Source organism: Quercus lobata, chromosome 8 (assembly GCF_001633185.2).
Source record: "Quercus lobata isolate SW786 chromosome 8, ValleyOak3.0 Primary Assembly, whole genome shotgun sequence".
NCBI lineage: Eukaryota > Viridiplantae > Streptophyta > Magnoliopsida > Fagales > Fagaceae > Quercus > Quercus lobata.
In genome coordinates, this window is record NC_044911.1 from 18504405 (window position 1) to 18576493 (window position 72089).

At 37.4% G+C, this 72089-nt stretch overlaps 1 protein-coding gene across 1 annotated transcript; it reads right to left on the reverse strand.

Annotated features, from left to right (window-relative positions):
- Window positions 1–28889: 28889 nt before the first annotated feature.
- LOC115954566 lies at window positions 28890–53833 on the reverse strand. Its single transcript, XM_031072457.1, has 2 exons — window positions 53392–53833; window positions 28890–29475 (listed from the first exon to the last, which is right to left on the reverse strand). The coding sequence occupies exons 1-2, from the start codon at window positions 53651–53653 to the stop codon at window positions 29147–29149; spliced, it is 591 nt and encodes a 196-aa protein (XP_030928317.1). The 5' UTR covers window positions 53654–53833; the 3' UTR covers window positions 28890–29146.
- Window positions 53834–72089: the final 18256 nt, after the last annotated feature.

Sequence of the window (72089 nt, forward strand, 5' to 3'; positions counted from 1 at the left end):
CCATTAAAAAAAAAGTAAAATCAATTCTAGTTAAACTCTTTGTCTCAAACTAAAACTCTTAAAAATTAAAATTCCCACCGTGTTACAAATATTTGAAGTAAAAAAAAAAAAAAAAATGTTGATATCAACATTAAGCTTTTGTGTCTATCTAAAGATAAATAGTGATTGTTTTTAGACCCCTTAAAACAATTGATTAAACCTAGTTAATTAACCGAGTTGTTACTTAGTCCAATTAAACAATTCTATGTTATAACAATAATAAAGATCAAATCATGCAAAGCAGCGGAAAATAAATAACACAAGATATGATCACCCAGGAAACCAAACCGGTAAAAACCTGGGAAGGATTTGACCTAACTTTCCTCAAGGTAAACTTGAATCCGCTATCAGAAAGAATCGAAGTTCATATAAAAGGACTTACAAGCAGCCCCGCTCGACTACCTAATGCTACCAACTAGTAGAATTTACTGACACGACCACGTGCAAGCTCCGAATCCACGGACTCCTTCTTTCTTTGGATTCTACCAGCTACAAGCACCCCCGCTTGTGTATTCTTTAAGCTTTAATGACAGCAACTGTTTTGATCATCAAGGTTTAGAGAATATCTCCTCCTTGAAAACCCTAAGTTTGTGTAAAGGAAAACTCCTCTAGATCTCACAAGAGATTTACACAAACCGCAATATGAGCAACACTAAAACGTGGCTAGGGTTTGCCTTTTATACTTAGGACAAATAAGAAACCCTAAAAACGTTTTAAACACATAGGGCTGAGTTGGACGAATCTGCAGAAAAGCGATCTGCCCGACGTTCGATCGGTCGAGCCTAAGCTTCGATCAATCGAGCCAGGCCGAAAGCCACACTGCTTTCTGCTTTACACTCAATTCCAACTTTACATTAACATACAACTTTGAGCTAGCTTTAAACACTTCTAAACAAATTGTTTTGATCATGGTTTGCTAACAATACAAATTAGACTTCTAAATACATAAAGTCCTAAACTTTAGAACCTAACAAACTCCCCCTTTGGCAATCCGTGACAAAACACAACTTATAAGCTCGAAGTTTACAAAATGAAAAAGCCCTTTACAAAATAATGCTCATAAACAAAAATTCAATCCTAACTACTATCCATCAGTTGCAAGTGTAGACAGCAGCTCAATTGAATCAACCTGTATATTTCCTGAAACACTAAACAAAATGCATAACCGCATGTGTGGAAAAAATACAAGTAAACAAAATAACTTCTTGATTTCAAACAACACACAAATAAAGACATATATCAATGAATAACTCATAAATATAAATCAATAAGCAGTTTGAAACAAGAAACAAATAAAGTACTAACAAAAACATAAAACTCCCCCTAACAAGAATATCCATCAAAAACAAGGAAAGAGCTAAAAAATGTTAAGTACATAGTGAAGCACCTAGATACAATCTAAAAACTCCACAAGCTCCAACCAAAATCACAAAGTTTCCCCCTGAAAGCAAAAACTCTACAAGTACTACTCCACAAGTACTCCCCCTTTTTGTGACAGAATGCTAAAGGGCACACAAGATATCCATCATCAAAAGGGAGGTGGTCTAAACTGCACCAACTCCGCACGCAAGGCACGAATCTTATCAAGCACGTCCACCAAAATCTGTCCTTGAGTCGCCTGAACGGTCAAGAGATGATCCAACGTGCGACGAATGTCTGAATCATCCGTAGCAGTCGGTGGAGGAACAGCAGCATCAGCATCAGCAGCAGTACCTGAAGGGTCAGCAACATCTGTACCTGTAAAAGAGGGAAGAGGGGGAACACTACTAGATGACGCACCTCTAGGACGAGAAGGAGGAACCCTCAACTAAGCAGCCCTCTGACGGAGAAAGGTGGCACCTATAGGAGCTATCACATGAACAGGCTCACCTGACGGAAAACCATCTAAACCCAAATAGAGCAGAATCCTATGAATGAAAATAGGATGCATCAGTGCATGCCCTACAACAGAACTCCTATGAACCTCGTTCAAAGAATGAAGGAACAAGTGAGGAAAACTGATAGACGCTCCAGAAGCAAAGGCGTACAAAAACACACATCGCTCTAAAGGGATGGTGTGGAAGTGAGAGATAGGCCACACGGAATGACACGCAATCCTAAAGAGGAGATAGGCAGTCTCGGTAAGCTCAGCGGACGTGATCCGAGGATCAGAACCCCACTAGATAGATGACCCAGTGATGTAAGACATGACTACATCTAAAGAGGGTGACTCATCATAGGGATAGACAGCATCCCGAACTATAGGCACTCCAAGAGCCTCAGCCACCACTTGAGGGGTAATGGTGAACTCTACACCTCGTATCCAACTCCTAACAAGGGTGTTGGAATCATAGATGTGGCAAGAGTGATTCGAATAGAACTCTCTAATCAGGGCGGTCGGAGGTGGATGATCTATCTGTACGAGAGGCAACCAACCCCTAGACTCAAAATTAGCCCTAATAGCCGGATCAAGCGCATCTAACACAACAGCTCGCTCAGACCAGATCTTACGCCTACAGTTCAAGGTGACATAGGCTTCTCTACACTTATCATTCTTAAACAGCTCTACTCTGGGTGGAGACTCAGAGGAAGTGGAAGTGGTCCTATTAGCTCTAGTTTTCCTAGGCATGGTGCTAAGCTAAGGATCAAAACACAGAGCGAAAGATCAAAACCACAAAACAAAAACCAAGGGCAGACTGCAAGTTAGCACAAAAACAAAAAAAATCAAAATCTATATGATGCATGAACAAGTTAAAATGTCATGATGCATGTGCTAATGCAGTGAATTGTGTAAAAAAGATTCAAATTACAAAAATGGCTTGCACATGAAGGTTTTTAACACAAAAACCCCAAATTAAAGAAAGCACTTGATCAATTTTAAAAAAAAAAAAAATTGACGAATTGATCATTGCACATGATAGAATAACAATAATAATGACCAATTACATCAATTGATGAAGCCAATTTCATCAATTTAAGCCAATTTGACAAAATCCCCAATTCGGATCAAATTCAAAACCCTAGAATTTTCAATTTTTCAAAAACCATCAAATTGATCAAATTAAACTATAGGGAACATCAATATAACATCATGGCACAAAAACCCATTGATCAATTACACAAGAATTGGCTTGAATCATCAAAAGCCCCAATAATTTTGAAGATGGCAAAAATACCCATTAAAATGCATGAAAACAAGAAATAAACTTGAAAAAGAAGGGCAAAAGGGTCTTACCGGCTTCTAAGGACAAAAACCCAGCAAGAATCTTGAAGGAAAACGACAAAAATTAATGGTGGAGCCAAGTGCCAACGCGGAGAGAGAGAGGAACTTTTGAAAAAGTTTGAATAGTGACTTTGAAAAAGTCCTATTCTGCCTTTTTAAAAAACAGAAACACGAGTTTCGATCGGTCGAAAAACAGTCTCGACCGGTTGAAACAGACAGAGACTCCCACGCTTAAAAATTTTAAAATTTTTAAAATTTCGATCGGTCGAAAAACAGATTGGACCGATCGAATCAGGCAGAGGCTCACCAAATTTTTCTAGAAAAACACAATTTTTGAAAAATAAAAAGATTTAACTCAAAGCATTGAAATTTAAGAACAAAAATGCATGAGTATGAGATGATATGATTTTCCAAACAAGAATTTTAAGCCCAATATTCCCAAAAACAAAATTTTGCATTCTTCACAAATTTTCAAGCAACAAATATAGTTTGCACATAATTCAAAATGATTTCAAAAACTTGGTTGGTCAGACCATAAACACACACAATAACATGTACAATGTTTAGCAACGAGTAACTCGTGTAGTGTGTGCGACTAGCAAAGACATGAGATACATGTGAGGTGATATGTGAATAGTAATCAATCACAAAGTCTACAAAATTCATCACAAAGAATTTAAAAGAGACTATCACCTAAAGAGTTACATCATATAACTCCCACATCTCCTAGATCATAAGCTTGCAATCATGTAAGTTTCTTGTATTTATGCCTCATAATATACATTCCAATTTTAAGTTTATGTGAGTTTGGCATCAAGCCTAATAGTACACACCAATTAGATTTTAAGAATTAACACTTTTACCGAGGCTTCACCTTATGTTCTTTTTGTGCATGTGCTACACTTTCTCGAGCACAAAATCTTATGATATGCACTAAGGTGTTCATGATTGGCTAGTGAACAGTGGTGAGATGGTTATTTATGCCTTTCTCTAAAAGTTCAAGTCCAACATTTAAAAACATGTGACTTCAAGATTAAGACATAGTAATCAACAACCATACACATCTTTCCCACACAACATGCATTACAAATCTTCAACTAGTAGAGTGCAATAAATAAGCTTATCAAAGCTAAACAAGGTACAAACAACATGTTATGTGAAAATAAATTGACCAACCTTGTTCTCAAAAACCAAGAAGAATAGTGCAAAAGCAAAATGTGCTTCCTTTTTCCCTTTTTTTTTTTTTAATTAAAAAAAATAAAAAACACCTAGAATGAAATGCATGAATGTTATGCTATGCAAGTCCTAGAGACAAAAAAGAACAAAACCAAAGAACAATGGTCACAAAAGGGTAGAGCAACAAAGCACAAGGACCGTGTCAGGAAGACTCAGTTAGGACGAGTCTTTTGCATCCAAAACTTTTTAGATGCACCACGAGCATTGGAGTTCTTATTCACTTGAGAATGATTTCCAACTCCAGGATTAGAATAAAGGTTTAAAGCCTTTACCAAATCACCAATAAGTACCATAGGATCAAGTGCTTGAGGCACAGGTACTTTTGGTTTGTTTGCTCTCTTTGCAACTTGCAGCTTGTAGCAATTTGGACGTATGTGTCCAGTCTTTCCACAAAAATGACAAACCCATGCAGGTTTATCATGTGTCTTGTCCTTAGATAGGGTAGGCTTCTTAGGCTTAGATTCTTTCAGATCAACCCTAATCTTCCTAGATGATGAACCTTCTAAGGGTTTAGCAACCTCACTCACAGGGGGTTTGACAGTATCACTCACTATCTCACTCGCAGAAGGTTCAGAGGAAGAAGATGAAGGAACAAACTTAGTGGAATGTGGAGCAGACACACAGATGCTATCAACATAACCTAAACCAGTTTTGTCAGAAGAAGACTTTTGAACACTTAGCATTTGATCAAGTTTAGAACTAGCAGATCTTGCAACAGATAAATCAAGTTCTAAAGATTTAACTTTATCAAGCAAAAGCATGTTTTCAGTTTTCACATTGTTCAAAAGGTCATTAGCATCAAATAATTTAACAAGCAAATTTTTCTTTTCAAGCTCAAGAGATTCAATTTTCTTTAGGCCAAGTTCAACATTCATAGCATCCTTTGTAGCAACTTTGCAAAGTTTGTTATAGGCCTCTTGAAGATCTGCATCTTCAGAGAGTTCCCCATCAGAAGGGTTCTCTTCAATAGATATGCTCTCATTAACTACAGCAGTAGCAGTGAAAGCAATGAAGTTTTCATCCTCATCACAATCAGAATCATGATCAGAAACTTCACCATCACTAAGGGTTACAGCCATAGCCTTACCCATAGACTTCAAATAGGTTGGACATTCAGATTTCAAGTGTCCATACCCTTGACATCCAAAACATTGAGAGCCCAAAGAATTATTGGAAGATTGACCTACTCTTTCTCTAGGTTTATCATTGTTATTAACCTTAGTGGGATCATACTTCCTAAAATTTCTAGGTTCAGTAGTGTTTGTGCCTCTTGCCTTTCTATTGTTATTCCTGAAAAAGTTTCTAAAGTTCTTGGCAAGATAGGCAATCTCTGTAGCAGAGAGCTCATCATCAAATCCACCACTATCAACATCATCAACTGACTTAAGAGCCATTGATTTGGATTTGGAAGTTTTGGGTAGATCCAACTCATAGGATTGAAGAGATCCTACAAGCTCATCAACAGGGATGGAGTCCACATCCTTGCTTTCAGTAATGATAGTCACTTTGGGTCTAAAGTCTTCAGTCAAAGATCTAAGAATCTTCCTAACAATTTTAGGTTGATCATAGATTTCACCCAAGTTAAAAGTAGAATTAACAATATCATTCAGTTTAGCATAGAATTCATCAAAAGATTCATCATCAGACATCCTAATGCTTTCAAATTTAGAAGTCAATTGCTGCAATTTATTTATTTTGACAGCCTTTGTGCCTTCATGCACAGTCTGGAGGATATTCCAAGCAGTATGAGCGATCTCAACATTCGAGATTCTCTTAAATTCCTCCATAGAAACTGCATTAAAAATCGCATTCATAGCCTTGCTATTAAACGAAGCTGCTTCTTTCTGAGAAGTTTGCCACTCACTAACAGGAGTAATGGGCTTCTCCCATCCGTATTCAACGGAATTCCACACCCTCTCATCAATGGATTTCAAGAAGGTTTTCATCCTTACTTTCCAGTAAGCATAATTATTCCCATCGAAGTGAGGAGGAATAACTAGAGAGTGTCCGTGTTCCATGACAACAAGGGTCAAGGATCAGCTCAAAGATCAAAGGATCAAAAACAAAAGAGCAACCCGCTCTGATATCACTTGACAGTTTTTAGACCCCTTAAAACAATTGATTAAACCTAGTTAATTAACCAAGTTGTTACTTAGTCCAATTAAACAATTCTAGGTTATCACAATAATAAAGATCAAATCATGCAAAGCGGCGGAAAATAAATAACACAAGATATGATCACCCAGGAAACCAAACCGGTAAAAACCTGGGGAGGATTTGACCTAACTATCCTCAAGGTAAACTTAAATCCACTATCAGAAAGAATCGAAGTTCATACAAAAGGACTTACAAGCACCCCGGCTCGACTTCCTAATGCTACCAACCAGTAGAACTTACTGACACAACCACGTGCAAGCTCCGAATCCACGGACTCCTTCTTTTTTTGGATTCCACCAGCTAAAAGCACCCCCGCTTGTGTATTCTTTAAGCTTTAATGGCAGCAACTGTTTTGATCATCAAGGTATAGAGAATATCTCCTCCTTGAAAACCCTAAGTTTGTGTAAAGGAAAACTCCTCTAGATCTCACAAGAGATTTACACAAACCGCAATATGAGCAACACTAAAACGTGGCTAGGGTTTGCCTTTTATACTTAAGACAAATAAGAAACCCTAAAAACGTTTTAAACACATAGGGCTGAGTTGGACGAATCTGCAGAAAAGCAATCTGCCCGACGTTCGATCGGTCGAGCCTAAGCTTCGATCAATCGAGCCAGGCCGAAAGCCACACTGCTTTCTGCTTTACACTCGATTCCAACTTTACATTAACATACAACTTTGAGCTAGCTTTAAACACTTCTAAACACATTGTTTTGATCATGGTTTGCCAACAATACAAATTAGAGTTCTAAATACATAAAGTCCTAAATTTTAGAACCTAACGAATAGAGTAAAAGTTGATGAGAAAAATTAAATTTTTGTGTCTATCCAAAAATTGGTAGATTAAAAGTTGATAAGAATAATATATTAGTAATAAAATTAAGATTTTTATCAACTTAAAAATTATAAGAGAAGAAGATAAACACACAGAAATTATATCTATTTCTTTTAAAAAAAAAAAAAAAATTCTGCAATTTGGTGCAGTCACTTGACACAATCACGGATTCTAAACCCAACTTTTATTATATAGTAAATGATTTTTTTATATCTTAATTTATGATTCTAATTGATTCAAATTTGGTATAATCATAATTCACAACTTGGTTGGTTGTATATAGGAATGGCAACGGGTTGGGTTTGGGCCGGGTTTCTTAATGCCCGAACCCGACCCCCGGGTCTGTCCCAAAAACCCAAACCTGCCTCGTTTAATAAACGGGTTTTTTTCCTGTGCCCCAGACCCGCCCCGTTGGGCCCTGTGGGCCCTGTGGGCCCCATCCAAGATTAGAAATCCCAAAAAAAACCCCAAGATCACGTTCATCAAGCTAGATCAGAAACCCCCAAAAAAAAAACCCCCAAGACACCGAGAACATGTTCATTAACCTAGATTAGAAACCCAAAAACAAAAACCCCAGATCATATTCTTCAATCGGAACAGAGTAGCAACTAAAAACCCAAAAACAAACACAAAGATTTCAGATTTTTTATTTTTACTTTCAAAATCACAAACACAAACACAAATCCTAACACAGAAATCACAAACTGAAACTTGATTCTCAAAAAAAAAAAAAAAAAAAAAAAAAAAAAAAAAAAGGAACCCAAACTCCCTAACGATCCCAAAGGTCCCAAACTATAATGAACCCAAACAGAACGAACCGAGACCGGTGGTGAACGGTGACACTGACAGAGCTTGGGTTGGCGGCGAAAGCTTGGGACGGCGGCGAGAGTTGGACCGATGGTGAGAGGTTGGGTAGTTGGCCGAAGGTGAGATTAAGAGTGAGTGAGATTGAGATTGAGATTGTGATTTGTGATTGAGAGAGTGAGATTGTGTGAGTGAGAGTATTACAGATGAGAGGTGGGCTGCAAGTGAGCTGAAATGAAATGAAGAAGAAAAATGTTAGGGTTTATAACAATATATATATATATATATATATATATATATATATAGGAGGGTATTTTAGTATTTATATATATAACCGGGTCAGGTCGGGTCCGGGCCGGGTTTTCATAAAAACCCGGACCCAACCCGGACCTAGTTCGGGTTTTTTTTAAAGACCCAAACCCGACCCTATTCCTTATCGGACCGGGTAAAATCCTGCCCATTAGGGTTGGGCCGGGCTGGGTACCCACGGGTCGGGCAGAAATTGCCATCCCTAGTTGTATAATCTATTAAGATCCAGACCATGGCCTAGTTGAACTCGTCATGGCCCAGTTGGTATTAGATCTCAATCTCGCAAATATTGGGCCTTTGAAGACCAAGACCAATGGACTCTGAGACTTGTGAACGCACAGATTTCTTAATGGCCTAAGATTCGATCCAAGCATAGCCCAACAACAACTAGGCAGTTACCAAAACGGTACACCGTGCACTAAAAAGAAAATCAAATTGACACATCAAACACTCACCATTTTCCCTAAATTTTGCGTGTGATTTGAACTGTGTTTCTTTCCTTCTTTCTTTCTTTTCCTTGATCGTAAAACCGTTTAAAATGGTCAAATACCATCTTTGGATGAAATATTTAGCAATCTATCATTGTTTGTGAGATATTTAGCAATTTATCATTATTTTGAAATTCGAGTTCATGAAACTCAAGTTTTACATAGAACTCAAGTTTATGAAAATCGAGTTCTAGAAAAATGTGATATGGTGGCTAAAACTGATTTGGCATTTTATAATTTAAATGTCCACATGGAACTTGAGTTTTAAAAAATTTGAGTTCCCTCTAATATGAAACTTGAGCTCTTGAAGCTTGAGTTCCTTTAAAAATTGATCTGGCCTTATGCGTGCGGGACATGCTGAGGTGAAGAAAAGCTGGAGGAAAAGAAGAAGAGAATTAGACTAAAGAAAGTACAAGTGTGGGACACACTGAACTCGAGTTCCAATAAGAGTGAAAGAGAAAGTGAGGCTCTAGTAAGATTTTTTGAAACTTAATGAGTGAACTATTTTCCAATTAAACCATACCCTTCAAGGTATAATTAAATTGTACCCTTTAGGTGTGTGCAAGTGTAGTAAAGAAAGCAAGGATGATGCCAATGCCGCGTGACTTGTAAAGTGAAGGACAAGTGAAGTGAAGTGTGTAACTAAAAAGCACAAGTCAGTCATAGTGTAGGTGTCTAGAAGTAAGGTGTTGTAAAAGTTGTCTAGAAGTAAGGTGTTATAACAGTTTTGTTTAGTGCAATTGTATGGTACTCGAGTTTTATAAACTTGAGTACCACATTACAAGTAACACATTTTGCAAACTCAAGTTCCACATGGCATTTTTTAATTAAAATAATCTAGGTTTGCAGGTGCCACCGTGGCAATTTTTATGGAACTAAAGTTTTTGAAACTCAAGTTACATATCAAATTCAAGTTTCACGAACTCGAGTTTTAAAAATGTGGTAGATTGTTAAATATTTCGCAAACAATGGTATATTGCTAAATATTTTAATATTATCCTGTGTTTGAATTTAATTAAAAAACCTAATGTAATTTACCTAAAGAATCATACCTATTTTTTAACCCTAAAATAGAAAAGAGTTCGCGGACAGTATTTTGCAAATATAAGCTCTACAATGTAAAAAGCCAAACCAATACTATTAGAAACAAAATTTCTTAGTGCATAAAAAAAACGTCTTTATTTGATTTTCACATCCAGGTTTTGCTTGAGAGGAAAATATTGAAATTTTCTCATTTCGATGCTTTGGTAAGTATAAAACTTTTATTTTCCTTATTCCAAAATTTTTTTTTTATTTTTTTTTATTTTATTTTTTTTTTGTGTTTGTATGTTTATCAAGTTTCAGAAAAATTATATTGATACTTTTTAAATTTTTAATATAATATGCATTATATGATTTAAAACTTTTAATGCATTAAATTTATCTTAAGGATTTCTATAGTTTTGCAGCTAATAAATCCTTCAAAGAGACCAACTTACAAACCCATGATTCTGTGTTTCTCTCTTTGTCCGTTTCGTCTTCGTTTTCTTTGAACGCTTTCATTCATTCATTAGATTTTTCTTCTTGTCCACTTTTTATAACCGAAAATAAAGCAATTAAAAATAAGTGCCGAATAGGTACAATTTGGGTGAAATCCAACCAATGGCCAAGATGACAGCCATTAAAATAACCTTAGTGGAGAGACACCATTCGTGTCAGTAGTATTGGGGATTATCCTTGAAAGTGGAGTATTCCAAAAAAGCTTTATGAGATTTTACCCGGAGCTTTCCTTGAAAGTGGCGAAGCATTGTTGGCAGCGAACAGCAGAAACCTTGGTCTATGGGCGGCAGTGGATCTGCCACAGAACAGGAAGTTGTTGGTGCTCCGGTGGGTTTGCCAAGAGAAATGGGTTGCTGAATGGTTAAGCTGAGAGAGAGATAAATTGGGTTTTCGAGGTAGCTCTGTTTACTTCCTTTAGAGCATCAGCGTCACTCTATCTAAAATTTTCTATCTATTTTACACATAAGAGCTTCCTTTTTCTATTTTGCATTATCATTTTATAAAATATCCACATCAGTCCATTTATTATACACATTATTTTATTTAAATAATATTTTTTATTCTTTTGTTTATTATTACTTTATTAACATTATCTCCATTAAAGTCTCTCCATCTCTCTTTCTTTCATGTCTCTCCATCTCCTTCTTCAACTCTCTGCCTCTTTCATACCTCAAACCCACACACTCTCACACATGGAGGCGAGGAGATCCAACGAAAATGGCGGCAAGGATAATGGCGGTGGATCAGACGATAATGATGACAACTTTGAGGTAGATCGACAGTAACTCCAACGACCCCGTTGGGTTTTTCTAATGGGTTTTTTGTTGGGTTTTTGTAATGGATTTTCATTGGGTTTGGTTTTGATTTTTTTGGTTTGGATTGATTTTGAGTTGGGTTCGGGATGGGTTTTCCGACGAGTTTGGATTGATTTTGAGTTGAGTTTGAGATTAATTTTCGATGGTTGGGTTGATTTTGGGTAGATTTTGTGTTTGGATTTTCAATCGTTGAAGTGGGTTGTGGTGGTGGAGGTTGGTAGTGCTGGATTGCGGTGGTGTTGGTGGTGTTTGGGTGGTGCTGGTGGTTGTTGGTGATTGGGTCTTTATCTTCCTCTTCACGTTGAAGAGATTGGGGAAAGGGAGAGAGAGACTGATGAGAGTATGTGGGGGAAGAGGACTGATGAGAGCAGAGGTGAGAGAAAAAATTAGTAAAATAGTAATATACACATTTACAGTAATCGTGCAAATATGCATGGTTACTGTAGCAAATGTGTATATTTACACAACAATAGCCGAACTAATGCGGAGTAGATTTAGGAAATATTGTGTAAATTTTGCATCTTTTTCTATTTTGCACAATTTTGCACCCACTAATGTGAGTGCTCTTAGATCTTTCATTTGACACGGTCTTCCATCTGAATAAAAATTAGGAAAAGTTGGAAGGATTTTAATGGAAGGGAATATGTTGCTAGTGTGGACAACTTGGGATTGAATTGTGTTTATAGTATTATTTCAATGCCACATTCTACAACATATAAAAGAAATATGGTATTTAAATAAATAAACTTAATCATCACATCTTCTTTTTTGCCCCTCCAATCTCTAATTTCTAGCTCCGCCATGAGTCACATACATTTGAATTATTGAGTGTGTGTCAGTGAATAGAAGGTGAAAATGAAATTGATTAAGTTATGAGTTTGGATTTGGAGCTGTGGTTAGGGGTGATTAGTGGCTATGACTTGTTGTATTTTTAATCTCACAAGGATTCTTGTCTCGTGGAAATCCTTCTTTTGAACACACATACTCTCGTTGACGTACACCATTCTTTGATTATATTATTTTATTTTTCCTTATACTAAACCCAATTTGCATGGCATATTCATTATATAACTTATAAGCTTCCTTTTCACAGTTCACAACCATTCCAAATAGGGCAAGACTTAGGTATAGTACTTAGGTTCTATTCCTTAGGTTCCCCTTTTAAGATTTTGTCATGTGAATTTTTCCTCATGAGATGGAAGTATATTTTTTAATTAAGTAGCCACATGGCTAAATATTAAGAGGGGAATCTAATGAACAGCACCTAAGGTATTGTACCTAAGTTTTGTCCTACCAAGTAAATTTTCACTTTGACCTTCATGATTTACTATCATAGAATTGTCTCTCATGCTAGTTTTTGCAGTGTCATCTTCTTTAATTTCAATAGCGACTGCATGTTAAATATTTCACAAATATGAACATACTTAGAAAAAAAACTGAATATAAGAAATTGTTGGTTTTTAGACCCCTTAAAAACACAATTGGATTAACCTAGGTAATTAGCCAAGTTGTTACTTAGTCCAATTTAACAAATACTAGGTTATCACAATCAAAACAATCATATCATGCAAAGCAGCGGAAAGATAAATAACACAAAGATATGATCACCTAGGAAACCAAACCGGTAAAAACCTGGGGAAGATTTGACCTAGTTATCCTCAAGGTAAACTTGAATCCACTATCTTGAAAGAATCGAAGTTCATACAATAAGACTTACAAGCCCCCACGCTCGACTTCTTATTGCTACCCACCAGTAGAACTTACTGACACGACCACGTGCAAGCTCCGAATCCACGGACTCCTTCTTTCTTGGATTCACCACCAGATACAAGCACACCTGCTTGTGTTTCTTTAAACTTCAATGACAGCAACTGAGTTGATCATCAAGGTGTAGATAACTTGAAAACCCTAAGTTTGTGTAAAGGAAAACTCCTCTAAATCTCACAAGAGATTTACACAAACAGCAATATGAGCAACAATACAACTCTCTAGGAACCAAGACTTTAGAGAGGTTTGGGTACAAAACCCTAAAACTAAAAGAGGCACAAGAGGCACTCTGATCTCTCTCTCTTCTGTCTCAAAAACGTGGCTTAGGGTTTCCTTTATATAGTGGGAGAAGTAGATCTGAAACCCTAATCCTTAATGGGCTTAAGTTGCTGTTTGGGCTGACTTAAAATTCTGCAGATACGATTTTCAATTGATCGAGCCTGTTCTTCGATCGATCAAACCAAGCAGAATATGAAGTCTTCTTCCTGCAGCTTGTATGTTCTTGAATCTTGACTTGAATCACCTTGAGCATTGTCTAATAAAACCTATAGACTCTAAGATCTATATCTAGACAAGTTTGTGTTCACGATTTGCCAATTGTTCTAAACATTTAGAACCTAACAAACTCCCCCTTTGGCAATTCGTGACAAAACTTTCATACAAATTGAAATGCTCAAATACAAGAACAACCCAATACAATAAAATGCCCATTACAACAAATTCAAACTAACTATTATCCATCAGTTGCAAGTGTAGACAGCAGCGCAATTGAATTAACCTGTATATTTCTTGAAACACTAAACAAAACGCATAAACACATGTGTGGAAAATACAAGTAAACAAAAATAAATTCTTGATTTCACATAACACAAAATAAAGACATATACCAATGAAGAACTCATAAATATAAATCCATAAGAAGTGAAACAAGAAACAAATATATCAAAATAAATTCTAACTCTCCCCCTAAGTTAGATACATCAAAAAAAATTTATATTCTCCCCCTAAACAAAACAAACAGGTCATCTATGTCTCCCCCTTTTTGTCACGTATTGACAAAGACAACCCAATCAAAAGGTCGACAAAAAACATACGCAACAGAGAATAAGAGAAAATAGAGAATTAAGGGAACACAAAACAATTCAACTTTATAAAAAATAGAGACAACTCCCCCTACAAAGAGCAACAACTTGCCCTAAGAACCACAAATGTTAAAAAAATTTCTCCCCCTATAAAAATAGGAAAAACAAAACAAGTTTTGAGAAAAACAGTTTTGAGGAAAAATAAAGGAGTTGGGGATAAATAAAAAGACACAAACCAAGTTTTTAAAAAAAAAAACTAAGTTGAGGATACATATGAAGAAAAAATATTCTCTCTTTCAATAAAATACAAACATGGCACTATGTGACCCATAAACAGTTGCATGAGTAGAGAAAATATTTGCACATTGATTATCCATCATATCTCTTAAGAAAAATATTTTCTGCAGTTCACACATAAAAAAGGCATATACTAGAAAGTACATAGCTCAAAAATTAATTAATCAATTTTTTGATCAAGTTGAGTACCCAATGTAGCAAAGTGTATGCATGTTATGTGTGAAAACAATGAGAGATATGACTGCAAAACTGCAAGATGGATACAAAAAAATCAATGCAATACATGTGAATCCTAAACATAAATGATGCATGGAAAAATCAACTTTTTGAAAAACATAACAATTTAATGCAGAAATTCCTCAAAGCACAATATTTCATGAATGAAATACATGAGTATGAGATTAAAAGTTTTTCAAAAACACTTGAATTCAACCCAGATTTCCCAAAAATAAGTTTTTCAATCAATTTGTCATCAAATCTCAAACTTTAAACATATTTTGCATCAAAATCAAGGAATTTTCAATCTTGGATGGCTAAAACAAGATCACACACAATATAATGTACCAAGTTTAGCAAAAAATAACTTGTGTAGTGTGTACAACTAGCAAAAGCTTGAAAAACATGTGAGGTGATATGTAAATAGAAATCAATCACAATTTCTACAAAATTCATCACATAAAATTTGAAAGAGACTATCACCTAAAGAGTTACATCATATAACTCCCACATCTCCTAGATGATAAGTTTGCAATCATGTAAGTTTCTTGATTTTTGTCTCATAATATACATACTAATTTTAATTTATTCAGAAACTTATTAAAAAGCTAGGATAATGTACACACTAATTTTAATTATGTGATTTGACATCAAGTCTAATAGTACACACCAATTTTAAGTATTAAGCAATTAAACCGAGGCTACACCTTATGTTCTTTTTGTGCATGTGCTACACTTTCTCGTGCACAAAATCTTATGATATGCACTAAGGTGTTCATGATTGGCTAGTGAACAGTGGTGAGATGGTTATTTATACCTTTCTCTAAAAGTTTAAGTCCGACAGTCAAAGACATGTGACTTCAAGATCAAGACAAAGTGATCAAAACCATAAACATCTTTCCCACACAACATGCACTACAAGCTTCAACTAGTAAAGTGCAATAAGTAAGCTCATCAAAGCTAAACAAGGTACATAAACTTGTTATGTAAAGATAATATGGTCAATCCTTAATTATAAATCCAAGATGTGAAACACAAAACACAAAAATCTTTTTGGTTTTAAAAAAAAAAAAAATTATGACCAAGAACAAAAAGCACACATTATGCTAAATGAACAATGCAAATGCAATGCATGACAGTGCTTAACTAAGCTATAGAGGGTACACAAACAAGAAATATCAATTTCTTAATTAACCCATGAGTACATGTACAAACTAGTACATACTCATACACAATTATAAATAGTTTCGCACTTATATAACACATACTATTCAAGTTTCTCCACAATGTCAAGCATGTTCTAAATTAAGAGAGATATCATAATTCATGTAATCCTCAAGAAAAATTAAACTAGACACAAAATAAAATATTTTTGTCTTTTTGAAATTTTTTTTAATGTTTTTGGATTTTTTTTTTTTATAAAAAAACTTTCTAAAAGAAACAAAACAACCAAAAACAAAAGCAAGACATGTCCATAAACAATTGAAAGAATAAAATCAGGGACAAGTCAACAACACTCACCTTAGAGAATTTTTTCTCACCCATATAGCACGAGTCTTCGGCTTTGTAGGTGAAAATCCATGAGAAGTAGAGTGTATTTGAGGAATTACACCAATCTTCTGAGAGAGACTGAAATCTTGCAAATTCCTTTCACAAGCCAACAAGCTCAAATTTTTCAAAAGAATATGAAACAATTTATATGGACTTATGGCAGGAGAAAAATCATCACAAATCCTAGATTGAAACACAAAATGCTTAAATTTCAGTTTATGACAATTAGGACGAATGTGACCACAGACACCACAAAAATGGCAGACAGGAACAAATTTAGGAATATCAATATTCCTAACAACAAATCTAGTCTCAGATTTTGGTTTTTGCCTCAACAAAGAACAATTTTGTCTAATATGACCAACAACACCACAAAGGTGACAGGTAGGCACAAAAACAGATTTATTGTGCTCTCTAACAGTAAGTTTAGACTTAGGTTTAGAAACTTCAGCGTTTACATCAAAACTTTTACCTTTGTCTACCATAGCAAAATAAGCCTTTTCTTTATTATTCCTCTTAAAAGAAGGGATATAAAATTTCTCAGTTTTAGGCTTAAGAGAAACAGAAACACTTCTGTTATCAACAGCAGGCTTGGTACTAGTTAAATTTTCAATTTTAACTTTAGATTCAACTAACTCTTGTTCCAAACTTTTCATCTTCTCATCTTGAGAGGAAATTTGATTTCTCAAAAATTTATTCTTTTTATTAGATTCATCTAATCTAACAATCAATTCCTCTTTTTCAAGATTAGCCAATTTTAACTCTTCCTTGAATTTCTTAGCAATTTTCATAGATTTCAATAATTCCTTACGAAGAGTTTCACAGGCATCAATAAAATCAACAGAAGCATGAGAAGAAACATGATCAGAAAAACACTTCAAATTATCCATGATAACAGAGGTCAAGGATCAGCTCTTAGATCAAAAGATCTAAAACAAAAGAGCAACCCGCTCTGATATCACTTGTTGGTTTTTAGACCCCTTAAAAACACAATTGGATTAACCTAGGTAATTAGTCAAGTTGTTACTTAGTCCAATTTAACAAATACTAGGTTACCACAATCAAAACAATCATATCATGTAAAGTAGCGGAAAGATAAATAACACAAAGATATGATCACCCAGGAAACCAAACCGATAAAAACCTGGGGAGGATTTGACCTAGCTATCCTCAAGGTAAACTTGAATCCACTATCTTGAAAGAATCGAAGTTCATACAATAAGACTTACAAACCCCCACGCTCGACTTCTTATTGCTATCCACCAGTAGAACTTACTGACACGACCACGTGCAAACTCCGAATCCGCGGACTCCTTCTTTCTTGGATTCACCACTAGATACAAGCACACCTGCTTGTATTTCTTTAAGCTTCAATGGCAACAACTGAGTTGATCATCAAGGTGTAGATAACATCTCCTCCTTGAAAATCCTAAGTTTGTGTAAAGGAAAGCTCCTCTAGATCTCACAAGAGATTTACACAAACAGCAATATGAGCAACAATACAACTCTCTAGCAACCAAGACTTTAGAGAGGTTTGGGTACAAAACCCTAAAACCAAAAGAGGCACAAGAGGCACTCTGATCTCTCCCTCTCTTCTGTCTCAAAAACGTGGCTTAGGGTTTCCTTTATATAGTGGGAGAAGTAGATCTGAAACCCTAATCCTTAATGGGCTTAAGCTGCTGTTTGGGCCGACTTAAAATTCTGTAGATACGATTTTCGATTGATCGAGCCTGTTCTTCGATCGATCGAACCAGGCAGAATATGAAGTCTTCTTCCTGTAGCTTGTATGTTCTTGACTCTTGACTTGAATCACCTTGAGCATTGTCTAATAAAACCTACAGACTCTAAGATCTATATCTAGACAAGTTTGTGTTCACAATTTGCCAATTGTTTTAAACATTTAGAACCTAATAGAAATAAAAACAACTAACTATTTACATTTTTCACATCAAGATATTATTATAATAAAATATTATAGCCTTGAAATAACTACTAGATCTTATCAATATCTCCAAAAAAAAATTAGATGTGATACCTAGCTTGCGCCATCTACAAACATAACATCATTTTAATTTGTAGTGTTTTACTAGATATGAGGTTGTTAAATAAGGCAGAGTGTATGATCCTATGTAAATTAAATCTGTAGGCTCTAGTCTCAACCAAACAAGAAAACTAAAGAGACTTTATGTCCCTACGTTGTACAAATTGTACAAGATGAATTTTAACCCAAAATGTATTAGCAATAGCACCGGACAATCAAATGGTGGCAAACAAAGGAAAAGCATATCTAGTCAAACGCTACAAATCAAAACTAGAATATAAATTAAAACGAAGGCATTTGAGTGTCCAGTGCAGTACGAAAGCTACGAAGGCAATGTATGATCCTATGTAAATTAAAACTGAAATGACAACACCAAAGGAAAAGCATACCTTCATCAGCCATTGACAAAAGCGTACCTCCATCAGTTATTTGAGTGTCTATTGGTGCAGTGTAGTAAGAACTAAGAATCAAGAACTGTATTCACTGTTACGATAAAATGAAACATAAACAACTTTTTCACCTTAATATCAGCCGTTAAAAAAGAAGGAATTTTTCCCCTTTTTTTTTTTTTTTTTTTTTTTTGGGAGCGCTTAAACAAGGAATTTTTTCCTCTTAATTTTTTATTGTTTACACGATTCTCCTTCAATTTTGATTTTAAATAGATAGTGTTTAAACGTGTTTATCTTTTACTTTAATTTTTATCATAAAATGAGTCAGCAAAATTTTAAACAAGTGAGAGTCGTTTAATAGAATGGTGGACCACTAGGCAAAAATGATGTGGTCCACCATGAGGACCTTATAATTTCTCAATAATCGAAATTATTACAAAACCAATGCACTGAAACGATCCTTCTCTTATGGAGTGTTTTTAAATTACCACTTAATTTTTGTGGGACCATTTTGCTTAATTGAGGTTCTGATTAAACGGGTTTGCGATTTTAAGGAGGATTCAAGCAAAATAAAATATGGATCTAAGATGTCATCAGATTAAATTGAGTGCATGTGTGTAATTGAATGGACCTATAAATTGGACTGCCCCCACTTGAAAAAAAAATAGTGTCATAATTTTCTTTTTTTTAAAAAAAATGGATAAATTTGTTTGAAGTCATGGATTAGTAGGAAAGTATCTTATTTTGTAGGCATTTTAAGTGAAGTTGGAGATATATTTTCACCGGATTACCCTCAAGTTTTTTCTTTGTTAAACGTAGAGTTTAGAGATATTTCTGAAGCACATAAAAATCCAGTCCGAAAAGGGAAATCCTCTTATAGATAATATAGATTTAAAGATTTAATTTTATATTAGCCCATTTCATATGCTAAAGTTATATTAAATTTTCTATATTAATAGATGAAATAGTAATGACATTTCTTATCAATTTGATGTGCAATTTTGAAATATAAATATTTTTAATATCAGGTCTACTTTTTAAAGTTTAGAGAAATGTTATATCTACAATATTTTCACAACATTAACACAACAAATTCTAGGTGGTGGGTTGTTATTAGTTGCTATAAGTAGGCAAAAAAGTAATTTAAGTTGTAAATTTAAATTAGAACGAATAACAACTTACTAACTATGATTTGTTATGAAAATGTTGCAAACGTAACTCTCCTCTTAAGTTTATTATAGATTTTTTCCTAATTATTTTTATTATTAAAGCTTTATACATATATAAAAGTGTCAATCTACTAATAGGTGAAATAGTAATGTCATTCTTTACTAGTAATTGTACTCGATTTTGTTAGAAACCTTATCTTAGTAAATGACATTACTTGTGACATTATTTGTCATCGGATTGAATTGAGTGTGTGTGTGTTAATGACATTACTTGGATCTAAAAAAGTATGTTAATGACATTACTTGTGATGTACAATTTTGAAAATATAAAGAATTTCAATGTCAATCTACTTTGTAAGTATTTTTTTTTTTTTTTTTTTTTTTTTTAGAAGATACATTGTAAGTTCAATGTAAAATTTTTTAAATTTTTTTATTTTATTATCAAAGATTTATATATATAATGATTCTGTGGGTGTTCAAAGAATTCAGTAATATATCGATGGATTTCCTTGGATTCTAATGTTAAGGACCGACTTTCTTTTGGATCATTGTTCTTGTTAGGGTTGACCTACATGGAGTACCATTGCCTAATTTATGTGTGAGGTAGTTCTTAAATGTTTTTGAGACATGTTCTATTACTTAGAAGTTTGAGGTCATCAATTTCTTTTCTATGGAATTGGAAGATTGTTAATATCCTAGGGAATAAGTTTTGATGCCAAAAATGTAATTCTTTAATTTTAACTGATATGAGTTAATGGATTGACTCAATAGAACACGAAGTGTGTAGAAAGCAATGTTGTGGTATACTGGTATTATAAAATTGGAATAGTGAACCATATTTTGATTGGATATTGATGGATTTGTGTGGCAAGAGAGTTTATTTTGAAGACTATTACAATTTGAATAATAGTCAATTGTGGTGCCTTTTGTTTTATTTAGGTAGATGGTTATAATTATAAAGTTGCATTATACTCTAAGTTCTAGGCTGCTATGATAATATTATCTACAAGGTGAAAAAAAGAAAAAGAAAAAGGGGTTTGAGATATTTCATGGAATTCCCTCCTAGCCAATGTACCTTTAGAGATTATGGTTTCATAATAAGCCGTATATTTATGAGGAACTCAACTCTTCAATGAGTTCAAACCAAGCATCATCCAGAGGTTAAAGGTGAAACAAATTTTGCTTAATCGCAAAGATAATTTATATAATTAAGATAGACATTCTATAACAGACCCTAAATAAATGCTCAATTGCTTTTTATGGAGACTTTAGAAATTTATATTCTACGATTTTGAGGAAGGAAAAGTCTACACATATGTTGTGAAATAGTTTTGAACTTATATTTAAGTGGATACAATATACAACTTAATGGGATGTCAGAGCATAGTGATTTATGTTAATTTTTGATCATGTGGATTTTCCTTCATCATAAACTTGGAGGCTTTTTCACCATTTAGAATTATTGGAGATTATTTATTGAAGAAATATCATTTTTAATGGGTTTACTTGAACATGTAGGTTTTGAAAATTTTATTCGCTATGGAGGTAGTTTGTAGAGCAGTTTGGGTCAGAGTTATAGGTATCTGAAAGAGATTTTTTTCATAGTTTAATTGCTCTTGAACTATGGTGATGAGTGACAAATTTGTATAGACTGATACAATTGTGGCTTTAAAGTAGCGTAGTGGAAGCGTGATAAATTGGCTCAGCTTAGGATGAATTCAGATGATTGAATTCTTGTAAGTGGGGGATTGTGATATTTGGTTCAAAAAAAGAAAAAAAGGAGATTTTTTATAGGGGCAGCTTAGTAATTTTGATATTGTGGTTAGCAATAAATATATACCTTATGTCAAAAACCCTAATCACCGTAAAACAACAAAAACACATTTGTGGTCTTACAGATTAGAAGTGGAAGTCTTATAGATTAGAAAGGCTAGGGAGAAGGCTGCGTGGGTTTATAAAAAAAAAAGGCTTGATTTTCTATTTGTTTAAGAATAGACATTATTTGTTTATTATACCATATCATATTAAACAAATAATGGATTGATGGTATAATAAACAAATAATGGAGTGATGGTATAAAAAAAAGGCTTGATTTTTTATATTTAAAAATGACAACATCATTTTTATTATACCATGTCATTTTAAATTATTTAATAATTTAAATTTTTAGGCTAAAAAATAATGGGAGCATCATTTTATTGGACAAACTAAGCATACGTGGCAAGTTTATGTGATACTTCAGGGTGTAGAATCCAAACACCCCCAAACTTTAAAGGTGTAGTTTACAAATTTAGCCTTGAAGATTAGTATATTAACAACATAAATCATTCCTAATGACCCAATTCTGCCACATTGAAACAAAGGCCAAAGAGGTGGTTTGGGGGGGGGGGGGAGAGAGAGAGAGAGAGAGAGATACAAATCCTTATTATCCAAATACTTAATAATAAATTCATCACTCCAATACTTAACAACATATATCATTCCTAATCACACCCAATTCTGCCATAACTCAAAACAAACACCAAAATATGGTGAGGAGGGGGGTTCCACAATAATTACACAAAATCTGAGACATACAATATTTATCATCCCAATAGTTAACAATTATTTAATCACTCCACCATCTTGTCTCCTTGAAATGATATTGCCTTCTACTTAAAATTCTTCCTAGTTATTGTGATGGTAGGAACTATCAAATCATCCAAAAATTCATGAAGACTCTACCCACATCCTCTGTTTTTTTATCCACATTTGATTTGAAGGAAGAGATTTTCTCTAGCTAGAAATCTGCAAAAAGGCCTATGTTTCTCTGTCCCATAGCACACAATTCCAATCTTGATATAGATGGTGGTCAAATCATTTTACTATGATTCAGTTGCTACAAGGCTTGTAGCAAAGTATTCAATGCAATTTAAACTTATTGTGAATGTTGACATCTTGTACGAATATCTGGTGAGAGGGTTATAGTACATTTATGTTAATGAATAATGTACTCCGAATATCTTCTCTACATATACATGTGAATCTCATCATTTACATTATTAATCAAGGAATAATGATTTAAAGTCTAGTTCTACAATAATGGCCATGAAGGACATTTTACTTAATGACATAAGAATTCCAAAAACTAAGCATATAAGTATTTCATTTGAGATGCCAAGAGCTTTGTAGTTCAATTGACAATTCTTGGTAGTTATTGGATGCATTTAAAGTTCTCGCTTCATTATATACATACAATTAAGAATTAAAAGGGTGTGATACATTATCCTTCAAGTATTGAGAAGTTGAAATATGGGGTGTATTGCGTTCAAGAATGGAAATTGACATGTTCAGTATGTATTTTTTTTTTTTTTTTTTTTTTTTAATGAGAGAACCCAAAAAATCCTAGAAAAATAAAAGTGGCTAAGCACTTTGTGAAAATAAAGAGCCATAAAGCCAAAATACCACTAGACATCTAATGTGTTAAACCTCACAATTCTAACTTGTGAATTTTAAGTTCGGGATTGTGAGATTTATATGGTTGTTGAAAGGGATAAGTGACTTAATAAGAAGAGGAAGTGCATGTTTATGTGATACTTTGATCGTATTGTAATAAAAGATTACAGGGTATTAATTCATCCATGATAAGTAGAGAACATATCTTTCTCGAAAGCACCATGTAATTCCACAACAAGAATGGTAAAATAAGTATATATGCTAAACAAGAAACCAAAAAGTAGCAAAAGGTAAGAAAGAAGAACCTAATGGATTTTCGCCCAAAAACCTTGTAGTTCAGTGGCATTTCTTGATCTCCTTTATGAGGAAAACCTAGGTTCAAGTTCCCCTCCCCCACTTTCAACAATTGAATTATCAAATAACCTAATGGATTTTCACTTCAACAATGTTTATAAAGGTGCAAAATGCCTTACGGCATATAACCAAATGTACATAGAGAATTGATGGTTATGAAAATAGGTTGAAAGTTCAAATATGTGTATAAACACCCTTGAACGTTTAGACCCCCAAGTTACAACTTAACCAATTCAAGCATTATGTCAAACAACTAGTGTGCGGAAAATTAACATAAGCTATAATATGGAATTGGAAAAACTATCTAAGCCAAATTAAAATCACAACCCACAGCAGATAATAAAAGGCAAAGATAAAAGGGAAGTAAGATGCAAACACAAAGACAACACGCGATGTGTTATCGAAGAGGAAATCGAAGCCCTCGGCGTAAAACCTCTCCGCCGCCCTCCAAGCGGTAAACAATCCACTAGAAAATATAGTTGGGATACATGGACAACAATAGACCCTCCAAGCCTAATCTACCCAGTGCACCTAAGCCCTCCAAGCTTCTTGCTCCAACGAGGTTGCACCGAACCTTTTTCTTTTCTAGCTTCCCGGATTCCGCTACTAGACCGTAGCATCAACCAATGTAGATTGGTTCCTTCCTAACTGCTTCTCAGAAATCCAAACAGCTCTCTCACAGTGATGAATATGGTGAGAACAAGGTTTGGTAAAATGCCTCTCAAGGATTTGACAATGGAGAGGAAGAGAGTTGAGGAATTTGAAGAGACTCTAATGTATAAATTGTGGGTGAATCGATCTTGTTTTTCTTTAGGGTTTCTCTCTTAAAATTTTCTTTGGAAGCTCTCTTACATTTGTGGGTAAAAGGGGTATTTATACTGGAGTAAGAGAGGAATGTAAAACGTCAAGATTTACAAAACAGGGGTGGCTCGCGGCTTGACCTCACGACTTGATTGAGTCACGAGATCCAGTCGCGAGATAACCGTATGGACAGTTGTCCTGTTTTGTCCTGTAATGCTCCAGCTAGCATGACTGTTCACCTTCCGACATGCTTGGCACGTGTGCTGCATCTGGCGGCTTGCAGCCGCGAGTCACCCGCGAGGCCAAGCCGCGAGTCTCTATTTTCTTGCACACTCTTGAGCAAACTTCACTCTATCTCACTCAGTACCCTTACAACAAGCCCACCTAAATACAGGGTTATTAAATGCTGAAATACAAGCAAATTTGGCACAGAATAAAGCTAATAAAATGGTTGATTAAATTCAACCTTACATAGGTTGTTTGACAAACTAATTATTATCTATTATTTGATTGACTAATCCTTTATATTGGAATGGGTAAAGAGTTCTCCCTTGAAGCTTGTCATTCTCGCATAAATAGTGGAGAGAAATTTCATTAATACAAAGTAAATGTACATGCATCAACAAATGCAAAATGCACCAACCTAGAAGTAATTTTTATCAAATTTTATCAACAAGTCCAATTTATAGGTCTATTCAAACACACACATGCACTCAATTTAATCCGATGACATCTTAGATCCATACTTTATTTTGCTCAAATCCTCCTTAAAATCACAAACCCGTTTAATCAAAACATCAATCAAGCAAAATGCTCCCACAAAAATTAAGTGGTAATTCAAAAAAAAAAAAATTTCCATAGGAGAAGGATCATTCCAGTGCATTGGTTTTTGTAATAACTTTGGTTGTTGGGTTGTGATTGGATTTGAGCTTGGACCACTTCAAATCCTGTATGTCACACAAGTTCATGAGTCTAGGTGTTGAAGGGCCTAATGTTTGCGAGATAAAGGTCCAATTTGAGTTAAGCCGAATGATTGAAACACTTCATTGTAAACAAAATGAAGTTATGGGACATATTTGAAAAAATTCCAACTTTTAGGTAAAAAATTAAGACATTGAGGAACCATCATGATTGAGCTTATTTATTGAAAATCTCCTAAGCAACCTCAATAAAATTTTGGCTAAACATATTTTGAAAAGGGAAAGGAGGTAAATTATAAAGCTTAAACCAAGTTTAATATACCGAATAAACAATTAAAAGGGACCTCTAGTGGAGATTGATATTCTTAGTCTCGGGTCAATTTATAGGTTGCACCAATCATTTTGAGAGTGATTAAACAACAATCAAGTTGTGATGAAACAAAATTTGAATCAATTAGAATCATAAATTAGGATAAAACAAGAAAAAAATTGAATGGATATAAATATAAAGATAATGCCATTTATAATCATGAATAATTTCATGATGAATACACAGGAATAACAGAGATATGGGAAGAAAATTGCTACATATTGGTAGATGACCCAAAAACTTCTCAACTAATTAACCCAAAAGAGTCAAAAACATGATGAAAAGAAGTAAAACCAAATTGATGATTAAAGAAGCTTGTATCATCAGCATATTTTTTCCACAGATTATCAAATCATACATACGGAGCATGTCAGTTGGGAATAGCTATGAAAGATATTCACAACCATTGAATATCAGCATACCAGAAGTGTGCACTGCTTTTGTACACTAACAACGAGGTATAGACCAAATGTTCCTAGGGATATATGAATCCCAAATCTGTGATTTTGCAACCAAAAAAAAAAGATCAAATGGAACTATGTTCTCTGCAAAAAGTATATTAAATCAAGAGAAGATCAAGTATTTCCCCAAATTTAAAATTCCTTTTTCTTTTTTTTTTTTCCCTAATAAGTGAGAAAGATTTTATTAAAAAGGCTACTTCATGCAAGAAGAATGCAGTAGCTAAACAAAATATGTACAAAACAACTTATTTGCTACATGAAGCCGTCATACAATTTAAATATTTTAGTAGTGATGTCACGGAAGCCTAAAGAAAGTGCACACAATACTCTCTTGATGGAACAAAAATTAAATTATTAGCTTCTGGTAGCAAACCTCGACTCCACAAGGGGTTTCCCTGAATCCACAAGAAGATAAACTAGAATCCACCAAAGAAAGAATTTGACAAAAAGTCTGTGTTTATTGATAATAGTTTGATTTGCCTCTGACGGCCACAAAGCATATAAATACCAAAAAGTAAAACCCTAGGACAACTAGGAAACATCCAAAACCCTAATTTGCACTAATTACGCGATTAGGTGACAAGATTCCAAAATTTACTAAAAATAGCAAAATTGAGTTAAATGCAAAATAATAAATTACAGACATTAAGGGTCATCCCAAAACAGATAGACCTTATTCTGACTTTTAAACTAAAAATTATAAGGAAAAACAAATATTACTATAAATAGCAAAAACGCTATTTTTAGAGCCTTAACGAAGGAATTTGCCTAAATTAAGCGATGCTTATGGCATTGGTCATGAGTCTAGATCAAAATGTCAATTCCTTTTAACCTATCAAATTTCATGCAATTTTGACATTGTCGCCCTAATGGCCACTACTAGCGCCCCCCTTGATCTTACGTTATGACTTCCGACGCCTCTACTGCTCCAGGAAGGCATGTGCTGTCTGTTCTACATCACCCTTGCTTGCATGTAGATGACTTGTAATGACTATACGTTAGACAGTAGTTGATGAAACTATATCACCTTCCATGGCTGCCTTACATCTGAATTTTTGTAATGGCCAGACAGTAGCTGAAGCATTATAAAAAAAAAAAACCATCCAAAACATATTGTTCAGCTTATTACTAGTCAACCAGGTAGATACCCAAGCCTAAATGAGTTTGGGAACTTAGTTATCAACTAGGATTGTTAACATATCACCAAACCACACAGCCCGAGCCAAAGAACATAGGCTTCAAATATGACCAAGAGTTTCCTCACAAGCCTTACACAGAGGACAGCTATGAGAAATTAATGACAATGTCCCTCATAGGCACAACATTCACCAAATATTTTTCAAAGCTAAAACAATAATCTTGTAGGGTATCTTACAAAATCCCACCCTAGCCTCATAAGAACCTAACTTAGTATAAGGCCAAAATACTTCAACAGAGTTTGGCCAAGGTGTATCATACACGGATAATACTAGTTGCTGATTCCAAGGCCAGAGGTCTTGTCCATCTGATCAGTCACACAAGCAAGTTTCTCAACCTCTGTGCCTTTGTTTCCAGCTCTAGAACTAGGCCAAAGAAATGGTCAATTGGAATGTTAGTACCATCCCCAAGATCCCACTTAACCTCAGTTAACTGTGTCCCTCTAGACCAAAGGATACTCCTCCTAGATTAATAAGAAATATTGGTAAATCTACACTCAAGTGGAGTGTTGAAATTAAAATATTTTTTGTTTAAGAACATCATTCATGAAAAAAAATTAGGCTTGGCAACAAGCGTCCAAAAGTGTGTACATTTCTGAATCACTAAATATACAACATGAATCATGGTTTTATGCAAGTAAATAAGTTATATCTCAAAAAATAAAAATAAAAGTTCCGTTGTACATTCTGTTCTACTTTTTGATGGTAAATCTGGTGAAGATGCTTGGTCTCCTCTGTAAAATTTTAAACATTCCTTTTGCGGAGACCATAAATCCAATTGACCTAATTTGTGTTTTTTGTTGTAGAATCATAAAGCAAGGACTTCTCTATCCCTGGAAAGACACGGTCTATATCTCTGGATTTGATGTTTAGTGATTGTAGATATCTTTTGTAGATATTCCTATCAGCATGTCTGTTTGTATGGTTTGATAAATCTGAGAACTAGTCTTCTAATGATACAATCTTCTCTGATCAATTTGGGTTACTTCATTGCTTCATAGTTTCAGTTCTTTTGGGATTAATTATTTGCTTCATAGTTTCATTTTAAATTATTTAATAATTTAAAATTTTTTAGGCTACAAAAATAATGGGAGCATCATTTTATTGGACAAACTAAGCATGCATGGCAAGTTTGTGGTACTAAACAAAAAATATGGTTGGATGGGCAACTAATGCAAACATAACAGAGCTTTAAAGGGTAAAATCTAAATTCTAAAACTTCAGGATGTAGAATCCAAACACCTCCAAACTTTAGGAGTGTGGTTTGCAAATTTAGCCTTAAAGATTAGTATATTAACAACATAAATCATTCCTAATCACCCAATTCTGCCACATCAAAACAAAGGCCAAAGAGGTGGTTTAGGGGGAGGGGACAAAGAGAGAGAGAGAGAGAGAGAAAAGAATAATTCCACAAAATTGCAAAATCTGAGACATACAAATCCTTATTATCCAAATACTTAATAATAAATTCGTCACTCTAATACTTAACAGCATACATCATTCCTCATCACACCCAATTCTGCCACAACTCAAAACAAACACCAAAAGAGGGTGAGGAGGGGGGTTCCACAATAATTACACAAAATCTAAGACATACAAATATTTATCATCCCAATAGTTAACAATTATTTCATCACTCCACCCACCTTGTCTCCTTGAAATGAAATTGTCTTCTACTTAGACTTCATCCTAGTTATTCTGACGGTAGGAACTATCAAATCATCCAAAAATTGCCTACCTATAGATTCCTTCATCATGAAGACTCTAATTGCATCCTCTGGTTTTATATCCACATTTGGTTCGAAGGAAGAGCTCTTCTCTGGCTTGAAATCTACAAAAGGCTTATGTATCTCTGCTCGTTTAATTAATTTCTTGAATTCTGTGAAATCTTCATCCATTTTGCTTATCTTAGCTTGCAATGCCTTTGTCTCTACTTCATTACCCCCAGACTTCTTTTCGTTATGGAGAGATTGCAAAACAATCTTATAAAATAATGATCCACCTACAATTACAGTAGAAACACAAGAAGATTAAGACAAAAGAACAATATGTGGTAGGATTATAAGGATTTGGTTCTCCTAGATCATATGTAAGCTTATTTTACTCATACAAAAGACTAAAATAATAATCTGTCTGTAGCACACAATTCCAATCTTGATATGGATGGTGGTCAAATCGTTTTAATATGATTCAGTTGCTACAAGGCTTGTAGCAAAGTATTCAATGCAATTCAAACTTAATGTGAATGTTGACATCCAGTATGAATATCTGGTGAGAGGGTTATAGTACATTGGTGTTAATGAATAATGTACTCCGAATATCTTCTCTACATATACATGTGAATCTCATCATTTACATTATTAATCAAGGAATTATGATAATGGCCATGAAGGACATTTTACTTAATGTCATAAGAATTCCAAAAACTAAGTATATAAGTATTTCATTTGAGATGCCAAGAGCTTTGTAACTCAATTGACAATTCCTGGTGTTTATAATGGAGACGTCTAGTGTTTAAATTTCCCCTCCCCCAACTTTTGAATTATCAAAACAAATAAAAATAATATTTCACTTGAGATATGTTTGGTGGAGTTTATATAAATCCAATTGCTTTGATATTTGCGAACTCAATAGTTATGATAAATAGGCCTTTTCACGAAAGTAGTTTTCTAAAATCAAAATTATTGGATTCATTTAAAGTTCTCGCTTCATTATATACATACAATTAAGAATTAAAAGGGTGTAATACATTTTCCTCCAAGTATTGAGAAGTTGAAATATGGGTGTATTGCATTCAAGAAAGGAAACTGACATGTTCAACATGTAATTTTTTTAATGAAGGAACCCAAAAAATCCTATAAAAATAAACATGGTGGCTAAGCACTTTGTGAAAATAAAGAGTCTAGCCATGAAGCCAAAAACCACTAGACATCCCATGTGTTAAACCTCACAATTCTAAACTATGAATTTTAAGTTCGGGAGATTTATATGGTTGTTGAAAGGGATGAGTGACTTAATAAGAAGAAGAAGTGCATGTTTATGTGATATTTTGATCATATTGTAATAAAAGATTACAGGGTATTAATTCATCCATGATAAGTAGAGACCATATTTTTCTCGAAAGCACCATGTAATTCCACGACAAGAATGGTAACATATATATGCTAATCAAGAAACCAAAAAGTAGCAAAAAGTAAGAAAGAAGAACCTAATGGATTTTCGCCCAAAAACCTTGTAGTTTAGTGGCATTTCTTAATCTCCTTTATGAGGAAAACCAAGGGTCAAGTCCCCCTCCTCCACTTTCAACAATCGGATTATCAAATAATCCTAATGGATTTTCACTTCAACAATGTTTATAAAGGTGCAAAATGCCTTATGGCATATAACTAAATGTTCGTAGAGTATTGATGGTGATGAAAATAGGTTGTTTGACAAACTAATTGCTATCTATTATTTGATGGACTAATCCTTTATATTGGAATGGGTAAAGAGTTCTCCCTTGCAGCTTGTCTTTCTCACATAAATAGCGTAGAGAAATTTCATGAATACAAAGTAAATGTACACGCATCAACAAATGCAAAATGCACCAACCTAGAAGCAATTTTTATCAAGTTTTATCAACGAGTGCAATATCAAATATTGTAACTATTGGCAAAATCCCACTGCATATCAAATATTTTCATGCGCACAACACCGCTCTATATCGATTATCGAATATCTTTCAACCTTTCAACTGCACATTACCATTGCCCTATATCATGCCGTAACAAGAATACGTAACTGTCTTTCCCAATTCCTCTTCTCATCAACAAAAATTTTAATCTTGTTATCACTAGAATTTTTTTAGTTTATTTTTTAATATATATCAATTTTCATTCATATTTGAGTATATACAATATACATTCAAAATAATGTTCTTAGAGCATCTCCAATGGATGCTGTATCTCTGTTTTTTGGAGATAAAATGCTTCTGTTCACACTCCAACAGCTTCTCTAAATATAAAAATTTTCCAAAATTTTTTTGAAGTTGCTACAGTAGTTCTCTTAATTTAGAGAACACTGTAGCAACTCCAAACCCTTAATTTATCTTTAAAAAAATACCTGGTTGAATAAAAAAAATATTCTTTCTCTTTCCTCCTCTCTTCTTTGTTCATCTGTCTATCTCTCAAACGGTAACACAATCAAAACACAACCACAATCTAAAATCAGAATAGAAACAACAGATCAAGAACAAGGAAAAATACAAATTTAATTAGAACAACAAATCTAAAATCAAAACAAAAACAACAGATCAAGAGCATGAAAGCCTATCTAAGCTCCATTGTAACAACAAAGTGAATCAGAACAAGAAAAGAAGGAAAAAAAAAAATGTTAGGTTCTAAGGTGTAGGGTTAAGGGCCCAAATCATATATTGGGCCTTGGGCCTTGGTTGAGAGCATGAGTAGTCCGAGGACAAACGAATGGTAATGAATGGTTCGGACTAAGGACTTAATGAGGAAGATACAAATGGGAAGGTAGTTCGAGGAGGAGTATCTCCTCAGATAAGCTAAACACAGATTAGATATAGATCCTAATGATCAAAGCGACTTTCTAAGAAACTTTAGTGATAGAGACATGCGCCATAAATGTACAAGAAAGATGGGAACCCAAAAATATCTAAGAGAAAGCTGCTACTGCCGCATTGAATGCTCTATAGCTAACTCTCTAGTCATATTAATGAGGAAGTGATCTCTGAACAGTACTTTTTCAGCCTTACAACCACCCCCAAAGACTTCTAGAGGAGATTGATGGGACAAGTATCAGCATGAACCATCAACTATCCACGTGTAGGGTAAAGATGAAGGAAGAGATGTAGTATAAATGAGAGTAGAGACCCTAGAGGAAGGGGATTGAAAAACTAGAGAAAGAATACTGTAGCAATCAAAATTGTACTTGTACTCTGTTTAGTTGATTTATATGAAAAATTACCTCCTCGGACAATAAGTTCATTTATACCAATACCTCTTATTTGTGCTTGATGGTCATCTGATTCCATACTAGCCGTTGTCCAATTCATTAAGGCCTAGTTTTTTAACCCATTCTCTACAAATTTATTGTATTGGGCTCACTGGGCCAATATCCCACATACTTTGGTCTTGGGCTGCAAAACGTGACCCTACAATTGGCGCCGTCTGTGGGGAGAACTTGCGTATTAGTGAGAGCAACGGTCGACTATGGTAGGATCAGGTCCGCACTAGGCAGAGCCCGCAAATTCTCAATGACAAGATGATTTTCTTAATCTTGAATGTGAAAGAGATCGTGAGCATGAACAGGATCGAGAGGGTAGTGTGCACACCACGCATACAAGCAGAAGCCATTCTTGAGTTGGAAGTCAAGTCTCTCAAAGGCAAAACAACACTAAAGCCATGCAGCTAGAGATTGACAATTTAAAGAAGAAGCTGCGCCATGCACAACGGAAACAAACTCCTTCCAGTTCTGATATCTCCTCTAATGATGAAAAGGATACTAGTTATACGCAAAGGTCAAGAACTCCACCAAGCGAGTCTTTCTCCTACGATGAAGAGCACCACCACAAACGTAGGTACAAGAGCCCGCCTCGTAAAGGCTTGGGAAATGACACTATGAGCAAGGCGTTGAATCAAATCTTCAAATCACCTTTCATGTGCAAGATAGAGGGGGCAAAACTTCCTCGGCGATTCCATCAGCCCATGTTCACCATTTACAATGGTTGAACGGACCCTGTAGAACATGTGAGCCAGTTCAATCAGAAGATGACTGTCCATTCTAAGGATGAGGCTTTGATGTGCAAGGTGTTTCCATCCAGTTTGGGACCTGTGGCGATGAGATGGTTCGATGGCCTGAGGACCAATTCCATAGATTCCTTTAAGGAGCTCACTTAGGCATTTGGCTCTTGTTTTATCATGTGTAGTAGGGTACCTCGGCCTTTGGACTCACTACTCTCCTTATCCATGCGAAAGGGGGAGACCTTGAAAATGTACTTGGACAAATACTGGGAAATGTACAATGAGATAGATGGTGACTTTGATGACGTGGCCATCAGTACTTTAAAAGTCAGCCTCCTAATTGAGCACATTTTAAGGAAATCTCTGACTGGCAAACCTGTTACCAGTATGCGCCAACTCATGGACCAGATTGATAAGTACAAGAGGGTTGAGGAAGACTAATAGCAGGGGAGAGAAAAGGCTAAGGTTATCCCTTAGAAGAGTAGGGATTTCAGGTCAGACCGATACAATAATAACTGACCTTGGAGAGACTTTACTGGGTAGTCAGGGTCTACCAACACTCAGGCGGTTAATGTTGTGTTCTGAGAGCCAGTGCACCAGGTATTGAAAAAGATTAAGAATGAGTCGTTCTTCAAATGGCCAAATAAGATGGTAGGAAATCCCATGAGGCGCAATCAGAGCCTTTATTGCCACTACCACTAGGACCAGGGACACATCATCGAGAACTGCAAGAATTTGTGGGATCATTTGGACCAGCTGGTCTGAGAGGGAAAACTCAAGCAGCTCTTGCATCACTCTAGTGGCCAAGGGGGCCAGATAAATTCAGAACCCTGGAGAGATGATTCCTCAAGACCTCCCTTGGGAACAATAAATGTCATCTTTGCTGCTCCAGGGAGAACCGGCTCCTGTCCCTCCAGAGTAATGTCTGTGACTTTGCTACTTGCCAAGGATGCTAATTCAGGGCCGAAGAGGGCTACAATGGATATTCAGCCAGTGTTGGGTTTTCGGATAAGGATAAGATTGGAACCATACAACCCCATGATGATGCTTTGGTGGTCACACTTAGGATTGGGGGGTATGACGTGAAGAGGGTGCTAGTGGACCAGGGTAGTGGCGCTAAGATTATGTACCCCGACATATACAAGGGGCTGAATTTGAGACCCGAAGACTTAACAGCCTACGATTCTCCTTTAGTGAGTTTTGATGGGAAGATCGTCATTCCAAAGGGTCGGATCAGACTACCCGTACAGTCGGGTCCAGAGGTGGTGGAGGTAGATTTTATTGTGGTGGACACTTATTCCCCGTACATGGCCATTTTGGCCAGACCTTGGCTTCATACCCTGGGAGCCATCTCTTCTACTTTGCACCAAAAGGTGAAATACCCGTCTGAAGGCCAGGTCAAAGAGATCCTTGGAAGTCAGTCCATGGCTAGGCCATGCATGGTGGTTGCCATATTGCATCGGCCCGAGATTGAGTCGTCAGCCTCTACTAAAAGGGGCTTATAGCAATCAAAAACTCTGATATTGCCTATCGATGGATGAGTCAAGGAGGCAAAATGTGAAGATTTAGAAAAGGTTGTTATAGGTGATGATCTAGAGAAGTTCTTTCAGGTCAGGGCTTAGTTGCCTCCTCAAGAGAAGGAAGAGCTAGTAGAATTTCTTAAAAGAAATGTTGATGTGTTTGCATGGGACGCTTATGAAGCCCCTAGGGTGGACCCGAACTTCATCTGTCATCATTTAAATGTTAACCCATCCATCACTCCCAAAAAGCAATTACCTTAGCGCCCATCCAAGGAACATGCAAATGCTGCCAGAGATGAGGTGATGAAGCTTAAGCAGGCATGGGCTATCAATGAAGTTTTCTACCCTGAATGGCTGGCCAATACTGTGGTGGTGAAAAAGAAGAACGGGAAGTGGCGAGTGTGTGTGGACTTCATAGACCTGAATAAGGCTTGCCCAAAAGATCCCTTCCTTATGCCTCGAATAGATCAGTTGGTGGATGCAATGGTGGGCCATCCTCGGATGAGCTTCTTAGACGCCTTTCAAGGATATCATCAGATATCATTAGCCTTGGACAATCAGGAAAAGACAGCTTTTGTCATTCTCATTGGAAACTACCACTACAAAGTGATGGCCTTTGATTTGAAAAACGCAGGGTCTACCTATCAAAGGATGATGACGAGAATGTTTGAATCACAATTAGGCAAGAGTATTAAAGTCTATATAGACGACATGATGGTGAAGAGTAAGGTGGTGTCTGAGCATGTGCGAGACCTCAAAAACATCTTTGAAATTCTGAGGAAACACAAGTTGCGCCTAAACGCTTCCAAGTGCTCATTTGGTGTGTGATCAGGCAAGTTCTTGGGCTACATGGTAACTCACAGGGGAATCGAGGTCGATCCCGATCAAATTAAAGCCATTAATAGTTTACAACCACCTCGAAATCCCAAAGAGGTTTAGAAGCTTACTGGAATGACTACTGCCTTGAATCGGTTTATTTCTCAGTCAGCGGATAAGTGCAGACCCTTCTTCCTCTTGATGAATAAATGGAAGGAATTTAAGTGGACCGAGGAGTGTGCTTTAGCCTTCCAGCAACTTAAAGAATATCCATCTCGACCACCTATCATGTTCAGTCCTGAGGTGGATGACGTCCTGTTTGCTTATATCACTGTGGCCCCTCATGCTGTAAGTTTGGTGTTGATATGAGTTAACAGTGGCATACAACAACCAGTTTACTATGTGAGCAAGTCACTACGTGAGGCCGAGGTTCATTATCTACCACTGGAGAAAGCCATTTTGGCAGTGGTGCATGCTACACAAAAGTTTCCCCATTACTTCCAAATGCACACAGTTGTTGTCCTAACTCAGCTTCCACTCAGGTCTATACTTCGAAGTGTTGATTACACGGGGAGGATTGCTAAATGGGGCACAGTTCTAGGGGCTTTTGACATCAACTACATGCCTCATACCTCTGTCAAGGGCTAGATCCTCGCAGATCTGGTGGTCGAGTTCGTTGAACCTCCATTAGAAGAAGTGGCAGCGACACAGAGCATGGATGGAAAAGCAATTGGCACAATCTCCTTACAAGAACCTTTATTTTGTAAGGTATATGTTGATGGTGCAGCAAATCAAAGGGGCTCCGGAGTGGGGCTAGTTCTGGTTTCTCCTGAACAAATCACCATTGAAAAGTCACTAAGACTGGGATTCTCGGCTACAAATAATGAGGCTGAATATGAAGCTTTACTGGAAGAAATGTCCATGATTCAAAGAATGGGGGGGAAAGCAGTAAAGATGTTCTCAGACTTAAGATTGGTTGTTGGCCAAGTGAAGGGCGAGCTAGAAGCAAGAGATGAGAGCATGCAAGGGTACTTAAGTCTAGTTAGGCATTTGCAGTCAAGATTTGAATCATTTAGCCTACTGTACGTCCCTAGAAGTGGAAACACACATGCTGATTCCCTAGCCACGTTTGCAACCTCCTTGGCGCAGAGCTTACCTCGGGTTATCCTTATAGAAGACTTGTGCAAACCCACGGGGGTGAAGGGAGAGGTGGTCCATGTTCACCAAGTCAAAGTAGGGCCTAGCTGGATGGATCCCATAGTACTATTCTTGAAAGAGGACATCTTGCTGGAGGATAAATCAGAGGCTGATAAAGTACAGAGAAAGGTGCCTTGTTTCTGACTATCAGAGGACCAAAAATTGTATAAGCGCTCTTTTTCTAGGCCATATCTACTTTGCATTCACCTTGAGGTATCAGAGCTATTCCTTGAGGAGTTACATGAAGGGATTTATGGAAGTCATACAGGAGGTAGATCTTTATCTCACAGTGCCATCACTCAGGGCTATTAGTGGCCAAATATGCAGAAAGAAGCCCAAGAATATGTGAAGAAGTGTGATCAATGCCAAAAATTTGCACCAAATATACATCAACCAGGAGGAGTCCTTAACCCCCTATCTAGCTCTTGGCCATTTGCTCAATGGGGCTTAGATATCGTTGGCCCTTTCCCCAAGGCAACAGGGAACAAGAGGTATTTGCTGGTCGGCATAGACTACTTTACTAAATGGGTTGAAGTTGAGCCCTTGGCAAATATCAGAGATGTGGATGTCAAGACGTTTTTCTGGAAAAACATTGTCACTCGGTTCGGGTTCCCTCATACCTTCATCTCGGACAATGGCCTTCAGTTTGATAGCAAATCTTTTAGGAGATACTGTTGTGATTTGGGAATTACGAATAGGTATTCTACCCCAGCTTATTCCCAAGGGAATGGACAAGCCGAGGCTATTAACAAGGTCATAGTTAATGGACTCAAGAAAATGTTGGATGATGCGAAAGGAAAGTGGGTAGAAAAGCTATCACACATCATCTGGACATATCGAACCATGCCTCACAGGTCAACCGGGGAGACCCCTTTTTCAATGACTTATGGAGCCGAGGCTGTTATTCCTTTAGAAACTGGCTTCCCAATGCTGAGGACCAGCTTATTCAATCCGAGAAGTAACAATGAATTGCTAGAAAAGAGCTTAGACTTTATTGAAGAAAGAAGAGAAAGTGCAATGGTTCAATTGGCATACTACCAACACAAACTCAAGCAAGGTTATGATGCCAATGTAAAGCTGAGGCCATTAGTGCTTAGTGACTTGGTGTTGAGAAAAGTTCTAGATACTGCAAAGAACCCAGCATGGGAAAAGCTGGGACTTAATTGGGAAGGGTCATATCGCATCACCTCAGTATCTGGTATAGGAGCATATTTCCTCGAAGACCTAGATGAACATGTAATACCATGCTCTTGGAATGTAAACAACTTGAAAATGTATTATTATTAATGAAAGTTTCCTTTATCACATGCTTATCTATTATGTATATACATTGTACTTTTCGTTAGCATCTTTCTAAGTATTAAACAGAACCTTAGTCATGCCTGGCTCCTTGGACCACATGTTTTGGAGAAATTAATACTTAATGACATCTTTATAAGTATTAAATAGAACCTTAGTCATGTCTGGCTCCTTGGACCACATGCTTTGGAGAAATTAATACTTAATGACATCTTTCTAAGTATTAAATAGAACCTTAGTCATGCCTGGCTCCTCGGACCACATGTTTTGGAGAAATTAATACTTAATGATATCTTTATAAGTATTAAAAAGAACCTTAGTCATGCCTGGCTCCTCGAACCACATGCTTTATTAAACAGAACCTTAGTCATGCCTGGCTCTTCGAACCACATGTTTTGAAGAAATTAATACTTAATGACATCTTTCTAAGTATTAAACAAAACCTTAGTCGTGCTTGGCTCCTCAGACCACATGCTTTGGAGAAATTAATACTTAATGACATCTTTATAAGTATTAAACAGAACTTTAGTCATGCCTAGCTCCTCAGACCACATGCTTTTGAGAAATTAACACTCTGCGACATCCATTCATTTTTGCTAAGTATTGAGCGGAACCTTGGTCATGCTTGGTTCCTTGGATCATATACTTAGGAAAATTAACATTGTAACATCTATTTGTTTTTCACTAAGTGTCAAAACAGATTCAGGATTATATCCAACTCCTCGGATAGCTGGTTTTGAGCAAGCTAAAGTCCTTAATTATTTATCTAAGTGTTGGGTAGAATGAAGGATATCTGCCCCTTTTATTCTTTACAAAGTATATTGCTTATCTTTATTAGATTTAGCCTTCCTTACAGAAGGGTCAATTCACAGTACAAGTATGTGGTAAACTTCTCTATTGCTAGTGCTTGGTTAAATTGCTTAAATTGTTAGCAGTGTATTGTTGTCAGTTTTTATTAAAGATAAAGTAGCAACAGGTCAATGCTATTTGTAATAGTAATAATCCTCAAGGCACATAAAGTAAAAGTGCAAGAGATAGAACGAAAGGTATTTTCATTAAGTTAAAGAGGTGATACATTATATATAGTGACAAAAACAACAAACAAAATAAAAAAAGAAACTACAAAATGAATCCTAAGAGCTACTTCTTGGCCTCAGGGGGATCTTCCTTTTGGCTCAGCTTGGAGGGAGGGATGTCCTTAGCCTTGGGATCAATCTCTTTAGTCCTGGCTTCAGTCTCTTGTGTTTTGGCCTTAGCAGCGTCATTAGCTTTAGTAGGGGGCTTAGTCTCCTTACCCTTACCCTTGTCCTTGGCGCCCTCACCCCCTTGGCTTTGATCCCCAGATTGGCTGGGTCCTTTCGAAGCCTCAGGGAGGGTGAGATCAGCCTGGACAGTTAGGGGCTGCTCTGAGGACTCAGGAGCAGTGGCAGAGGGAGATGGGAGGCCAACCGAGACTTCACGAATCTCCGAGTGGTAGTAAACTTTCCCCGGTTGCCTCTATTCCGAGTCTGTAGGGACTCTTGTAGTGTTAAGGGTTTCTGCCCATGTTACATCGCAGTAATCCCTGCATACTTCGACAAGCTCCTCAGCGAGCCTAACTTGTGTTTCTTCTATGCCGAGCAAGTAGGATGCCTGCTTTTTAGCCTCTACTGCCTCCTTAACCAGTTGAGACGCCTCCTTAGTCTTCTGGAGCTCTGCCTTCAGATCTAGCACGAGCTGCCTTGAAGTAGCTAACTCTAGTTCAGTTTAGTTGAGCAGCTTACGCTGGTCCACAGCTTACGCTGGTCCACAGCTTGCGCTGGTCCTCAGCTTGAGCTCGACATTCTTCAACCCTGCCTGAGCACTCTTTCTCTCTCTCTCTCTCTCTCTCTCTCTCCTTGGTAGTAAGTTTGGAGAGCAACTCTATGTTTTCCTCCTTCACAGCCCCCAAGGCGTTCTTAGCCTCGAAGCGAAGGTAGGCCTCGTTCTTGGCATCATTCTGGGCCTCTTTAACCCATTCCTCAGCCACGAAGACCTCCTGGGTGATCTGCACAAGAATAACATAACAATCCCATGTGAGTAGAAGAGAGACAAAAAAAAGGGAGAAGGGAAAAACATAGTAATATTTAAAAGGTATATGTCAGACAGTATACTTACCAGGGCGAGGTCCCTTTTCAAGGACAAAAACAGGTCTTGCTACCTCATCTTCCTGGCAGCATCCATGTCCTTGGGAAGAAGGAGGGGTTGCTCTAAAGCATTAGCTATATGAGTAGCATGCCCCCTTTGGAAGTCCCTAACTGAGGTGTTCCAAGGGATGGCAACCCCATCCACTTCCAACCTGGGAGACCAGGTGCATTGTTGAAGCCGTACCTCGGCCCCATTATGCTCCTCCTTACTGTCCGTGGAGGTGGCCCTGTTGTCTTTAGGATCCTTGGTCGTTTTTTGCTATTTGGTCCCCTTTTGAGGGGCCACCTTCCCTTTCTCCAACTCCTGCACTGGTCTCTTCTTCTTCAAGTTGGGATTGGCATGCAGTCCGAGGTCAGTGGGGGGTAGAGGGGGAGGAGGGGGTAAGGTGGGAGGAAGTTTAGATTTTGGGACTTCTTTAGAAGTTGACCATGTGTTCTTCCCCACCAGCAACTCCCTTAGGCTTTTATTCCCCCGGTTCAAGGCCATTTTGTTCTCTTCTTCCTCGGATGAGTTGTCTGGATGGGCAACTACTAGGATTGAGTGTGGGCACTTGAATGCCTATCAGGCTCATCCTCAGCATCCGAGATGGAAATTACTTGCGCTCCTTAAGTCTCCTCCTCTTCAAAACGAAACTTGTCAATTTCTTCTTCGAGCGAGGATTTTGAGGAGGCAATCTCTTCTCTTGCTGCCGCTGCTTTGAGCAGAACTTGTTGGATTGGTTGTATGACCAATGGAAGGTTCTGTTGGAGTGGCAGTACGACCGGTGGAGGGTCGTCTCGAACTAAGAAGTTTGGTTATGACACGTCAATTCGGGTCAGCCGTGGGTCACCTACTCTTATGGCGTGGCCTATTTCTTGATATATCTCCGAGATCAGGTGGATGGCTCACAACTGTCTGTCCTTACTTACAAAGATTTCGAATCTCAGCAAGTAGTTAAGGGCTGCAACGTTGGTCAGGCTAAGCCTAGGAGCTACTTGCCTCTTATTTGCAAAAAATAGCCAAGGAATGGAACATGATTAGAAATCCAAAATCCATTATCAAAGAAGGTAAAATGAAAGGGAAATAATAAACGTGGTTAGGGTCAAAGGTTCTAAATATCTTGGTAAGGGGCCTTGAAAATTCAATTAGTGTAAAAACACCCTTGAACGTTTAGACCCCCAATTTACAAATTAACCAATTCAAGCTTTATATCAAACAACTAATGTGCGGAAAATGAACAAAAGCTATAAAACAGAATTGGAAAAACTATCTAAGCCAAATTAAAATCACAACCCACAGCAGACAATAAAAGGCAAAGATAAAAGGGAAGGAAGATGCAAACACAAGGACAACATGCGATGTGTTATCGAAGAGGAAACCGAAGCCTTCGGCGTAAAACCTCTCCGCCGCCCTCCAAGCGGTAAACAATCCACTAGAAAATGTAGTTGGGATACATGGACAGTAATAGACCCTCCAAGCCTAATCTACCCAGTGCACCTAAGCCCTCCAAGCTTCTTGCTCCAACGAGGTTGCGTCGAACCTTTTTCTTTTCTAGCTTCCCGGATTCCGTTACTTGACCATAGCATCAACTAATGTAGATTGGTTCCTTTCTAACTGCTTCCCAGAACACCAAACAGCCCTCTCACAGTAATGAATATGGTGAGAACAAGGTTTTGGTAAAATGCCTGTCAAGGGTTTGACAATGGAGAGGAAGAGAGTTGAGGAATTTGAAGAAACTCTTATGTAAAGATTGTAGATGAATCAATCTTGTTTTACTCTAGGGTTTCTCTCTCAAAATTCTCTCTGGAAGTTCTCTTTCTTTTGTGGGTATAAGGGGTATATATACTAGGGTGAGAGAGGAATGTGAAACGTCAGGTTTTTCAAAACAGGGCTGGCTCGCGGCTTGGCCTCACGACTTGACTGAGTCGCGAGATCCAGTCGCGAGATAACCATATGGCCAGTTGTCCTATTTTTTCCTGTAGTGCTCCAACTAGCATGACTGTTCACCTTCTAGCATGCTTGGCACGTGTGCTACATCTGGCGGCTTGCAGCCGCGAGTCACCCGCGAGATCCAGCCGCGAGACTCTGTTTTCTTGCACACTCTTGAGCATTCAATCACTCTATCTCACTCACTACCCTTACAACAAACCCACCTAAATACAGGGTTACTAAATGCTGAAATACAAGAAAATTTGGCACAGAATAAAGCCAACAAAATGGTTGATTAAATTCAACCTTACAATCTCCCACTTTGGCTATTCCGTGACAAAACCCTAAAAGCAGACTCTAGGCTTAACATGTGAGTTGGGAACAGTTGAGCAAAACTCACTCACACCTAACTCTAGAAGCTGTGAAACACTTGAATCATATGAACATGAAACTCCTGAAACACAACAATACACCATGATCATTGTATGCAGAAAAGCATGAAATGCATATGAAACAGGCAGTATGTGATCAAGCAAAGATGGAGTTAAGAGACAAACCATGACTTGATCAAACAAGTAATCACTTACAAGGTAGTGATCACAATGCTCATTCACACTTGGAATGAACACTTGAACATACAAGCAAACAAGAACAATGCAAGTTACTTGTATGCCCAACACTCAACCAATGCATAATACACTAAGTATATGCATCTAGGAACAATCCTACAATGGCACAAGAGTGACAGTACTTAAAAGAAAATGCATGACATTTAGATAAAAATATTGATTTCAACAAAGCAAAAAAAAGACTGCATAAAGCATGGTACAGACCATAAAGCCTACAGATATGCATAAAACATAACCCTAAAAGCTTACATAAGCAACATGAGTACAAAATACAATATAAATGAATAACATCAACAATATATATAAAGAGTAAACCAAGTTTATAAGTTATGGGTTAGAGACAAAATTACACCAAAACTACAGTGTATCAAACCCATAGTAACACTAAATAACCAAAAACATAAACCTATAAATTTAAAGGATAAGTCTTAAAACAAAAGTATGTAAAAGTATGTGTGTACTCCCCCTATTACTATGCACATTTCCCTTTGATCTTTCTCCCCCTTACTGAATGCTCTCCCCCTTTTTGGCACGAATAGCTAAAGGCTGTTGTCTAACTTTTGTTGAATAGCTTCTAACTGATTCTCCATGGACTCGAGTCGCATTTGAACATGGTTGTTGGTGGAGTAAAGAAGTGTCACCATCTCATCAATGCGTTTCTGAATATTTGCAAGCAAACTACCCACTCTATCAGATTGAGAATCAAACTATGCTTGCGGAATGCTAGTTTGTGGAAATTCAGGGATGACACGTGAAGTAGGTGTGGTATGTACGGGTGTCTCTGACTCAGGAGCAGATGGAGTAACCGGAGAGATGTGTGCACTCTTAGGTGTTTTAGAGGAATGGCTTCTGCTGGCTTGTAGAGTGAACATGGAAATTGGACGCTGATGGGTCAACATTTTTCCATCTGAGGGAGGAACAATGCCTTCACGAAGAATGAACTTCATGATGAGACTGCAAAATGGAATACATCCTCGAGCTGCAATTCGAGTCGCGGTCTTCCTCATGGTTTGAAAGATGTGGGCACAGATATCAATGGGGGCTCCTGTAATAAGATCACAAAGGAATTGCACTCTTCCAAGATTTATGAAGGTAGTGTTGGACAGTGGATAGAGATTAGAGAACATGATCAACTTTAGTGTGGTCAGCTCTGGTGTAAACTTTGCGGTGCTTATGGATGTGCCTGTACTGGATACTTCATGATCAGATCCTAGAACTTGTAGAATGTCTTGAGTCTCTGGAGTTCGATCATCGTACGGAGTTAGATCCACATTCTGAGGTTTAGTGATGCAGAGAATATCGGCTATGGAGTTCGGGGAGATGCCAAACTCCTTTCCTCTGACCCAGCAAATTAGTTCAACTCCAAGATCACTTGTATTAGAGTAACATTCCTTAACCAGTTCATCCATTGGATCGACAAAATTCCCAAATAAGTTTGCCCAATCTCGTGGCTCAAAGATTCGAGGGATAAAGGTGGTCCCTAAGGTGTCAAACTCAACCACCCGTTCCACTATAGGAGATGCCTTGTCAAAAATGTTTGAGTAGATGTATGAGGTAAGCGGGGTTCTGAACCTCTCCAAATTGGAGTCTTGAGATGACTGAGATGAGAGTCGAGTCCTTTTAGCAACTAGGGTTGATGGATCATCAGCAACAATGTCTTTGCCCTTAGAGGATCGACGAGACATCTGCAAGAGAATAGGCACACAGCAAAGAACCAAAAACAGCACCACAAAGGATAGATATCGACTTGATTAGATTCAGAAATGAATGTAAGCCATAGACAACACACACAATTTCAGACAAAAATCATGACAATATATAATGAGGCAGGTGCAACATATTGGTGAAAGTGCAATAAAGCATAGAGAAGATAAACTTAAAGATGACTGTCAATAAGACAATCTATCATGAGTCTGAAATGCACAATGAGAATCACATACAACCAAAAAAAAATGGCAGTGGGACAAATCAAACAGAAAAATGAATGTATTTAAGGAATACACTCAAGACAAAAGCACACACATGTAATGGCACCAAAAACACAGTGATACAAGATAGGTAATCCAAACCACAGACACAAGTAAACTGTCATACACACAAACGGAGTAAACACCAGAAAAACACTAGACCCATTTCCCAAAAGAGTATAAACACCAATAAATGTCAAAGCACAGAACAAAGATAGGAACATTGTGACCAACAAAACAATACCAGATGAAATCAGCATTAAACACAATCCACCAAACCCAGCACACAAAGAGTAAAACGATTGAACACAATATGACAAAAATAACAACCCAAACAGCAAGAAAGTAACACACAAACGATAATATATGAAATGAGGAAGAGAAGACCCATACCTGTTCTTGATGATTTTGAGAAGAAATGAAGCAGCAATGGAGTTTGAAATGGGTTACACGGAGCGTTTGGGAAGGAGACAGTTGAGAGAGAAGATGAATAGTCACAAAAAGTTCGAGGGAAAACTAGAAAAGATTTTAAAAACTACCCCTGTTTTTGCAAACACTCGTTTTTCGCGACTGAAGTGAGTCGCCAACAAGACGCCAGGTCAAGCCACCAAAACATTCAAAGACAAAATTTTGAAAAATTTTCTAAGTGTTTTTCGCGACTGGAAGGTTTACCCACGAGGGAGTCGCGAGCTGAGCCGCGAAAATCTCTGTGTAACCCTCGAGACTGGACCTCCACTCGCGAACAAGTCGCCAAAGCTGACACGCGAGCTCGCGACTGTGGCATGCGACTTGACTTACCCGCGACTGAGTCGCCAAAACAGGGCAAAAATGATTTTTGAAATTTTTAGTTTTTTTTTTAAGAACAAAATACTTTCTAAAAACACCTAAAACACTCAAAAATCTTTTTGTGCTTGAATCAACAAAGATTGAGCATGTGAAAACACATTTCATCAAGTACAATCACACAAATGAATATGGCATTTATTGAACATAAACTTGTGTGTTGTGTGTGGATATCAACAATGAGATAGTCCATAGTCTACTGTGAAGCTTCAATGATCAATTCAACCAAGGCATACACAATTAGCACTAGATCATGAGACCCATCTCAATTATAGAAGTATGCATATATGACTTCCCACAAAACTTGATAACATAACTTGGAGCTTTACATTTGACTCCACTATCAAACATAACATTTGATCTTTTTGATCCTTTTGAGACAATCACCTTTCATTGTGAGAGTGTTATTTGATATTTCACTTTGATGAGATAGCCTTTGGCTTTTTGAATAAACATTCACTTTAATTTTTGGTCGCTTTCCCTTTTTCCTAGTCGAATACTAGTATGTGCGACAGGCTTTTGCAGCTCAATATCTCTTTTCATTTGGAGATTTACATTTGGTGAGCTCTTTTTAGCAAAAACAAAAATAAAGAGTGGGAAGATATATAGACACAAGTCTATGCATGTCTCAAGATCAACATAACCATTCACTAATCATTCATGACAAGTTTGAAGATCTATTTACAACAATCACATAGATTTCAAGATTTCTCCCACAGTGATAAGAGTGCAAAGAAACAAGTTATGCTCAAAAATGTATAAAGCCATTAGCACAAAGGTACAAGGCAAAACAAGTTTTGAGACAAAACTCAACAATGTCAATCAAACTTTTTGATTTTCTATTTTTTATGTGATTTTTGGATTTTTGACACATAAGAAGAAAAAGATTGATCAAAAACAAAAAAGACCAAATGTATGCACAAATAGACAAACAAACAACCATCAACATAAACAATAAGCAAACAATCAAACACCGTCACAAGGCATAGGAAGTATTAATGCATGGACATGTTGTAATGCTTATGCATGAGTACCCTTTTTCACCCATACGTCACTTGCGTTTGGGGTGATTTCCTTATAGGATTAGGTACGAGAGTTAGGACTTTCAAACCTTCGTGAGAAGCTTTCCAAGCAGTTGATGAATGCACCAATCATCTTCATCACGTTCATCATTCCGGGATCACCGTTTTGATCTCTTGATGGTTCACCAGCCCAATTTCTCCTATCATTTCTAGGTCCTCATGACCTTTGAGGAGTTGCACTATTCATTGCTCTCAGCTTTTGACAATTTGGTCGAGTATGCCCTTGAAGTCCACAATGATGACACACATAATTTGATCTAGGACCTCTTTGTGGTCGTGGACGAGACTTGGCTCGGGATTCAGACCTACCCACAGATTGATTACGTGAATTCAACAACTGTTCGTTCCCCACATTTCTCTTCTCCTCTATCTTAGGCTTCTCAGCAGTAGGGCTAACATCAGCTGATTCTTTGGCTTTTATAAACTTCACTTCTTTAGTGACATTTCCAGATGAGCTACTTACTCCGGTATATCCCAATCCAGATTTTTCTGAAAAGCTCTTTTGAGATGAAATAACATCATCTAGCTTCTTGGTGGTGACCCGCTCTATTTTAGCATTTGCTTGCACAACCTCTTGCTCAAGAAATCTCACTTTTGTGTAAGCTTCTGACAGCTCACCGTTCAGTATTTCTATCTCACATTTGGCCTCCCTATATCAAATTAGGAGACTTTTATAGTCCTCCTCTGTCTTCTTCATTTTTCTCACAGCTGCCTTGACCACCCTTGTGTACTCACCCGACTTCTCCAGGAGTGAGTTATAATTCTCTTGAAGATTGGCTGTGCTTTCATCTTCTTCAGCATCTGATTCTTCAACAACTCCCAATGATTCTTCATCACTATGTTCTCCAAGGTCTCGTACAAGCAGATTCAACTCGTCTGAAGACTCAACATGGGCAATAGTCATAAAAGCTTAATAGTTCCCCTCTCCGTCACAACTTTCTTCAGAATCTAAGTCGGATGAATCTGAGTCACTCAATGTCGTGGCATACACTTTGCCTTTCGATTTCAAATAATTCAGACATTCTTTCTTAAAGTGTCCATGCCCATTGCATTTGAAACAAGTGACACCTTGTGTAGATTGGGACTCTTTTCCATCTTTCTTTTTGAATTCCCTTTTCTCTCTTCCTGAACTTTGGAATTTTCCTTTGTCACCAAATTTGCCATTATTCTTGAATTTCAAGAATTTTCGAAAATTTTTTACAAGGTATGCAACATCTTTGTCAACCACATCTTCTCCCGATGAGTCATGGTCTTCCACCTTCTCATTAATGGTCTTAAGAGCAAGAGATTTACTCTTCTGTTGATTGGGCAGCGACATCTCATAAGTCTGAAGAGAACCAACCAACTCCTGGACTTTGATGTCATCAAGGTCCTTGCTCTCTTCAATCGCTGTTACTTTGGCACGAAAATTTTCCGGCAAAGATCGAAGGATCTTCCTTACAATTTTAGAATCCTCCGTTTTCTCTCCCAAATTGAACTTGCTTACAATCACCTCATTCAGCTTGCTATAGAAAGAGTCAAAAGACTCATCCTCACTCATTTTTAACTCCTCAAATTGAGTGGTTAGCATCTGCAGCTTGGTGTCTTTTACTTTCTTCGTGCCTTCATAAGTGGTCTCCAATATCTCTCATGCTTCTTTGGCAACGGTAATGTGAGAGATCCTGTGAAATTCATCTGGAGACACACCACAGAAAATAGTATTGAGTGCTTTACTGTTAGCATTAGATGCAGCGAGTGCTGCCTTATCCCATGTGGATTTGGCTACCTCAGGTCTGGTCCAACCAATCTCAACAGCATTCCAAACAGATTCATCAATGGAACACAGAAATGCTCTCATGCGAACCTTCCAAAAAGCATAATTACTACCATCAAAATATGGAGGTGCATTTAGGGATTGAAACCGATCCATCTCAATAAGGAGTCAAGGATCACACAATGGTAATGAAACCAACAGAAGTGTATCTGCTCTGATACCAATTGAAAATTCAATTAGTGTAAAAACACCCTTGAACGTTTAGACCCCCAATTTACAAATTAACCAATTTAAGCTTTATATCAAACAACTAGTGTGCGGAAAATGAACAAAAGCTAGAAAACAGAATTGGAAAAACTATCTAAACCAAATTAAAATCACAACCCACAGCAGATAATAGAAGGCAAAGATAAAAGGGAAGGAAGATGCAAACACAAGGATAACACGCGATGTGTTATCGAAGAGGAAACCGAAGCCCTCGACATAAAACCTCTCCGCCGCCCTCCAAGCGGTAAACAATCCACTAGAAAATGTAGTTGGGATACATGGACAGCAATAGACCCTCCAAGCCTAATCTACCCAGTGCACCTAAGCCCTCCAAGCTTCTTGCTCCAACGAGGTTGCGCCGCACCTTTTTCTTTTCTAGCTTCCTGGATTCCACTACTTGACCATAGCATCAACCAATGTAGATTGGTTCCTTCCTAACTGCTTCCCAGAACACCAAATAGCCTTCTTACAGTAATGAATATGGTGAGAACAAGGTTTTGGTAAAATGTCTCTCAAGGGTTTGACAATGGAAAGGAAGAGAGTTGAGGAATTTGAAGAGACTCTTATGTAAAGATTGTAGATGAATCAATCTTGTTTTACTCTAGGGTTTCTCTCTCAAAATTCTCTCTGGAAGCTCTCTTTCTTTTGTGGGTATAAGGGGTATATATACTAGGGTGAGAGAGGAATGTGAAACGTCAGGTTTTTCAAAACAGGGCTGGCTCGCGGCTTGGCCTCGCGACTTGACTGAGTCGCGAGATCCAGTCGCGAGATAACCGTATGGCCAGTTGTCCTATTTTGTCCTGTAGTGCTCCAGCTAGCATGACTATTCACCTTCTGGCATGCTTGGCACGTGTGCTGCATCTGGCGGCTTGCAGCACCGAGTCACCCGCGAGATCCAGCCGTGAGACTCTGTTTTCTTGCACACTCTTGAGCATTCAATCACTCTATCTCACTCACTACCCTTACAACAAACCCACCTAAATACAGGGTTACTAAATGCTGAAATATAAGCAAATTTGGCATGGAATAAAGCCAACAAAATGGTTGATTAAATTCAACCTTACAGGCCTAACTCTAGGGTATCCCACCTGGCTCTCCCTCTCGGATGGGGTAGTGAAGGCTGTCATGCCACGCTCCTGAAGCTATTAGGTAGTCATCTTTCATGCCTTTATTAGACTTGGGAAGGTATAAGATGAGCCTAACGATAGGTGATCTGGACTTAAGATAAAACCCCTCGTCGGCGACTGAGTGGCACTTGTACAGGTGAACCACATCATGCCAGGTGAGCCCTAAACCCAGATGCTCATTTAGAGCATCGACGCAGCCTAGGATCCTAAAAACATTGGGTGCGCACTGATGAGGGCATAACCTATGGTTAATGAGGTAGTCTCGTGTTACCCTACCCATAGGGAGAGTCATCCCTCCTTCTATGAATAGGGATGATGACTTTCCCCTCTTCTCTATGTGTTACTATTTGTTCTGGGGAACAGTACCGCAGAGCAACTTCCTGTGGTATGTGATATTTTTCCTTAAAGGCCTTTATTTTAGCAAGGGAGTCTACTAGATGCTTAAATCTACCCGTTTGGACATGTTAGAGGGAAATAACTGAAATTGGTAAGTGAAGGAATAAGAACTGGAAGGCCGAGGAGATTGGTCGAGGAGAAAAAGAAAAGTTTGAAGAAGTAGAAACTCACAAGAACTAGTATATATATCAATCCCTGAAACCTTTGGGAAGATTATCAAAGATTTCTTAAGGAAAGGGTGTGGGAGGTTTAGTAACTTAAAGAGCTCTGTGAGTTTGAGTGCTTGGAATCTTTGGAGAGTTTGAAGACTTGTGAAATGAGGGGAAAGTGGTTTCCCTAAGTGCTTTATATAGAGGGCAACATTGAGTGGGAATTATCCCACTCAAAACTTCAAGAGAAATGTCAGCCGTTAGATTTGCGCTTCACCGTTGGATGCGAGGAACAAAACGCCACCTAGAGCAATTAATGACACCTCGCGAGCTCCGAAGCGTCAAAAGCAATTATGGGGCACGTAAAATGGCACTCTCACATGTGTAATTCGAAGAGAAAAATAATCTTAACACTTTAAAATTCAGAACCCCAGTTTTCTCCTCGGATGAAAGGAAAAAACCGAAGTTTTGAAGGGCTATTGTAGGATTGAGGGCCCAAATCATATATTGGGCCTTGGGCCTTGGGCCTTGGCCGAAAGCGTGAGTAATCCGAGGACGAATGAATGGTAATGAATGGTTTGGACTCAAGACTTAATGAGCAAGATACAAATGAGAAGGTGGTTCGAGGAGGAGTATCTCCTCGGATAAGCTAAACACAGATCAGATATAGATCCTACTGATCAAATCGACTTTCTAAGAAACTTTAGTGATAGAGACATGCGCCATAAATGTACAAGAAAGATAGGAATCCAAAAATATCGAAGAGAAAGCTGCTACCGCCGCATTGAATGCTCTATAGCTAACTCTCTAGCCGTATTAACGAGGAAGTGATTTGAACAGTACTTTTTCAACCTTACAACCACCCCCAAAGACTTCTAGAGGAGATTGATGGGACAAGTATCAGCATGAACCATCAACTATCCACGTGTAGGGTAAAGATGAAGGAAGAGATGTAGTATAAATGAGAGTAGAGACCCTAGAGGAAGGGGATTGAAAAAATAGAGAAAGAATACTGTAGCAATCAAAATTGTACTTGTACTCTGTTTAGTTGATTTATATGAAAAATTACCTCCTCGGACAATAAGTTCATTTATACCAATACCTCTTATTTGTGCTTGATCGTCATCTGATTCCATACTAGCCGTTGTCTAATTCATTAAGGCCTAGTTCTTTAACCCATTCTCTACAAATTTATTGTACTGGGCTCACTGGACCAATATCCCACACACTTTGGGCTTGGGCTGCAAAACGTGACCCTACATAAGGAATTAGGAACTAATGTATTAGAACTTCAATTTGTAATGTTGGTTTAACCATGATTAAAACGTTTTAGTCTTGTTTTAGACTTGCTTAAAGTGTGTTTATATGTAAAGTTGGAATCGAGTGTTCTGCAGGATTTACTATGTAAATCTGCCTAACTTAATCGATCGAAAATTAGACTCGATCGATCAAAGCTCGTGCAGATTGTTTTTCTGCATAATTTTCCAACTCAGCCCAAGCCCGGTTTGACATGTAGGGTTTTATGTTTTGTCTTAAGTATAAAAGAGAAAACCCTAGCCATGTTTTGAGGTTGCTTTTTATGATGTGTGTGTGAATCTTTTGTGAGATCTAGAGGTGTTTGCCTTCACATACACTTAGGGTTTCCAATCCAAGATTGATGTCGAGAGCTTGGTGATCAATTCGGTTGCAGATTCAAGAGCTTAAAGATATACAAGTGGGAGTGCTTATGCTTGCGGGGAATCCAAGAAAGAAGTAGTCTGTGGACTCAGAGCTGTCACGTGGTCGTGGTAGTAAGTTTCCTACTCGAGATAGCAATAGGATGTTAGTGGTCTAAGTCGCTATTGTGTAAACTTCAATCCTCCTCAGGTTTTTTACCGGTTTGGTTTTCCTGCGTTATCATATTATTGTGTTCTTTATTTTCCGCACTTTACAATGATATGATATATTTGTGTTAACCTAGATTTGATAATTTGACTAAGTAATCACTTGGCTAATTAACTAGGTTAATCTAGTTGTGTTTTAAGGGGGTCTAAAAACGAACAAAAAAGATAGACAAAGGCCATGTCGGCTGTGTGTGTGTGAAGTGAGCTGAAGATGAAAGAAAATAGAAGTAGAAATAGAAGTCAAAAGATCATGCTGGAGAGTGTTCTACAATCAAGTAGGAATAGAAAAAAAAAAAAAAAAAAAAAAAAAAAAAAAAAAAGAGAGCTAGAGAATGAAAAAGAGAGTCCGGAGTGTTCTTGAATGTGAGGGAGAAAAAGAAAATAAAAGAAGGGGTGGGGGGATAGAGATAGGCTGGACACGTGTGTGGAGGACAAAAACAAGAAAAAAGAAAAAGAAAAAAAGAAATGAAAACTAAAGGATGAGAATGAATTGAAAGAAGGGAAAATAATATAAAAAATAAAAAATCTTAATTGAGAAATACTACCACAATATTTTCACAATAAATTTTAAGTAATAGATTGTTATTAGTTAATATTGGTGAGTAAAAAAATAATTTCAGCAGTGGGTTCGAATTAGAACTAGTAACAACTTTCCACATAAGATTTTGATGTGATTCTTATGAAAGTATTGCGAAAAATATTGTGAATATAACACTTTTCATTGAAAATATAATTGTTGGGAATGAATACAGGAAGAATAAATGATGATAAAAAAAGAATAAAGAATGAATGAAGAAATAATATTTAAATGAGATAGAGAATCTATTGGAAAATGTATTTGAAAAAGTGGATAGCTAAAAGGTAAAAGTCACCGTTCATTTTCTAAACAGTACAAAAATATCGATAATCTACTGGAGATGCTCTTACTTCACTATATTAATGCTAAATTCTTGATTATATCTAATACTATTAAATCTAACTAAAGTACCAAGAACTAGGATTTATTTTTTATTATTTATTAATCATTATGATGATTAAACCTTTAAAAGTTAAGTATGGAGAAGTTAGAACCATATATACATTGATTGTTTAGCACAAAAAAATTTGGGGGGGGGGGGGGGGGGGGGGGGGGGGGGGGGGGGGGGGTAGTGTAGGTAGTTGTAGTGATAGACCTGGGATGGTTTTGAGGCCCTCCTCGCATGCAACAACCGTAGCGCTTTTAGCAAAGTTGATAGCAATCCGACCGATATTGGAACGGGCTTCCTCGTCTTGCATGGGCTGGATCACCTTCGTCCTAACCACGTCATCAACCTTGGCAACAGCAGCCCAGCCATAGCCATAAGAGCTCGAACCCCACCCCTTCACAGTCGTTAGATCAGGTGCGTTTTGTATCACCGAATTGCTTGTAGAGGAAATATAATCCCAAATCCCCATATGATATCTCTCTCTCTCTCTCACTCACTTTTTTTTTTTTTTGTTAGAAGAACCCTCTCTCTCACAGTCTCACTCAAAACGCAGACTGTGAAGTATTTGATCTTGCGCTTCAAGCTAAAGTAAGGTCAAAAGATCTAGGGTGGAATGATCTCGCTTTCTCTAAACGCAGAATGTGAAGGCCACGATCTAACGTTTCATGCTAAAGTAAAGTCTTATTAAAGAACGAATCTGGAATGACTTTAGTACCACCACTAGCCAAAGTAAAGATTTTTTATTATTATCATATTCCCACTCACGAAAAAGATAAAAATAAAACCCCACAGACGTTTTCTTTTTGATAGAAATATTAAGTTAAAAAGGAAAAAGAAATCGGACAAAAGAATTCAAATTCGGCTGACCAAAGTTCTAGTATGTATTTGGGTCCGCATCACGTCTATTGCGTTTGCGTTTTCTGCTTCTTCTTTTTTTTTTTTTTTTTTTTTTACGTGCTTTGCTTTTGGCTAGGGGACAATTATCACTGTTCAAGTGCTGTAATAGCACTGTTTATAGGACCCACAATCATTTTATTTAGAAAAAAAAATATTAAAAATGGGTCCCACAGTACTATTTACACATTTAAAAATTATTTTGCTACAATGTTTTCAGTTTTTAGTTTTCAATTTCAGCAAAAATAAGTTGTATTCAAACAGACCCCTAGTTAATTAGGCTCAAGATTAATCCCACATTGGATTTATATGGGGATTTCGGATTATATTTCCTCTACAAGCAATTCGGTGAAGGGCTTGTGTTTGACCTCTTATGGTTACAGCTGTGCTGCTGTTGCCAAGGTTGATGCCACCAACTTTACTAAAAGCGCTGCGGTTCTTGCTTGCAAGGAAGGCCTCAAAATCATCCCAGGTCTATCACTACAACTACATACACTCCCCCCCCCCCCCCCCCTCCCTTAATTTTGTTATGCTCGTAAAATATTTTTCCGAATATGTTTTCCAATTTTCAAGTGTTTGTTTGCAGTTAAAATATAGTTAAATTTGTAAAATATATATTTTCGGTTTCCTTTATAATTTTATCTTTGAAAGTGGGTTTCCTGGTCCGGGTAGCGGTGTCTCTGACGATAGGTGCTGCTGTCCAATGTCATTTTTGTCATCCTAATAATAAACCCAATAATTTACTTTGGTGGCCAAATTAATTCTATTATAATTAAGTTTTTTTTCTTTGTATACTATATATTATGTTATATATAATAGTAAAAAAAAAACGAAAATATATAACTTAAACTTTAGTACTTTTAGAAAACTAAAATAATTAAGTATCAAATTTGAGTTAAAGTATTCATTTCTCAACAATTTCTCTCTTAATATAGTGTGTGTTTGGCTTAGCTTAAAAAACCAACTTATTTTACTATTTAGTTTCTTTTTTCTACTATTTATGGGCCCTATTGCACTTTTTGGTACTATTCATGGGTCCCACTATACTATTTCAGCTCACATTTACATTTATCTACAGTATTTTTAGCAAAAAGTTTTCAGTTTCAACAAAATAAGCAAATTCCAAATAGGCAACCAAATTATCTATTAAAAATAAAATCATAGATTTGAAAGTACACTATTTGGGAATTGAAAATTCATTATTGGAATCCAAAGTTATATTGCTTTCTAAATTGTTTAGTTTTGATCAATGTATAAATAGCTCTAACTTGTCCATACTTAACTTTTAAAAGTTAAATCATCATAATGATTAATCAAAAATATAAACAATCCTAGTTCTTGGTACATTAGTTAGATTTAGTATGTGTTTGGATCCGCATCACGTCTACTGCGTTTACGTTTTCTGCTTCTTATTCTTCTTTTTTTTTTTTTTTACGCGTTTTGCTTTAGGTCAGGGGACAATTATCACTGTTCACGTACTGTAGTGTCGGACCGTGTGCCTTACCAATCCATCCAACCACCAATTGGTGAAGGATGAGGGGGCACATATCTTTTATAGCATTCAATCGCAGACCAAACCCATTGGTATTGGAGCAAATTGTGAAATCCCTCACAATCCCGCCCTCACAATGCGGCTCCAACGACTCGAACCTATGACCTTGGCTCTGATACCACTTGTCGGACCGTGTGCCTTACCAATCCATCCAACCACCAATTGGTGAAGGATGAGGGGGCACATATCTTTTATAGCATTCAATCGCAGACCAAACCCATTGGTATTGGAGCAAATTGTGAAATCCCTCACATGTAGCAGCACTGTTCACACACTGTAACAGTACTGTTCATGGGACCTACAACCACTTTATTCAGAAAAAAAAAAAAAAAAAATGGGGCTCATAGTACTATTTACATATTTAAAAATTATTTTGCTACAGTGTTTTCAGTTTTCAATTTCAGCAAAAATAAATTGTATCCAAATGGACCCTCAATAGTATTAGATATAATCAAGAATTTAGCGTTAATATAGTGAAGTAAGAACATTATTTTTAATGTATAGACTCAAATATGAATGAAAATTGATGTATATTAAAAAAAAAATCAACTAAACAAATAATAGAGGTAACAAGATTTTTTTTTTTTTTTATGAGAAGAGGAATTGGGAAAGACAGTTACATATTCTTGCTACAGCATGATATAGGACAGTGGTATTGTGCGCTTGAATTAAAGATATTCGATATAGAGTGGTATTGTGTCCATGAAAATATTTGACATGCAATGGGATTCTGCCAATAGTCACAATTTGCAAATGCAAATTGTAATAGAAAAATAAACTATCCCTTTTTTTTTTTCCCAGATTTTATTTGAATGGATAAATCCAGGTATTTTCACTTTTATCTCTTTATCTGATTTGATTGACAAATGTACGTTTCATGAGTCTTAGATTTGGTGTTTTTCTGTTTCCTTAGCACACACTGCCTATGTGCTTGGGTTCTTTGTATTCCATCATTTTTTTTTCCCAATGAAGTTTAATTATTTATAAGAAAAAATGTTGTAAACAAAAAATAGGGGATGTTTACTGATAAGGATAAAAATAGTACTTACTTATATAAAGCATAAAGCTGACAGTTTTAGATAAGGCCATCAAGCTGACGGGTACAGTTACAACCGTTAGCTTCCTCTTGTAGGTGTTAACAAATGATGTTCTAAATTGGGGCAATGAAGGGAGTCCGCAAGGCACACCTAAAGGTTGATGACATAAACAAACTGACACCAGTAAGGCTGAAGGAAACAAGATAAGCTGACAACCCTGATGCAAGTTTACTTGCTGCCCACGATTGCATATATAAGGAAATGCCTTGCCCTCCACGTTTGATGCTACTCAAAGGATCCCTATAAGGAAAGGATCCCGCCAAATATGCCCAAGAAGACTCCTATAAGGAAAAGACTTCCGCACCAAGGAAGAGATGTCAACCCTCTACTACTATAAAAGCCCCAGTACCCTCACTAGCCAAGGTACACATAATTCACCTCTCTCTAGCACTCTAGAGTTGTAAGAAGTTCTAACTTGACCTTCGGAGGGTACTTGGCCGACACCACACCGGTGCTCTCTACAAGGTCTTCTCTTTTGTATTGTGCAAGTGCTATTTCAAGTGTGCAAGTACCTGTGGCTCACTGGTGACTTTTTCGGCATCATCAATTGGCGCCGTCTGTAGGGATTAGATATTATGGGACCGTTCCCTACAGCATTACGACAGCTGAAATTCCTGGTAGTGGGCATTGACTATTTTACAAAGTGGGTGGAAGCTGAAGCCTTGGCCACCATCACGGAGAAAAACGTGCAGAGTTTCGTCTGGAGATACATCATATGCAGGTTTGGCATCCCTAGGTGTCTTAGTCTCGGATAATGGGAAGCAATTCGACAATGACTCCTTCTGAGACTTTTGCTCACAGTTAGGGATAAGAAACCACTACTCCTCCCCCGCCCACCCTCAGGCTAACGAACAAGTCGAAGTCACAAACCGATCCTTGCTCAAGATTATCAAGACTCGGCTCGAGGGGTCAAAGGGTATATGGCCTAAAGAGTTGCCAAGCATACTATGGGCATACAAGACAACGGCAAGGATACCCACGGGAGAAACACCATTCCGGTTAACATATGGGAGCGAAGCGGTCATCCCGGCTGAAGTCGGACTCATAAGCTACAGGGTAAACAACCATGACGAGAGTACGAACAATGAGGCCTTGCAACTACAGCTTGACCTAGTGGACGAAGTCAGGGCGACGGCAGAACAAAGGTTCGCATGGTACCAGGACCGCATGACCAAGCATTACAACTCCCGGGTCCGACACAGAGACTTCCAAGTTGGGGATCTCATTCTCAGGAGAGTCATGGGTGCTGCTAGAGACCCTACCCAGGGGAAGCTCGGCCCCAATTGGGAAGGATCTTACCAAGTCACGTCATGGCAAAGGAAAGGCACTTACCACCTAGAGATGTTGGACGGACAGAAGCTGCCACATCTATGGAACACCGAGCACTTGTGGAAATATTACCAGTAGGGATGATGGCATGGAGACCAATCCCCCCCCCCCTTTTTTTTTTACAGTTCACCATAGCAAATTTTAGTTATACTCCTCAGTTTTATCATTTACTTTAGTTTTCGCAACAATACCTCTTTTTCCTTTTAAGCCCAAAGGGCAGGATTTGATTTTCGAACTACTTTTATTTACGAATGCATGGCAATAAGAGGAGTTTATTAAAAAATTACTGAAGTTTCTATCTACAGTACGCAAAAGTGGACGATTATGTTCACAAAAGTGGACGACTAAGTTCACAAAAGTGGACGACTAAAGTAAACAGCTAAGTCCACAAGAAGGGACAGTCTGAAGTTCACAAAAGTGGACAATTATGTTCACAAAAGTGGACGACTAAGTTCACAAAAGTAGACAACTAAAGTAAACGGCTAAGTCCGCAAGAATAGACAGTTTAAAGTTCACAAAAGTGGACGACTAAGTTCACAAAAGTAGACGACTAAAGTATACGGCTAAGTCGACAAGAATGGACAGTTTGAAGTTCGCAAAAGCCGACGGTCTCACCAAATGGATGAGACTATAAAATGAGGTCATTAAGTGTATAATATGGACAGAAGTTAAAAGCTGACGGCCTCACCAAATGGATGAGACTATCACATGGACAAGGTTATAAAACTGATGGGCTTACAAAAATGACAAGGTCATCAAGTCCACAATATGGACAGAAGCTAAAACGCTGACGGTCTCGCCAAATGGATGAGACTATCATCACATGGACAAGGTTATAAAACCGATGGGCTTACAAAAATGACAAGGTCATTAAGTCCATAATATGGCCGACGGTCTCATTAAAATAGGTGAGATTATAAAAATAACAAGGTTGATTAAAGTCCATAACATGGACGAGGCTATAAAGCTGACGGGCTAGTAAGAACGACGGGATCATTAAATACATAACATGGGTGAAGCTACAAAGGTGACGAGCCTATGAAAAATAACGTTCCTTACAAGTCTACAAAATGGACGAGGTCATAAGGTTAGCAACACAATCAAATGCCCAAAGGTAAAGTTCATTAAACCAACGAGCTTATCAAACTCAAAAGGATGAGATGGACGGGCTCAAAAAAGAACATAAGTTACACGAAACCCATGTCAACAGATTTTTCTTTTGAACAAATCCACCCTTAAAAGTCAACGGGTTTCCCAAAACAGACAGGATTACAGGCCGACGAATTCATCCAACAGAATTATTGATTAAAAAAGTAGAAAATGACAGGAGTAACATGCCATATAACAAAATAAACTGTCTACAAATAAAAGCCCAAAAAGCCAAAGGGGCACTTAAACAATTGTTTGCAAAATAAGTGAAATACACATAAAGAAATTAGGTAGTAGGAGTGTCAGCAGGGTTCCCATCATCTTTCTGAGGCTCAGGATTTTCAACATCTACAAAACCATTGGAGGGTTAGAAGCAGGAGTATGAGGAGGATTGGTAGCAGGTTGGGCGAGAATGACGACACCGTCATCCTTGGGAGGAGGATTGGACTCAGGGGAGCTGTCACCTTCATCATCCATCGTAATCCTAAATAGGTCCAGCTCTAGGAAAACTGACGCAACTTGTTTAAGGCAATCATCAAACCCAGTGCCATAATAGTCGGTACAAGAGTCAATAAATGATTGCAACGCCTTAAATTCTTGGACAGCGTCAGTCCCAGTCGTCTCCACCTTTTCGCGCAAAGCCGTCACCTCCTGCTGCAGCTTCTCCTTCTGACGATCAGCCTCCTCCAGCTTCCCCCTTACCTCCTTCAGCTCATTATTTAGCGTATGGACAGCCTCCTTGTATTGCCCTTGCTCATTCATCAAATTGGCATTATGTTTCCTAACCCGGCCGACGACCCCCTCCTTGGCAACACAACGATCCTGAAGGGCCTTAACTCGCACCAAGGCCTGAAAAAGACACAGGCGTCAATCAAATGAATCAAAAAGAAGCGAAACCAACTTAACCTGAGGGAGTGAGCATACCCTAGCAGGATCGAAAAGAGCTGATGCCCCCAAGTCCTCCGTCCCAAATAGATCGCAAGGCCCTATATCTGTCGGCTTTATGAAGGATCCCACTTCCCCGACAGCATAGTCCTTATGGGTCAGAAGGCAATAAGGGCCCTCGATGACGGGACCAGAGGAAGTCATTACCCCCTTGCCCGTACCATGGCTTGGCTGAAAGGGTAACTTCCCCTTCGAAGACACGTCCCTAGGAGTGATGGCAGCCTTTTTGGATGGACGGTCATCTTTCCCGTCAGGTTTCCTTTTCGAAACCTTAGAGATGGTCTTAGGGGCTGACGAGGTTCCCCCCTCCATCTCCTTCGCCTTCTTTTCCTCTTTTTTACGAGCTGCAGTAGCCCTCACCGTTTGCTTAGCAGATTCCATCTCTGCACAAAATAACTAACAATTATTACAAACAGACGGGATGAGTAAATTGACGGAGGCAATAAAGAATTTACTCACGTCGACGAGAGAAATCATCCAGTCTGCGAGCTTCAGCCGACGGCTCTAGACCCCCGCAATACAGGTGAATAGTGTCAAGGGTAATCAAGTCCCTACACTTTCGTTCCTCCAAAGGAATTTCAAGAACCCGACGGATGAACGCCTCCTGCTCTGCAGTTATATGTGGACGGCTACAGGCTGAAGAGAAAAAACAAAGACATTAAAACACTAAATGGAGTAATAAAAGACTAAAAGCTTACGGTAAAACAAAAGCTGTCAGTATCAAAACCTGAGGCTTTAACTAATGCCCAGGTGTTATCAAAACCATAAGGCATGGTAACCCACTCTTCTGGGCGGCATACCCAGTCAGACCACTCAAGGAAAAAATATCTACTTTTCCAACTCCTGTTGGAATTTGGCATATCAGATACAAGTCTTAAGTCCTTCTCCCTGACAGAAAAATGATAAGTTCCTTTGGACGAAACAATCTGACGGGGTTTGTAGCAATAGAAGAACTCATCTAGGGAAAGCTGACGGTTCCCACCGCTTAGACGACCTCATAAAACTTCAGCTCTGATAAAAGTCCTCCAAGCATTGGGGGTAATCTGGCTGACGGATAGCCCCATAAAGTCAACAAGCTGATGGTGCAAAGCCGTTAGTGGCAGCCTCAATCCAGCAGCAAGCACGGCATCATACATGCCGACGTCTGCAGTCCTCCCTGTATAGCACTTTTCCTTTTTCCTAGGGAGACGGATTGAGATGTGGTCTGGGATTTGGAAACGGGTACGTAATTCTTTGAAAACCTTTTCACTCATTTTGGGCAAAAATTTGTTGACGACCCAATCCTTGGGAAGGATGAAGGGACGGTTTCCTCCGGGACTTACTGAAGCCTCTTCATAGGATTCCTCGTCACCCTCATCCTCCTCCTCATCTCCGTCACTCTCTCGCTCCCCTTCAACCTCACCTACTACCTTCTCCCCAATTCCCTCAACATAGTCTTCTACGTCATCGCTAGGAGACTGGGCTGACGTTTCCCTTCCTAATGACTCAGAAAAGCCGTCGGACTCTTGACTTGAGCCAAAAACTTCGTCGTAGCCCGCTCCATCGCGGACTGACGACTGTTCACTCGATGCGTCACTTGACATCTGACTACCTACAAGTGACGGATCCATTCTAAGTACCTAAATTGACGTCCTTACTAAGAAATTGTTCAGCTAGAGCAAAAATGCAAAGAAAAAAGGAAAAAGAACTTATAGGTGAATAAGTCTTGGAGGAAAGAACGGCCTAAAAAGTGACATCATTAGCAACAGGTGACGGATCAGCAAAAGCGGGCGATGAGCTCTCTCTCTCGAAATATCAGCAAGGTTGAAATAGAGGAATGAGGAGAAGGATGCGCATTATATATAGGAAGAAAAATGCGCGGAAGGCGAGGCGACGCCTTTGTCCAAAAACGAGGCCAACGAGAGCGCGCCACGTGTCCAAGCATTAAATGGCTGGTGGCTCGAGGAATCACTCATAAATGATTTTCCCGCTCCTCCGAACCAAAAGATAGTTAACCAATAAAAACTTAACTCCACAACCCGTCAGTTTAAAACGACGAGGATGTAGAGTAGGGGGCAGCTGATAAGGATAAAAATAGTACTTACTTCTATAAAACATAAAGTTAACAGTTTTAGATAAGGCCATCAAGCTGATGGGTACAGTTACAACCGTCAGCTTCCTCTTGTAGGTGTCAACAAATGATGTTCTAAATTGGGGCAATGAAGGGAGTCCGCAAGGCACACCTAAAGGCTGACGACATAAACAAACTGACGCCAGTAAGGCTGAAGGAAACAAGATAAGCTGACAACCCTGATGCAAGTTTACTTGCTGCCCACGATTACATATATAAGGAAATTCCTTGCACTTCACGTTTGATGCTACTCAAAGGATCCCTATAAGGAAAGGATCCCACCAAATATGCCCAAGAAGACTCCTATAAGGAAAAGACTTCTGCACCAAGGAAGAGATGTCAACCCTTTACTACTATAAAAGCCCCAGTACCCTCACTAGCCAAGGTACGCATAATTCACCCCTCTCTAGCACTCTAGAGTTGTAAGAAGTTCTAACTTGACCTTCGGAGGGTACTTGGCCGGCACCACACCGGTGCTCTCTACAAGGTCTTCTCTTTTGTGTTGTGCAGGTGCTATTTCGAGTGTGCAAGTACCTGTGGCTCGCTCGTGACTTTTTCGGTATCATCATTTACGGATTGAGTTGGATCGGATTTTTGTACAAAAGCCTCTCGACTTGATCCCTTTGGATGGCACACTCTTTCACCTACTACCGGAATGAAGGGTTGAATGAAATTGTCCACACCTTACGTTTGGTTGGATGGTTAGCATCAGACGGGTGACCAGTTTTAATATCTATGCACATGGGCAAAAAAACATTCATAGTCCTCGGTCCTCCAATAAATAAATAAATAAAAAAGATAAAAAGTAACACAAATCTAATACATCACATTTCCTCAAATCTATATCCCAACAACCAAAACACAATTCTATGTTCATAAGTCTAGATTTAGACAAATCTCAATCTCATGCAAAAAGTTTTTTTTTTTTTTTTTTTAATTATTTTCTAACTAATCATTAGGTTTCCACATTTACATCTTCAACACTCCAAAGACAAAAATCTAGGTTTGTGCATTTTGCACTTGTTGATAAAATTTGATAAAAATTACTTCTAGTTTGGTGCATTTTGTGTTTGTTGATGCATGTACATTTACTTTGTATTCATTAAATTTTTCTCCACTATTTATGCAAGAACAACAAGCTTCAAGGGAGAACTCTTTACCCATTCCAATATAAGTGATTAGTCAATCAAATAATAGATAGCAATTAGTTTGTCAAACAACCTATTTTCATCACCATCAATACTCTACGTACATTTGGTTATATGTCGTAAGGCATTTTGTACCTTTATAAACATTGTTGAAGTGAAAATTCATTAGGTTATTTGATAATTCGATTGTTGAAAGTGGGGAGGGGGACTTGAACCTTGGTTTTCCTCATAATGAAGATCAAGAAATGCCACTGAACTACAAGGTTTTTGGGTGAAAATCCATTAGGTTATTCTTTCATACCTTTTGTTACTTTTTGGTTTCTTGATTAGCATATATACTTATGTTACCGTTTTTCTCGTGGAATTACATGGTGCTCTTTCGAGAAAGATATGGTCTCTCCATATCATGGATGAATTAATACCCTATATTCTTGTATTACAATATGATCAAAGTATCACATAAACATGCACTTCCTCTTCTCATTAAGTCACTTATCCCTCTCAACAACCATATAAATCTCACAATCCCGAACTTAAAATTCACATGTTAGAATTGTGAGGTGTAACACATGGGATGTCTAGTAGTTTTTTGGCTTCGTGGCTAGACTTTTTACGTTTACAAAGTGCTTAGCCACCATGTTTATTTTTCTAGGATTTTTTGGGTTCCTTCATTAAAAAAATTACGTGTTGAACATGTCAGTTTCCATTCTTAAACACAATACACCCATATTTTAACTTCTAAATACTTGAAGGATATAATGTTACACCATTTTAATTCTTAATGGTATGTATATAATGAAGCGAGAACTTTAAATGAATCCAATAATTTTGATTTTAGAAAACTAATTTCGTGAAAGGCCTATTTATCATAAAGATTGAGTTTTCAAGTATCAAATCAATTGGATTTATATAAAGTACACCAATTATATCTCAAGTGAAATACTATTTTTATTTGTTTTGATAATTCAAAAGTTTGGGGGAAGAGGGGGGGGGGGGGGGGGGGGGGGAAGGAATTTAAACGCTAGATATCTCCGTTATAAACACTAGGAATTGTCAATTGAGTTACAAAGTTTTTGGCATCTCAAATGAAATACTTATATGCTTAGTTTTTTGAATTCTTATGTCATTAAGTAAAATGTCCTTCATGGTCGTTATCATAGAACTAGACTATAAATCATTATTCCTTGATTGATAATGTAAATGATGAGATTCACATGTATATGTATAGAAGATATTTGGAGTACATTATTCATTCACACAAATGTACTATAACCCTCTCACCAGAACATTCACATCAAGTCTGAATTGCATTGAATACTTTGCTACAAGCCTTGTAGCAACTGAATCATTTAAAACGATTTGACCACCATTCATATCAAGATTGGAATTATGTGCTATTGGACATTTTATTATTTTAGTCTTTTGTACGAGTAAAATAAGCTTACATAAGATCCAGGAGAACCACTCCTTATTATTCTCCCACATTTTGTTCTTTTGTCATAATCTTCTTGTGTTTCTACTGTATTTATAGGTGGAACATCATTTTATAACATTGTATCGCAATCTCTCCGTAACAAAAAGAAGTTTGGGGGTAATGAAGTGGATCAAAGGGCATTGCAAGTTAAGATAAGCAAACTAGAGGAAGAAATCAAAGAATGCAAGAAATTAATTGAACTAGCAGAGATACATAAGCCTTTTGCAGATTTCAAGCCTGAGAAGATCTCTTCATTCGAATCAAATGTGGATATAAAACCAGAGGATGTGATCAGAGTCTTCATGATGAACGAATCTATAGGTAGGCAATTTTTGGATGTTTTGATACTTCCTACCGTCAGTATAGCTAGGAAGAATTCTAAATAAAAGGCAATATCATTTCAAGTAGACAAGATGGGTGGAGTGATGAAACAATAGTTTAACTGTTGGATGATAAGAATTTGTATGTCTTAGATTTTGTGTAATTATTGTGGAACCTCCCCCTCTTTTAGAGTTTGTTTTGAGTTGTGGCAGAATTGGGTGTGATTAGGTGTTTGATTTGAGTTGTGGTAGAATTGTGTGTGCGATTAGGAATGACATATGTTGTTCAATATTGGAGTGATGAATTTATTATTAAGTATTTGGATAATAAGGATTTGTATGTCTCAGATTTTGCAATTTTGTGTAATTATTGTGGAACCTCCTCTCTCTCTCTCTCTCTCTCTCTCTCTCTCAAACCACCTCTTTGGCCTTTGTTTCGATGTGGCAGAATTGGGTGATTAGGAATGATTTATGTTGTTAATATACTAATCTTTAAAGCTAAATTGCAAATTACACCCCTAAAGTTTGGAGCTGTTTGGATTCTACATCCTAAATTTCAAAATTTGGATTTTACCTATTGAAGCTCTGTTCCGTTTGCATTAGCTACCCCTCCATCCATATTTTTTGTTAAGTTCCATATAAACTTGTCAAGCATATGTAGTTTGTCCAATAAAATGATACCCCCATCATTTTTGAAGCCTAAAAAATTTTAATTATTAAATAATTTTAAATGACATGGTATAATATAAAAAGACTTCATTCTTTTTCAAATACATGTATTGCCTACAAAATTTTATCGACAACACTTGTTATGATTGTTTCTATAGGAAGGAAATTTTCAAAATTAAAATTGATAAAATCTTACTTAAGATTGATCATGACACATGAAAATTTAATGGATTTACCATATTATCATTAAAAAGGATATGTTAGCAAAATTTAAATACAAAAAATTAGTTAATAATTTGCATCTAAATAAAAAAAATGCATGTTAAATAAAAATTATAATATAAAATGTTACATAAATATTACTTAATTCTTTTTCTTTTTTTTTTTCTTTTTTTTTTTTTTTTGAGAAACAAACTCACACAAATACTCTAACACAAAGGCATACCACAATCTCCACTCAAAAGTTATGGTAACTTTTAAGGGAGGGTGAGGCAAGTTATACTACACAAATAATAATACAACACATTTTTTTAAGTAGTGTGAGACAATTGATATTATATATAAAAAAAACTCCGCTTAAAATTGTTGTCTCAAGTTTTACAATTGTATTGTGCCCAAAATCAAAATGAGTGGAAGGGGAATAGTGAAATTGGGTTTAATTTTTATAAATTGCTTTGTATCTCTCTCTCTCTCTCTCTCTCTCATCTCTTTGGCCTTTGTTTCGATGTGGCAAAATTGGGTGATTAGGAATGATTTATGTTGTTTCTATACTAATCTTTAAGGCTAAATTTGCAAACTACACCCCTAAAGTTTGGGGTGTTTGGATTCTACACCCTGAAATTTCAGAATTTAAATTTTACCCCTTGAAACTTTGTTATGTTTGCATCAGTTGCCCATCCATCCATATCTTTTGTTAAGTACTATGTAAACTTGCCACACCTGCTTAGTTTGTCACATAAAATGATGCTCCCATTATTTTTGTAGCCTAAAAAATTTAAATTATTAAATAATTTCAAATGACATGGTATAATAAAAATAATCTCGTCATTTTATTAGAAGAACTAAATATGCATAATAAACTTATGGGGCACTAAACAGCAAATATGAATGGAGGGGCTACTAATGCAAACATAACAAAATTTTAAGGGGTAAATTTTAAATTTTGAAACTTTAGAGTGTAAAATCTAAACACCTCCAAACTTTAGAAGAGTAGTTTGCATCATGAATATGAATAACTTGAAAAAGAAAAGAAAAAAAAAAGAATAGAAAAATTACTACAATCTCATTTAAGAATATCTCTTGATAAGTTTTGTTGCAAGCAATATCATAAAATTAGATGAATATTTTGCAAATGAACAAAAAACAATAATTACAATGAAGTTCAAACATGTAATATAGGAATTCTTGATTATATAAAAGATTAGATTCATTTTTAAATACATGTTTGTCCACAAAATTTTATTGACAAAGCATGTTATGTTTATGTAGAAAGAAAATTTGCTAATCTAAAATTTGATAAAATTTTATTTAAGATTGATTATGACACAAGATGAATTAGTGGATTAACCATATTATCATCAATATATATAATAATGGGTGAAAATGAGAGAAACTCAAATTAGAATTCTAAATTAGAGTTTCAATTTTGCACCATATGTTCTAAATTATTTATTCTTAAAGAATTTTATTTCTTAATTTTAGAATCAAATGTGGGATCACATCATAAATATTCATCCAAGTGATTTATTAAGTGCAAAAACCAAAAAGTCTAAAATAAATGAATCCTAAAAAAAAATATTTCACAATAATTTTTTTTTTTAAATGGACAGCTTACATTTTATACCTAATAATATCCTTACAAAATTTTTTAAAGAGTTAACAAAATATAAAAATGACTATCAATAATATTTAAATTATATATATATATATATATGAATTATATTATGCATCTTATTGTATATCTTTAAGTGTATCCATGCATATGCATGAAATTACAAGCTAGTTAAAATAAATGAGATGTTAGCAAAATTTAAATGCAAAAAATAAATTAATATTTTGCATCTAAATAAAAATAAATTTTAAAATAAAAATTATAATATAAAAAGTTAAATAAATATTATTTAATTAATATTTAAATATTTAAAATAAATAAATAAAAAAAAAAAAAAAACCTTCACTGAAAATTGTTTTCTTAAGTTTTACAATTGTATTGACTCTTGAGCCCCAAAATGAGTGGAAGGGGAATAGAAAATTTGGGTTTAAAATTTGTAAATTACTTTTGAGAGGTGAATCGGTTAGGACGGTTGGGCAAAAATAATGAAAAATTGCGAAAAAGTGGATATGAAATACCATTGTGGAAAAAAAAAAAATATATATATATATATATATTGTGGGGCCCAATAATTTATGGGCCAGGCCCACTTGCTCATGGGGAGTCCAAAGGCCCAAGCCGAAAAAGGTGATGGTCCGAGCTCAAAAATATAAGGCAAAAATGGCACGGAGACGCAGCCGAGGACAGTCTAGTCCTCGGCAGACCCAAAGCTCCATTGAGAAGAGAGGTAAAAAAGAGATATAGGAACAAATTTGTAAGGAGATCTAAAATATCTTGGGGGAAGTTATCCTTACTACCCTTCCCAGATAAGACTCTGCACCTGACAGAGCCGTATTCTTCAGCTTTATCAACCATCCCCAACAATTCTGGGATTGGACTGATGGGACAAATGTCAGTCTTGTAAAGGTTGACCCTACACGTGGACGAAGAACAGCGAACGCAGGCTGGTATAAAAGAAGAAGTAAGTGAATCTGGTAGGGGGCTCTAATCCCACCTCTAGAAAGAAAGAATCCATGGGTGGAAACACCCTAACAACACGTGCAGATCACAAAAAAGACCCGTCGTCGGATAACCAGGGTAAGACCTCAATGGTCCTCGGATCAAGTCCGAGGAGCTCATTCCCATAGGATGCGACGCCATAGGGTTTAAATATTCAAACCCAACTCCTTTTTCTACAAGAATTCCTCTAAAATCAGGGCCGGAACATCGTCCCGTGACCAAAGCCAAGCTTTTCAAGCCCACTCTCTACAAATCATATTGTGAGGGATCTTTCATGTGCGAGCCCAACATCATTATTGGGCCCCAAAAGAATCGTGTCCCTACAATTGGCGCCGTCTGTGGGGAAGCTTGCGCGTTGGCGCGGGTGGCAGTGGAGTCAGCTCTCTAGCACGCAGAAATTCCTAGGGTTTCCTCCGTCTCCGGCGACATACAGTTGTTGCTCCGACGTAAACTTCTGCTAGGGGCTACGCCTTGCAGTGCCAAGGGCGCGGGCATCTCTAGGGGCTTCCGGCCTCAAGCCAACTTTCCCCGCCCTGGTATAGGGGCTTATGGTCAAAAAATAAACCAAGTAAAAAAAAAAGGGGCAAAAGCACAAGTTTTGGACAGAACCAAGGCCTTGCATGGTCCTCGGACTCAAGCCTATGGGGAAACCAAGTACATAAAAAGATCATAAGTTTTGGACAGAACCAAGGCCTTGCATGGTCCTCGGACTCAAGCCTATGGGGAAACCAAGTACATAAAAAAAATCATAAGTTTTGGACAGAACCAAGGCCTTGCATGGTCCTCGGACTCAAGCCTATGGGGAAACCAAGTACATAAAAAAATCATAAGTTTTGGACAGAACCAAGGCCTTGCATGGTCCTCGGACTCAAGCCTATGGGGAAACCAAATACATAAAAAAATCATAAGTTTTGGACAGAACCAAGGCCTTGCATGGTCCTCGGACTCAAGCCTATGGGGAAACCAAGTACATAAAAAAATCATAAGTTTTGGACAGAACCAAGGCCTTGCATGGTCCTCGGACTCAAGCCTATGGGGAAACCAAGTACATATAAAAAATCATAAGTTCTGGACAGAACCAAGGCGTTGCATGGTCCTCGGACTCAAGCCTATGGGGAAACCAAGTACATAAAAAAAATCAATCAAATCACAAGTTTTGGACAGAACCAAGGCCTTGCATGGTCCTCGGACTCAAGCCTTTGGGGAAACCAACTACTTGTAAGGAAAAACTACATTACATGCACTTTAGGATTTATCCGAGGAAAACTCTCCATTAACAATTGGGTTAGTTCCTAAATAGCGAGGATTCTCAAGTCTGCTTTCGGATCTGCAGCACCAAAGGGATTGATGCGATACGGTGCAATATATTACCCAAAAGCACAATCAAAGTCCCTCGCTATTCGGCTACCCTCTCGGACGAATTATTTAGAGTTTATCGTTCTCGGACATTGGTCTCGCATGCATCGCGCAGCACTCAGCGGTTATCCCGGTTAGTTCCAAGAGTTTAATTTATTAAGGATTACCATTGTTATACTTGATAATATTTATGAGTTTAAAGAAGTAGGAATCTGCGTTAAGGCATTTTTCTGCCCGAAATATCATTAAGGGCAAGCTTACATTTAATATTCATGCACAAAGTAGTTGTTGCGGAGAAGAAAAGTATGTATAAAGAAATAGACACATCTTTTATTAAGACAAAGGAACAGTACAGTGTACAATGAAAAGCTGAAACAAGCTTACATTGAAGCTAACTACGCAAGTAAAGAAAAATACAAGAGAGTGAAGATAAAGCCAAGGAGGTAGCACAGAGGAGAGGTTGGCTACTGCTTCGAGACCTTATTCCTCCTCAATGCTTTTGCACGCCCATAACTCAGGCAGCAAAAGAGCCCAACTTGAACCTCACACCGCTGAAGGAAAGGTGCAGGGAGCCGGAAGCTGAGGAGCCTTCACCAAAAATTTGCCTACGACAAGGCAGAGGCGCTGGTGGCAGAAAATCTTTCTTCTGACACACCAAAATTCTAGCATGAACAGAACCTGCTTCGGATTTTGACTAAAAGAGGGAGAAACACCCTTTCCCCTCTGTCGAACTGGAATATTCTCTTGAATTTATGCCTCCTTTGCCCGTACATCACTCTTTTGAGTCTTAGGAGGACACAGCGCCTCTGTGGCGGAGAGAGTTCCTTTTCCCCAACCCTCGCCTCAAACATGATATACTAAGGGAGGAAACTGAAGGATTTGCGAGCAGGTAAGGCAACTTTTTCTCCTATTTATTTAAAAAGATAAGGTGGTGGCATTTAATTCGCGCAGCGTCCCAAGGAATGCTACAGACAAAAAGTCTCCGGCTCGATTTCCCACGCCATCTGCAACCATGAGATTAAAGAAGTCTCGTGAAGGCGCGCCTCGAACACTGGGACGCCAAAAAGTACCGCGTGACCAAAGACTACGGAAATACCTCTTAATTTGTGGGCCCAGTAAACTCGCGGCCCAGGCCCATTCTGCATGGAGGCCCAGGGACAGAACCAAGGCCTTGCATGGTCCTCGGACTCAAGCCTATGGGGAAACCAAGTACAAAAAAAAAAAAAAAAAAAAAAAAAAAAAAAAAAAAAAAAAGTTTTGGACAGAACCAAGGCCTTGCATGGTCCTCGGACTCAAGCCTATGGGGAAACCGAGTACAAAAAAGAGATCCTACAAGTTTTGGACAGAACCAAGGCCTTGCATGGTCTTCGAACTCAAACCTATGGGGAAACCAAGTACAAAAAAGGAAAATTACAAGTTTTGGACAGAACCAAGGCCTTGCATGGTCCTCGGACTCAAGCCTATGGGGAAACCAAGTACAATAAAGAAATCCTACAAGTTTTATACAGAACCAAGGCCTTGCATGGTCCTCGGACTCAAGCCTATGGGGAAACCAAGTAAAAAAAAAGAAAGGAAAGTTACAAGTTTTATAACTGCTCGAATGGGAAAAGTCCCCAGCTCAGATACTGAAATGTTAAGGCCAATAAAAGTGTTAGGATGATGGTGGGGCGCTCCACTATTCGGTAGCCTAAGGGGGCTGTTCATTTTTGCGGGTGATATGTCTTCGAACGATTACTTCCTACACCGTATAGAGCATCCAATTCTAATCTAGGCATTGTTTCGGGCAAGTATCGTTATTCACAGGTACGCATTGCTAAATCAAGCAATTCTGTTAAAGTTGTGGTGACTTCTTTTTATTAGCAAGTATTTTGGCCTTAGTTGTCATCGATTCAAATGCTATATTATTGTGCCGAGCAGCGTTTGCAAGTTTGTAAAAACATAGAGACAAAACATGCGAAGTAAAATAACAACAATTTTTATTAATATGAAAAATTATTTCAACGTACAAAATGGGGTTCAAACAAGCCTATAC

Excerpts from the sequence above, each read along its gene's own strand:
- LOC115954566 (XM_031072457.1), bottom strand. The coding sequence starts at position 53,653 with ATGGGGATTTGGGATTATATTTCCTCTACAAGCAATTCGGTGATACAA. Across the intron at positions 29,476-53,391 it reads GGGCCTCAAAACCATCCCAG|GTGGATCATTATTTTATAAG; the intron begins GTCTATCACTAC and ends CTGTAATTGTAG.